At 37.3% G+C, this 55,134-nt stretch overlaps 6 protein-coding genes and 1 long non-coding RNA gene across 7 annotated transcripts; 5 read left to right on the top strand and 2 right to left on the bottom strand.

Annotated features, from left to right (window-relative positions):
- Positions 1-336: 336 nt before the first annotated feature.
- LOC141606873 (putative calcium-binding protein At1g02270) lies at positions 337-4,788 on the bottom strand. The gene is made up of 11 exons (XM_074426222.1): positions 4,549-4,788; positions 3,801-4,001; positions 3,558-3,662; positions 3,336-3,441; positions 2,583-2,800; positions 2,428-2,504; positions 2,235-2,343; positions 1,988-2,113; positions 1,258-1,368; positions 1,065-1,172; positions 337-934 (listed from the first exon to the last, which is right to left on the bottom strand). Exons 2-11 carry the CDS (start codon positions 3,939-3,941, stop codon positions 704-706), a joined length of 1,332 nt encoding a protein of 443 aa, XP_074282323.1. The 5' UTR covers positions 3,942-4,001; positions 4,549-4,788; the 3' UTR covers positions 337-703.
- A 2,874-nt stretch (positions 4,789-7,662) lies between these two features.
- On the top strand, positions 7,663-8,782 carry LOC141609535 (uncharacterized). The gene is made up of 2 exons (XR_012527457.1): positions 7,663-7,706; positions 7,969-8,782. It is a non-coding gene; the product is annotated as an uncharacterized LOC141609535 (long non-coding RNA).
- A 1,914-nt stretch (positions 8,783-10,696) lies between these two features.
- On the top strand, positions 10,697-13,776 carry LOC141606888 (large ribosomal subunit protein uL6-like). Its single transcript, XM_074426240.1, has 3 exons — positions 10,697-11,178; positions 13,208-13,330; positions 13,442-13,776. The coding sequence occupies exons 1-3, from the start codon at positions 10,807-10,809 to the stop codon at positions 13,526-13,528; spliced, it is 582 nt and encodes a 193-aa protein (XP_074282341.1). The 5' UTR covers positions 10,697-10,806; the 3' UTR covers positions 13,529-13,776.
- Positions 13,777-14,505: 729 nt separating this feature from the next.
- Positions 14,506-17,279, top strand: LOC141606886 (L-type lectin-domain containing receptor kinase VIII.1-like). The gene is made up of 2 exons (XM_074426239.1): positions 14,506-15,152; positions 15,417-17,279. Exons 1-2 carry the CDS (start codon positions 14,759-14,761, stop codon positions 17,072-17,074), a joined length of 2,052 nt encoding a protein of 683 aa, XP_074282340.1. The 5' UTR covers positions 14,506-14,758; the 3' UTR covers positions 17,075-17,279.
- A 4,548-nt stretch (positions 17,280-21,827) lies between these two features.
- Positions 21,828-22,507, bottom strand: LOC141606872 (defensin Ec-AMP-D2-like). Its single transcript, XM_074426221.1, has 2 exons — positions 22,354-22,507; positions 21,828-22,242 (listed from the first exon to the last, which is right to left on the bottom strand). The coding sequence occupies exons 1-2, from the start codon at positions 22,418-22,420 to the stop codon at positions 22,082-22,084; spliced, it is 228 nt and encodes a 75-aa protein (XP_074282322.1). The 5' UTR covers positions 22,421-22,507; the 3' UTR covers positions 21,828-22,081.
- An 8,537-nt stretch (positions 22,508-31,044) lies between these two features.
- LOC141606885 (uncharacterized) lies at positions 31,045-35,115 on the top strand. The gene is made up of 11 exons (XM_074426238.1): positions 31,045-31,402; positions 31,509-31,752; positions 32,984-33,133; positions 33,223-33,286; positions 33,392-33,484; positions 33,587-33,718; positions 33,808-33,873; positions 33,984-34,082; positions 34,181-34,239; positions 34,339-34,398; positions 34,514-35,115. The coding sequence occupies exons 1-11, from the start codon at positions 31,119-31,121 to the stop codon at positions 34,811-34,813; spliced, it is 1,551 nt and encodes a 516-aa protein (XP_074282339.1). The 5' UTR covers positions 31,045-31,118; the 3' UTR covers positions 34,814-35,115.
- Positions 35,116-40,330: 5,215 nt separating this feature from the next.
- Positions 40,331-44,376, top strand: LOC141606871 (uncharacterized). Its single transcript, XM_074426219.1, has 9 exons — positions 40,331-40,897; positions 42,078-42,321; positions 42,398-42,547; positions 42,875-42,932; positions 43,018-43,110; positions 43,470-43,535; positions 43,625-43,683; positions 43,787-43,846; positions 43,946-44,376. The coding sequence occupies exons 1-9, from the start codon at positions 40,620-40,622 to the stop codon at positions 44,144-44,146; spliced, it is 1,209 nt and encodes a 402-aa protein (XP_074282320.1). The 5' UTR covers positions 40,331-40,619; the 3' UTR covers positions 44,147-44,376.
- The last annotated feature ends 10,758 nt before the right edge of the window (positions 44,377-55,134 follow it).

Below are 55,134 nucleotides of genomic sequence, written 5' to 3'. Positions count from 1 at the left end.
AGCGGTAGCATGCATGATCTTTTCTCCGCTCCTCTATGTGCGATTATTCTTATCTTGGGATTTCTTTGTGGTGCACTGCGTATGCACGCAAATCATGCTTTTTCTTTGATTTCTTTTTCATGTCTTTTCCTGTTACTCTTTCGGCTTTCGTTTCTTATACAACTCCCTTTTTTCATTTTTCAGCTTTATTTGCATCAATAATTAACAACTAACGTGTTTCATGGAACCAAACTAAAGGAGTCCCTGATATCGCCTTCTCTCTTCAGCCGAATGTATCAAAAATACATTATGCCCTCTTCAGCCCTCACTGTTTAAACATAGATTAGAATCAAAGTGTTGAGAAATGTAAAATGGATATAATAAGGGTTTCATTACATTCGGTTCAGTTTGTATATATATAGATACAAACAAAAATGGTAATGAAGAAGAATGACCCCTACTAAGGCCCTAACTACAAAAATTTACAACTTACAGCTTCATGCATATCTCCCCATCTTCACCATCTATTTCCTTTCTGTTGTTTTCTAGGGGTTGCATCTATTCTATTCAACCCGAATCCCCGACCAGCACAAACCATGATTGCTAAAAACAGCATCATGCTTCTGAGCTAACCACTCTAGCTCCATGGCGCCCGCCATTCAAGGATTTTAGATTCATAACCTTCCTTGGCTTAATATTTCACATGTTCCTACCTTACGCTTTATCAGAAAATGAGCTGAGAGCATGGCATTCGTACAGGTGAAAAGACGACAGTCAGACGAGCATGATCAGATAATAAGTAGTCTTCGGGCCACATCCCTTTCTCCACTTCTGTTGGGAATAGGACTGCATTTTTTACACTGAATCCTATTGTTTGGACTGTATCACACTCATCACCACCGTACTCACTTCCATTCTCTGAATCTTCTGATTCTTCTAGATTCCATATTCGTTGCTGAAATCATTACAAGCATCGAATTTTAGCACATCAAAACTCTATTGAGTTCAAACAACATAAACCAAATTTATAGAAACTGTGTGTATGGTGTTTATGTACTTCCGAAGTTTCAAAATTATTTGTTTACCTGAAATTCGCTGAAATCAAGTACTCCATTTCCATCAATATCAGCTTGAAACCACAAGTCCTTCATATCTTCCTCACTAAGACCATAGCGGTGGCCAGCTAAATTTAGCTGAAATTTCGAAAAATCTGTTAAAACCATGTCTCAGAACAGAGAAGTCTTCAAGGTCCGCATACAAAGCCTGTAAAGTACCTACCTGTCTAAGCGCTTCACAAAAACCCGAGTAGGTTATAAAATCACCCCCACTGTCGGCCTTTAGAAAGGCAAACGCACCAATTTCCGTCAGTGAAGCTCTTCGAAGTAGTGACTGAAGAAAAAAGTAAAAAAGTGAGCTGAACATTTTTGTCCCAATACTGTTGCATCCTTTCATTAACCAAGGACCATAATCAGTCTTGGTTGAGGAAAGCAATTAAAGTACTACTAACTGATGATCATATCCTATGCCAATTGGTTGGAGTACTTCACAGTTTCACTGGTAATCGTGATTGAATCATCATTGCAGCTGGTTGACCGTTGACGTCACTAATCTTTTGAAATTTATATTTCATAACAATAATCCTTTCTTGTTTTGGAGTCTAGCGTTTATAGGTCTGTACTACAAGTAACAATCACCCTTATGTCTAGGTCTTAAGAAATCCTCAATTGAAATTTCAAGTGCTCATAGATTAACAAGATATACCCCACGGATGATAATCCAAAAATAGCTAATTTATACGGAGTATATTGTTAAAACTAATACGGCAGTCTTTTGGTGCTGCCTTTACAAGATTAACAAGATATACTCCACAGATGATGATCATCCCTGAATTTACTTTAAAAGCTCTCTATCAGCAGTATATGCAAAAGATAATCAAGGAATTCCAAACAAATATTGCATTCAAATGTAGAAGTTAGGACACATGATGAAGTCAATGGTTGCTTCTCACCTTGAACATGCTAAATACTGCTTCATTCCAGCTTGTCTTCAGAAGCTTCCTATATCTGTTTGGGTTGAGAAGCCATATGAAGTCAACCCCACATATGTTCCCTCGGTGGTTGCGGTGGCTAACCCACTGAGTGAAAAAAAAAAAAAAAAAATTATATGAACATGAGAAAATAGGAGAAACAACAGCAGTCATAGCTGAATCCACAGAGAAACCATAATCATCAATGTTATGTTTGTGGCTATATTACCTTATGCGCATCGGTATCTGCGTACTGGTGAGCAGTGTCATACGATGACATAAACCCTTGTGATCTTAAGAACTTGTAAACATGTCCCCGTTTGCTGCCATTCCAATCACTGCAGTAAGAGAGTCTATAGTCAGTAAAGCACCATGCACTTTCAGAACTTGACAAGCAACTTGAACTTACAAAAGAAGCTTACCCACATAGTAGAACAGGCACGGGGCTCAACTTGTGCTCTTTCTGATACGCTTCCACATTTTGTAAGATCTCATAGACCTAAAGTAGCACTTATATTAGAAATAAGAAAATAAGGAGAACGTAAAACAAATACGCCAACATTAAAATCATACATACTTGGTGTAATCTCACTAGGCAGAGACTAGAATCATGAGGAAATATCAGGTGGGTATTCACAATAAGAATCTCTTGTTGAACATTGTTGCCTCGAGTTTGAAAAGGGTTTAGTAACTCAACGTGCAGTAGTTGTGCAACACGGTCTCCAAAATCACTGAGTTGCAAGTCTCGATGATTAATAACTCTGAAATAATCTTTATGGACGGCTGTTAACAAACCTATAAGTTTCAAGAGATGCACCTACGTCAGACAAGGAGGCTGAAAATGGTTGTAAATAGTAAATACTACCATAACCATTTCAACAAATTATTTATCTATGCAGTTTGTTATAACTACTACAACATGACACCAATATATTGAATCTGCATTAGACGACAATTTTTCAGTTGAATGCCTATACCAACTATTGTCTTAGCAAAATTTAAATAATGTAGATAGTGATGATGGCAGCTAATTTCATTTATAATAGACGGCACACATGAATATGGCCTATCACACCTCGCCAAAATGCAGAATAATGCAGCATGCCTCTCTCCTCCCTTTTTAGTTCTTACCCATACACAGATTGCAAACGACTTCCTGTTATTAACTCACTTTCTCCAAACATTAATTACTGAAATCACTAGCACTGTACAGAAAGACTCAAATGGTTCAATACCATGTCCTAATTATGTTTTTTCAGAGAGTTACTTAGGCAAAACAAATTCATCGTTGATTGTACAGTACAATACAAGTGAATAGAAGACAACGTACCATCCCCTCGATTGTTGGTGCGTGCAAGTTGGAAATTGATGTAGCCCGCATCACCAAGCCTCTTTTCATACATGTTGACTAGTTCTTCGTTTCCAACCCAAAACTCCTGATCATGGTACAAAACCTCAAAAATTTATCATCCCAGCATCAAATAGAGTACAGACATATTTCGGACAACTTAATGCAAAAATTGAAAAGAAAAAAAAAAAGGGCAATGTCAACCTGAAGACAGATAATGGTGGATCTTTCACACAACAACCAATCCAATATCCTCTGATTTCTGGCAAGCCAATCTGCCCTGTAATCGCTCTCTCGACAACTCGCATCCTTCCCAGGGGGAAAAGATAGAACACAATCCAAAGTAAACAATGTGATAAAATTCAGCAAACGAATTGAATGCACAAAATATTAGCATCATCAATCAAGATAGAACCATTAAGAAGAGCATATAAAAAGCGAGCAAACCTCATCATCCAACCTCTTGTAGATTGGAGCAAGGATATTGAATGTAGTGCAGGTAATACATTGATCTGTTATTGATGATGCGATAGCATAGCTCCCTATTCTTGACACCCTTCCCTTCAGCATACCGTTTCTCTTTACCATCGACGTTTTCTTTATTTCTTCTTCCAGCTTTAGCAACTTACCAAACCCAATGCTTTTTACCTAAGACACCCATATGTATTACATTATCATACATTAGTTTTTTATAATCAGAAAATTGCTGTCATATTCATCATAACCATTAAGCAATCATCATACTTCAAAAATAAATAAACACCAAGCCTTGAATCATGGGCTCCATTAAATGTGAACAATATCAATCCCATACCTAACAAAAAAACCCAAAAAGCATGAACAATTACATCAACCAGTGCCTCAATGGCTCCTGCAAATTGCGGGGTAAGGGGGTCGGATATACGCAACCTTACCCTTGTGTTAGCAACATAGAGAGAATGTTTCCGAATGCTTCAAACACAAACAACATAACATACCAATACAAAATCCAAACAATGTCCACATTTCCTTACATTGTAGCTGCTACATGATCAAATACAAGAAGTAAAACAGAAACATTTACACAAGCATCTTATGGGCATGACATGATCTTACAAACCATGGATCAAAAACTCAAATAAAAACAAACCCAATTGATATTACAATCAAACAAACAAATTGATGATACAAAATTATTTGTCTTTTTTTCAAATACCTGAAGGGTAATTAGAAACAGGATGTAATGATGTAATTGAATTGTGGTAACAGTCAAAATTAACTCAGAAAGTTTACAGCTTTTTTTGGTTTGTCTGGGAAAATCTGAAGATATTTGTGGTTAAAAATAGGAAGATATTGGAGAGAGAAATAAGGTGCCGGCACTGTAAAGTTTATAATTATAGACAAGAGAGAGAGTGCAATTGTGCAATTGGTGATGACGATGTAAGGATTAATTAACAGAAATACCGGTTACCGACACACTTCCTTTTCAATACAGATGGAATAATTAGTCCCTAGTTATGCTTTTATATTTTCTTCCTCCGGTTTTAGGACTTTACTGTTTCAGTTACACTTTTTCATTAAATTTCTGTATTATGTCTTTTTTCTAAATCTAAACAAATTATGTTCTTCTTCGCTAAAATTACATTTAATTGTTCTAAAAACTTGAATCATGGATTATAGTTCTTCAAGATTATAACTAATTTGACACGGGTGGTGGTAGCCGGAGAAGGGTCGACCATGAACTTCGGAGCAAGAGATGATCAGGGTGAAGGGGAGTGTGGTAGAGGACTAGAGGGAAGGGCAGTCACGGAGGTGGTCTGTGGTGGTCGGAGCAAGAGGAGGGAGGCTGAGGTTGGTTGGAACGAGGTTTGCCGGCAATGGTAGACTGACCGGAGGTGGAGGTGGTGACTTAGTGGTGAAGGGTGATGAGGGAAGAGAGCAAAATCAATTGGGTGGGGATGAAAAAATGACCGGGGGTATATAATTGTAAATCATATGGCCATATGGGTATAATTGTAAATGACGTATGTGAAAGATTAAATCCGTATGTGAAAAGACATTAATACCCTTGTGATATATGTTTGGTATGGACCTACAACTTCTTTGATTACCTAAAACTTATACGTGGTATTTTTTTTTGTTTTTTTTTTTTTGCGGATTATCTTGTCTATTGAAGTGGTCGTTCGGTCTGTGAAATAAGTTAGAATGGACGATACATTTTCAGAAATTCATAAAAGGTTATTCTATTAACCAATCTGTTTATCGACTAAAAAATTAACGTGAGTCTGGTGATGTGAAGCCCAATATTGTAAGTAGTTTGGAGTTTAAGTCACAACTTGGAATCTTAGTATCCATTGATCATACTACCTTTTTCGAAACGTTGAATAGAATTATACTTATTGTTTAGATTACTTTGGTTCTAACCGTTATAATAAGGCTTTGTTTGTAGTGGAAGAGGAAATATGTTACTCGTACTATGTTAGTAATATAAAGTCCCAAGTGATTAGACTATTTTACGAAGTATTAGTAATAGTAGGGGTCGGAGTAGGGAGGTGGTAAAGGAGCCTTGTAATTGAAGTATTCAATTTGAGCTTTATTGAGCCGAAAGTATGCGGTTAATGATGATTATTTGAATTTGAATATCTTTCACTAGTTATGTTGATGTTGATCTCATACATGTTAATTTGAGAAATAAGGAAACTTTACTGGTACGGTACATGCATTATTCATGGTGTCGTTTTTTTGGTTGTTGAGATGTGCACCTTGACTACTACTTGGCTTGGCTTGGCTTTTGCTCAAATCCAAGCGTTAATCATATATAATTCGACACCTTCTATTCTATATAGGGTCCAATAATGTTTATTGTTTAGTGACGTGGTGTGCCAACTCAATTCTCATTTTCATAATTTGCCTAACATTTCATGCATATAGAATTGAAGGTGTCGAATTATGAGAAGCAAAACATAATTGGAACTATGGAAAAAAAAAGGTGAATGAATGAATGAAACAGAGAAAGTAACAATCAACAAATATATTTAAGTTAGATAATAATCGATTTATGCAAGTATTTACTTTAAAATAGAGATTGTTAATATGAATAATATCAAATCTTTGCAGAATTGGTCGTAGACTATATATTTAAAAGGCCTTGTAAAAGAGTAGGTATCCCATAGGTTATAGTGTTATTATATAATTGTATAAAGACGTAAATTGTAATTGAAAATGACAAAATCAAAAAAGAACGGCAATCGAATATTATCGTAAAATAAAATAATAAGGCCGTCGTCAGCCGTCACGGAGTAGTATTGTTGCATGCATGTAAGTAGAATACATAGTTGCTGTCATGAAATTAATTAAACATAATAATAAGTGGTCTTTATTAATTTCTTTCATAATTTGTATAATCCCGTACAATATTATAAATGTAGTGACTTGTAGGGAATGTCAAATAGCATAGATATTAAAATAATAATGTGAATGGAGTCAACATACATCTTCTAATGTTATTGAAGAATAATAAAACAATGGGATTATATATATACTACTATAGTTTGCTGTTTCTCCAGCCTGCTTTTGATGACGGAACGAACATGCTTTACAGGATTTTTGGGTTGTGCCTCCATCCGTCTCATTTTTGATCTCGTCTTTGAGATTAATTAGTCCATTTATATATGTCTTAACCTTCAAACACATATAGTTATATAGGAGGTTAAGACATATATGCCATATATAAGTGCACTTGGTAATTTGGTATTCTAGTTGACCGTCTTAACTTTTGCCATTCAAATATATATCATATCTAGGTCGAATAGAAGTAAATTTACGTATATGTATGTCGAATTAGTCTACGTAATAGATTTGTTGATTACTGATATACTTTGTATAGTATATTACTCACTTTGTAGTAACATGGTATTCTTAAATCTTTATCCGACCCACCCATTAATATGACCCTCAAAAAATAATCGCATTATGTAATTCTTGAATTCAATAATTTGATTAAGCTAGCTCACAAAGTGACTCGCAATTTAAGTTTAAATACACCTCTGGCTCTGCAAATGGACAATTAGTATTTTCTTATTTGGGCCTAAGCTTGCATGGCTCATCGCCTGTCACCAAAAGTAACATCATCTTTGGCCCATTGTCTAAAACTTATATTTGTACAGATCGAGGGTAATATTCACCAGATTCGCTCGCCCTTCAGGGGAACAACAAAAACCCGAGCCCAAAGAGATAGATATATTGTACAAAGGAGTATACATTAGGCTCACTGAGGGAGGCATTCATCAAACGATTTTTTTTTTTTTTTTTTTTAAGGTTAGGAAACTAGATTGACCATAAAAATCAACCTATACTATCATTGCGGATGAAAAGGTAACTGAAAATTAAAGAATTATTGTTTACCTCAAAGATTGACTCTCTATCACCTTACTTTTGTCACGATCATTGATATATCTATCAAGAAAAGAGTGTTTAACCAATAAAATGAACATCTCACATAGCAAAATGAGCTTTATTGTATAACTTGTAAATCGTAAACAAAATGTGAATTAATATTAGTAATTGAGCGAAGTCGTTTATTTTAACCATTTATATATTTATATAATACAATAATGTTGGTTTTGTTTTGACGTAGGATGCATTGGTTGAAGACATAGATAAAAATGAATGAAGGTGAATATGAAATTGGTAGAGGGGTCAAGTAGCATAAATGCAGACAGCTGTGGGTTGTTAATCTCACTTCACATGATCAATTCCCTGCGTACTACACATTACTCTCTATTTATTTCCTTTTGAGGCTCCTCCCTCCCATTTCTTCTATATAACTTCATGCTTGCTTGCATTTTCCATTACTAATAAATAAATACAAAATGGGTGGAGCTAAGAGTGATAATGACAGCAGCGAGAGTAAAAGGGTTATTACTAGAAGTCGTAGCACGAGGATAAGCTTCTCAGCCAGGTTGCCTAGTGATGTGTCTGGTGTTTGGGCTGATCACACCATTTGTGCTGTCTTGACCTCTGTCAATCCGTTGCTCGACTTGAAACACTCCATTCTCGAGATGATTCATGTTTTTGGTGTTTCTGATTGGGATGACTTGGAAGAGCTTCTTTATTGCTACATTGCTCTTAATTCCTCTGATGTTCATTCTTTCATTCTTGATGCTTTTCTTAGTTTGTTTACTTGATTTCTTCATTCATGTGTATTTCATTCATGTAATTAGCCTAGTATTTGCAGTCTTCTGCTGCTATTCTTAGTTATTTGTGAGTTGTGACTATGTAACTAGTGATCAGATCGACATCATGTACACGGTAGAGTCTCTTATTCTACTGTAATAATAATGTGTGTCATTACTTTACCATGATATGATTGCACTCTGTATCTATATATGTGACGTCAAAATTGAACAATGTAGGCGAGAGGTCTAAGTTCATTTGATCATTTATGTCTTCTTTAGGTCATTCAAGCTAGCTTAGCCTTCGACTGCAAATAAGTTTAAGAATGATCGGCATTCAACGAAAGATAGCAGTAAAACAAACATAATAAAGGTGATAATTAAGGATGAATCTATGTCATTTATAAACTAGTGATTAACCTTGTGCATTTTTGATGAGTTTTTAAGCAACCTTGTAAACTAATAAAACAGTGTCTCTAATTAGCAAAAGTATTGAGTACAAGCGTACGATCGAACATATTAAAATGTGCTCGATGCTCATAACTGCTTACTCTGAATTATATTAATACACAATTAAATGAGCATTAAAATGAAGACCAAACCACAATAATAATAATAATGCATATAAGAGGACATGTCCTTGTCTAAAATTAATGAAACAGCAGCAAACAAAGACAACATAATGAAGAGCCATGGGGATCGTTTTCATTTTTACACATTGGTAATTGGTAAGGTCACTAAAATTGTGTAGGCAAGCAAGCTTAAACGTGGGGACGTGGGGTGCATTAATATTGGACTTCATATATGCTGTCAATTGCTGCTCAGATCTACTGCGCCTCATGGAGGCCCATACCACCATTACCACGCACCCTGGTCCATCCAATTATCTCACACCCTTACAAGTTACAACACAAATCCTCATGCATTTTTGGCACTTTCACCATACCTACACTTTTCTAAAATCGTCTTATTTATAACACAAAATATTAAAATTATTAGCCATCTGAGAGTGATAGACTCGAAGTCTATATGATATAGCCTCGGATCATAAATACTTCACAAAACTTCTCTTAAGAAGGCTTGAACATAAAACCCTTGAAAGTTTCACTCAAATTTTAACCAATAGACTCCACCCTTGCGATCAATATATCAACTTATAAACAATAACAAATATTTGCAATCAGTATTTAGCAACATACATATGTAATCACTGTGAGTGACTCGTCCTGAACTCGAGCAAACCCGACTTGACAGAACCCGAGAATATTGCAAGCTGAAATTGACCTGACCCTATGACAACCTGATAAAAAAGTGACCCGAGCTCGACCTGACTTGATATGAACCCGATTTGGTATTGAGCCGACTAAATTGATGACACCATAATTATTAAACTTAATATTGATGAAATTGAAAATGATTTAGTATTAAGTTTGATACCTTTGATTTGATAGTGAAGTAATTAAACAAAATAATAATCCAAAATTTAATGTTTAAAATTGAAGTAATGCGATAAAATCGCTAGACCCGACTGAAATCAAACCCGTCCAGATACATCATTGGGCCCGAAATGGCTCGACACGAACTTGACTGGAAACGAAAGCCGACCGAAATCAGACCCATCTAGATACATCATTGGGCCCGAAATGGCTCGACACAAATTTGACTGGAAACAGAAGCGTAGGCTGACTCGATATGACTTTACCTAACTTGACTTGACCTAAATCCAACCCGAACCCGATTGCCACCTCTAAATATATGTATGTCTACACAAGAGACGACAATTGGGCCATACTTAACCCAATAGTTTTGAAGTGACCAACCAAGTTTACTTGACTCAATGTGATTCAAAATGACCCAATAAACCCAAAATGAGTTTTTAAAATAAAAAAAACAAGCTCCACAACAACCCGAAATGACATGACTTGGAACTATGCGTTTTCTAATGACCTGATTCGAACCCGACTCGAATCCAATTTATGATAATTAATTTTTATTTAGCTTACTCTATTACATTAATTTGTGACCGCTTTAAGATGAAATCCGGACTCCGCAAGGGTGTGTTACACATTGGGCCGTAAAATAGAAAAAGTTGAAGACGGATGATAATAGGCCCAAGGTTAGTGGGCTAGACGATAAAGCAAGACAGCATGAGAAATGGAATGAAAGGAAACCCTAAGAGCAACCAACATAGCAGCACACCATATAAAACCCCAAAATGAGGCAAAAGGGGTTTACTCTCTCAAAACCCTAGAAACGCCGATCGCAGATCATCTTCATCCTCCCCAAAAAAACCAACAAAAATGAAGATAGTACTAGCATCCGATTCAATGGAGATCCCAGAAGGGATCACAATCAAACTCCACGCTAAGATCATCGAAGTTGAGGGTCCACGTGGGAAGCTGGTGAGGAATTTCAAGCATCTGAACCTTGATTTTGAACTGACAACAAATGAAGAAGGTAAGAGAATACTGAAGATAGAATCTTGGTTTGGAAAGAGGAAGAATACAGCTGCTATCCGTACTGCTATTTCTCATGTTGAGAATCTGATTACTGGTGTTACTAAGGGTTATCGCTACAAGATGAGGATGGTATACGCTCATTTTCCCATTAATGCTAGTATCACTAATTCTAACAAGGGTATTGAGATCCGTAACTTTCTCGGTGAGAAGAAGGTATCATTTTTTTCATACTCCCTTGTCTTTCTTTTTGGTTATTTTCTCCGTCTCGTTCATTTGTTTATCGTATTTATTTCGTTGCGATTTTATTCGTCATATGATTATGTTGAGCCTTGGTTTACCTCTAGTTAGGGTTTTCTGATCGGCTAATCGATTTATTTGCTTTGCTTCCTTGTTGTCATTGCGGCCTAGGCGTGGCTTAGGGTTACAGGGTTAAATTGGCTAATATATTACTGCCTTAGCTGTTATTTACTCTCTTTGCCCCAATCATTTGTTAAATTTCATTAAAGAATAAAAAAAGTAATCAAATGATTGAGGCAGAGCGAGTAACTCAATTGCCTATCTCCTGTGTGTCTGTTGAGTGCTATGTTAATTAACTTGAGCTGCCATGCAGCTGTATACGAAGCCGCACTCTATTTTGCTCCAACGAAACATTGTTTTAACCTCTAATTAGCCGTGTCAGGCATTAACATTGGACACACGTAGCGGAGTCGTCTAACTCTAAGCTAGTTAAAAAACTAGCTGTCTTTCATTTTTGTGTTGGTCAGTCTTTATTATCTATGTGCCTCCGTTGTCATTGTGTGAGCTTGCTGACTGCTTTGTATGTCAGCATACAATGTTGAGCGCTGACTTTTTAGTTATTTGCTTCCTCTCTAATCATATGCTTACCTTTAATTAAAATACCCCTACACATAGAATAAAAAGGTGGCACCTTGGGAGAAAGATTGAGTTATTTTCTTGATTGATTACATGCTGTTATATTTAGTGCATTGTTTTTGTAAACAAGATGTTTGTATCTTTCTTTTTAATGGTGAGGTTATCAACTCATTGGCTTTGGCTTGTGTCATTTTCTGTAATGCTGTAGCTTGGATTTCGACCTGTGTTAATGCCTTCTAAAGCTCTAATGCAGCTGTTCATAGGCTAATTGATCACTACTATAGCCTTTAATTAACATAATTCTCTACATTGTCGTTTTATGAATTTGCTGAACGTTAACTATGACTTATGGCAGCATATTCAGTATCATTTTTATTCTTTTGAGTTTTTCTAAATGAGTGTTTGCTTTTCATTGGATATGAAACTGTACTGGTTTTTTGTCGTAAAAAAATCTCTTTTGTGCGACATTTTAGCTAATAAACCATCTTTATCTGGAAATTTTAGATTTTTTTGCTAGGATTGTGTTGTCGCAATTTTATTTTCCGTTAAATCTATTTTCTGGAAAGTGGAAAAGGTTGTTCATACAACTAGGTTGTGTAATAGAAATTTTCTCGTTACGGCGTGGTTGCTTACATTGTGGTTGTGTGAGCTTGCTGAGAGCTATGTATGACAGATTGACATCATATTCTCTAGTCTTTTTTTTTTCTTCTAGGACTTTTTCTAAATGAATATTGGCTTTCACTTCACTACTTTCCTTTTGATAGAATTATAGGAATCTGTGCTCTATTTAATGGATTATGTTTTGTATTCAAAGATGTTTGTGTCCTTTTGGATAGTGTGGGCGATCAATTTATGGGCTTTGGGTCTTTTTTTCATCATGACTTTAGTTCCCATTCGTGTTACTGGTTATAGGCTAATCGATGAGCACTTTTGTTTTGTACTCAGATGTTTATCTTGCAATTTGTGGAAGCCCTTGATGCGCTGTTTTAATGTTGCTTATTGTTGACCGAACTCTCGTTTTTCCAGCAAACAAAACCATTTTTTTAGCCCAGCATATCTGAGAGGCACTAGTGTTGGACAAGTATATCTGAGTCTGAGCACGTTTGTTAAGCTGTTTTTACCATAGAAATTTTACATTTGTTTGCCTGTATATTGTCCAGGAGAACATTGATTTCTGTGATTATTAATTTTCTGAAAAGTGGAAGAGGCTGTGTTTCTTCCAAGTAGTGTTGCGTGGTATACAATGGTTTACATATTTTTCCAAGTTTGAATTTTTGATGTAGTGATTGTAATGAGAATGGATGATAGTGACTTGTTGATGTGGCTATGGTTTGAAATATACTTGTTCTTATGGGTGCTTGGTTGTCAGGTGAGGAAAGTTGACATGTTGGAGGGTGTAACCATCTTGAGATCCGAGAAGGTCAAGGATGAACTTGTGTTGGATGGCAATGACATTGAACTCGTGTCACGCTCAGCTGCTCTTATCAACCAGGTATATACCATCATTCAAATACATCATCTAAAAATCTTATCATGTGCCATTTCTGTTTTCCTTTAAATTTGATGAATCGAGTGTCCTGACTGCCTTTGTTTAAATGTGCAGAAATGCCATGTGAAGAACAAGGATATCAGAAAGTTTCTTGATGGTATTTATGTCAGTGAGAAGGGAAGGATCGAGGAGGAAGCTTAATCTTTAATCAGATACTTAGTAGATTCATGTGGTCGTCTGCTTTGTTTTTCTCTTATCTTTCTTATTGCCTAGACATTTCATGTTCCAGTTTTGCGTGGAGGATTTATGGCCTTATGTTAGAATTTATTTTGCCGGAGATTATGTCATTTACTCTACTTCTGTCATCAGTTTCTTTGTGTTTTTGGGCTGTTAATTTGACATCTATTAGTATGTTCTTCTTAATCAATTTTAGTGTGCATCGTGATAAATTTGTTTGTTCGACCAGTTCTTATTTGAGAATCCGTAATAAGCAATAGGGTTTGGCAAGTTATTAACGTGGCTTGATACCTTAGTTACTGGTTTAGCGTGATGGATTGATGGCAGCTTATGGATATGTCTGAAACTTGGAATGTTTGCTGACCCTGGTTGTATCACGTATTCAAATGGTTTTCGGGCATCAGCTTATGGATGCCGGAAACTTGGAATGTTTGTGGACCCTAGTTGTATCACATATTTCACATGGTTTTCGGGCATGAGCTCTTTATTCGCAGTGCTTTGCTTTCGGGTAAACTCATGAGCTTAGTTTCAGACATTCAGCAAAGTTGGCTGGTCCACCTACATAAGGCTGGTCCAGTACTATAATCTTCATGTTATATGTGATGTCAATGTAAAAAACAAATCTAGGTAGGTACACTAATAACATACGTACCTAACATTAGGCTTTTAGGCTCGTAAAGTCGTTACTTTAATTTGAAGATTCACATTAAAAACTCTTGGATTTTCTATCAATGAAATCTTGCACTCCTAAATCAATAATTGGCGTTACATAATGGAGTTGTGAACGAAACAAAGGTATCCGTTAAGATAACGTACAAATCCTAAACTCCATTCACTAATCACTATCTACTGTCCCATTCATTTCAATCAAGATTATCCCCGCCCTTCTCATTTCACGTGCTTGTCCTTTTCAGGTCCGACTCGCAAATTTTGGAGACCCTGTGTCATATCTACAAATTACGTGAACAACGGATGTTTTTGCAAGCACATCAGAAGAGTCGGGTCGGGTTGGGTGGGGTCGTTTACACACAAGTAGACAAATCCAACCTAGATGATTAGTTTTCTGATGTGGCCATGCTGCTCATTCTGCCACGTTCATTATATAATACAAAGTAGATTGACAGAAACCAAATGCTTTGGTAGTTCCGTTTTTTGTTATCAGTTCAACACCACAAACTGCTCTATTTTTTGGGTATGGCTAAGCTCACTTTCTTGAGCAAAGTGCTATGGTGCTTTGCTCTTGTTTTTGTTTATGGTACTGAAAATGGTGTCGCGCAGCACTTGACTAGTGTCACCAAATCCATTTCATTCCCGGAGTTTAGCACTTTAGCTAACCCGAGAATTGAACATGAGGTTAAGCTTCTAGGAAGTGTGAAGCTGTCCGAGGATAAACAAAGCATCCAGATACCAGATACAACAGACACAGATGATATTAGGCATCAAGCAGGGCGGGCTATTTACTCGTCACCAATCCGGGTTTTTGATCCTAATAGCCAAACACCGGGTTCTTTTGACACTACCTTTGCTTTCCAGTTCAATAACCATAAATTGCCAGCTTATAATGACTCTGCAGGACAGAACCATGGAGGTAAGAACATTCCTTTAAATAGCTATCTTCATTTTTAAGGTTTTATTTTATGAAAACTAGACGTTACTTATCTTAGCTTATTTAAGAACCAATGGTCCGAAATCTCATGATAAACTTGTCTTCTGATAAATTTAGCAGTAAACCATAAGCTTAACAAGCCTGTCTTTCTGTAGATTTATCTGAAGTGCCCAATATGAGGTCACAGGTTTACTGAGCTTAGCAGTTAATTCGCTATTTATGATAAAACGGACTGTGAATATGCAGGAAGTGGACTAACCTTCTTGATCGCCCCAGACGAGTTCACAGTAGGCCGATCAGGGCCATGGTTAGGAATGCTGAATGACGCTTGTGATGACAACTACTATAAGTTCTTCGCCATTGAATTTGATACCCGCCAAAACCCCGAGTTTGGTGACCCAAATGACAATCACATAGGCATCAACTTGGGCAGCATCATATCCACTTCTACAATCAATGCTTCAGACTATGGCCTTGCTTTTCAAGACGGGTCCATCCACCATGCTCGAATCACCTATGACGGGTCATCTAAAAGGATGGATATCCAGGTCGGGTCAAACCCCAAATCTGCATTGACCTCACTATTTTCTGATCATGTTGATCTAACTCCATTTCTCAATGAGTACATGTTTGTGGGGTTTTCGGCTTCCACTGGGAACACAACTCAACTACACAACATTCTCTCCTGGAACTTCACCTCTAAAACCCCTGCAAGTCTTCGATTCCCGTCATCTGAAACCTGCGAGAGTAAGCTCTTAGTTGGGAGAAACCCGGTTGAAGAAACAACCAATGGCATTCCTATCAAAGAAAAAAAGCCATCAACCACTTTTCTTATATTCATTTGTGTTGTTGCGCTTTGTTTTGCCATTTTTGGCACCCTTTACTGCAACAGCAACAGACCAAGTGCCAGCGGTGGGTCCGCCTTCTTGGACATGCCGGAAAAGAAACACCGCCCGCAGCCACCCAACAAGCCACGGCGGTTCACTTCACCGGAATTGTCCTTAGCCACCAAGGGGTTCAATGAATGTGAAGTTTTAGGGTGTGATTCAAGTGGGGTTCTGTTCAAAGGAACCTTGCCTAATGGGTGCTACGTGGCGGTCAAGCGGTTCTCACTTCAGTTCTTGAGCTCACTTGGTATTGACAAGAGGCGGTTCTTGAAGCGGGTTGGGTCATTGAGCCGGGTTAGACACCCGGGGTTGGTTCCCATCAGGGGATGGTGTTATGATAAAAGGGAGATGATGGTTGTTTATGAGTATATATTCAATGGGTGTCTTGATAAATGGTTATTTGGGGTAGGAGTTTTACCGTGGAATCGAAGGTATAAGGTGGTAAAAAATGTGGCAAATGGGTTAACCCATTTGCATCAACATGAAGTTGCTCATAATAACCTCCAAGTGAGTAGTGTGTTTCTAGATGTAAGCTTCAAGGCCTTACTTGGTGACTTTGGACTAAGTGACCCGATTGATATCGACCCAGCATCCAGTAAGAGTGTCGATGTATTCAATTTCGGGATATTTGTGTTAGAGGTGGTAGCCGGGAGGAAGAGATGGACTTCTGAGATTGACTCTAGAGGGTCCGGACTTGGGACAGATGACGCGGTAATGATGAAAATGGATTTGCTGGACTATGCGTGGATAATGCACGAGAAGGACGAGAAAATTAAGATGGTTGATAAGAGGATGGGGTCTGGGGTGGACTCAGAACAAGCTGTACGGGTCGTGAACATTGCTTTGCTGTGTACCTTGCCTGAGAACAATGGTAGGCCTAAGGCCGAGGATATAGTAAGGTTGTTGACGACTGATTGTTCTGTTCCTGAATTGCCTCCTCATCGACCCATTGTGTTGTTTCCATATAATAGCGGACCTAAGCTTTGTGGTGGCTATGTATGTGCTCCCTTCCATTAAAATTGGACCGGACCGTTCCAATGCTTGGACTCTGAATCAGGTCTGTTGTATATCTCTCTGCTTGCAATTGCTATATTTATACTCCATGGAAGATTTCTAGTGTGTTTGTGGCTCATTCGGAATGAACAAAACATTAATTATACGCAATGAAACTAGTTATTGTATTTTATAAAATGTTATATATAGATTAAGATTCCTCCATTAATACAGCATATATATAGATTAGGATTCTATACTTGAGATTTTAGAAAGTTATGGAGAAGCTGAAGGATGGAGTAAATGTTTGAGATTGTTCTTGCATATGGGACACACAAGATTGTGGTTGAGCCACTGGTCGATGCAGTGAACATGAAATGCATGAGTGCATGGCAAGCGACGTACAATGTCGTCCACACAGTATTCTGCTAAGCATATTGAGCACTCTAGTCCTGGATTTTGGATTAATAGTTTATCCCCTATTGGCCCAGTTGGCAATGATTCAAGGATGAACTGGCGGTTAAGGCCATCATCATCGGTAGTGATCCTGAGATTATTGGGAATTACATGGACCTCAATTGTGCTGTCCTGGATTGGAATATTCGGGACAGGAGGCCGTACCTGGTGATGGTTAAATGTGGTGGATAGATGCACACTTTCACGTACGTAGCTTTGACTATTGTCCTCGTCGTCCGAATCTTGTCCAAAGTTTCTACCGGGGATCTCGCTGTCAGATTCTTCTCCGCAGTAGTGACATAGTAGGAAAGCAGTTAGCATGAATAGAGGAACTCCAACACAAAATACTAGTACTAATATTACTATTGTTATGCCCAAAGAAGCCATTTTACGTGTTAAGTAAACAACTCTCGTATAAGTAATTTAAAAGAGTAAAAACGATTCTTATGAAGTCGTATTAAGGCTGATTACTGATTAGCCTATAAGTAAAAGGAAAAGGAGGAAATGGTATGCAAGGATTGTTTTTAATTGAAAAACAAAGTACTTTATCAAGTAAGTGCGCTTTTAATTTAGGAGCTTAAATAAGGGAGGGTGATGGATGCATTTGATGAGAAAGTATCAGTATCAGTGTCAGCATCAGCATCAGCACCAGCAAGAGCTTTAAAAAGGGAAGCGACCAGACGTGGATCTCGTCTAGGATTACTATATACTACTCATTACGATTATACAAACATGAGTGTTGGGCAGTTGAATACTTTAATTTGCCTTTAGCATCTTCCCTTTACTTAGCTGCTACCTTGCTTCACACTTCGTATTATTCAGATACCAGAATAACAAATTAAAATATGATAATGATAGAGAGAATTCGACAAATAGTTACATCGCTTATCTTTACGGGTTATGGAAAATAATGCAGTTAGAATTTTTCTAGGATAGATTATCTCCAACAATAATAAACTAAGGCTAAAAACAAGTACCGAGTAATAAAAAAGACGGTACAAATCAAAAGACGTATATTATTTGGCGTGAATCACGTACTAGTAGCGCTGGGCGGTGTCAATGTGTCATGAGTGGATAGAAGAACATTGTAAAGGTTGTTGTTGCAAAGCGGACAAATAGCCTTGATACTTAGCCAGTGGTCGATGCAGAAGACATGGAAGGCATGGGTGCAAGGCAGGCGACGTACGACGTCGTCTTGAGAGTATTTGGCTAAGCATATTGAGCATTTTAGGTCTGGATTCTCCTCTAGTATTTTATTCCCTACTGGTCCTGTTGGTAATAACTCAATTTCTGGCTGGTCTAGGCCTGTATTGACCGTCGTCGTCGGAATTATTGGGATGGTGGGCCTGCTCCATTGACGGTTAAATGAGGGAGATATTTGAATGTTTCGGAGTATATAAGTTTGATTATAATCTTCTTCGTCCGAATCTTCTTCACCAGAAGGACATTGTCGTAGGCATGCACATAGCATTATTAGTGGAACTCCAACAATAATAGCCATCACTAACGTCTCAAACGTCACTATCATCCCATCCATAGCGTCCCTCCTATCTAACTTTTACAAAATAATTTAAAATTAAAATTCTAAGGAGGATGAAATAATTAACTGACCTTGTGTATTCTGTGGAGATGGAATATACGGAGTAAGAGGGAAGAGCAATTGTATTATTGAGTTGTTTTGCGTAATCTATGTGTAGATATATACAATTTGAGTATGAATTCCTTATTTATAGTACAGTATATGGTAATTACCTTAACTAAGAAACACAATATTACCAAATATTGTATACCAGTCATTCTATTTCCTAATACATACCATAAAAATATTTAGTTTCCTAATACTATAATAATAGTGATAATATTATGACTATCCTAGCTTAACATATTAAATTATTAATTAATTATACGTATTGTTTTATGAGTGTTAGCTTAATTTGGGTAATTATAAAAGTTTGAATTAGGGAGCGAGAATGAAACTAGTACAATTAAGTTAGTTAACAATACATAGATAAATTAATAAAAAGGGGATCGGATCATACATACATTCATTATTCATACTGCATTACACAAACTTAAAAAGGGACGATTACAAATCAAAGTACATAGGTAATTAATTATTTATTGTTGACGACAACGTAAATACTCAAAGGATGAAGACATGCATAATAATAATAATAATAGTAGTCGGAGCGTAGTAGTGGATGGATGGATCAGGCGGCGCAATAGTAGACACAGAAGCAGCGACGACGGGCACCACGACAATCACCATCAGGGAAGCCCTCAGTCTTGCAGACACTGGCACAGTTAGTCTTGCTTACACAAACTCCTTTGAACTTCTGACTTTGCGACTCGCATTTCCGAGCCTCTCCCACCTTCGTCATCCCTGTCTCTGTTCAATTTCAATTCAATCACAATTTAATTATACTACGTACTACTACGTTCTCTATTTATTCAATAATCTACGTACTTGATATCATATATATACTCACGGAATAAGGATATAATATCATATATATATAGACAAGTAGTCTAATAATAAGTGTATAAGAAGTGAAATGAAGTTAAACCTGTGGACATGGCGATGAGAAGCATAACAACAACCACCCAAAACACACGACTAGAACGCTCCATTATTTCCGAGCCTTATTATTATTATTATTACTTCCCTTTTCTTTTTATTTTTTCTTGTATAAGGCCGGGAAATGATATTATCTTGTGATGCACCAAACAACTAATACAAGCTGCTCTTTATATAGCCAAATATTATTAATTACCTTATTATTTTATTTTATTTTATTTTAATTATATTAAAATCCTATGAGAAAATATCCTATGAGAAAATAAATGTTTGAAAGTAACAAGTAACAAAGTTGTGAAAGTGGTAATTGGTTAAACACACATTCTTATTTGTGACTGACAATATCCGTCACAACCTTGTGACGGGTCAAATAAAACTCACTTGCATAGATAAAAACAAACCTTTTGTAATTTCCTAGGCACCTTTACTTTTGTCTTTTCTAACAATGTGAGTGGTACTTAACCCATGACAAGTTTGTGACGGATATATCTATCCGTCACAAGAGAGACCTATTGTTGGTTAAAAGAGACAATATAATTGAGGTCAGCTTTTGGGTATTTGTCGGTAACCTTAGCTTTCCTCTCTCATAACTCAATTGTACGTGTGGTCTCTCTCAACTTGATTCACTTTTATTATTCACCCACCTTTTAATTACCTATAGTATATACTGTATGTAGTTATTACGTGTATGTATGTAACTATTCTCGCCGGTTTTATTTGGTCCAATACCAAACTATTAGATCATCGCATATATTATTGCATCATGTTACCACTACTAAAATGACATAACGACACTAAATAATATCGAATCTCGCTATCACTTTCTCAATCTCATGTAATGTAAACTCCATTAAAATGAGGGCCTAGCTACGTAGCACAGACACCCTTCCTAATCGCCCTAGCATGTCAGACACCTATAAAACACGTCCATTGTATTTGGACACATATATAACTAGGGAAGGCATGATTCTTAGCCACCGGTCACTGCAATTTACGAAGAATGAGGCAGTAAGAGCGAGGTTAAGATTCTTGTTGCAAAGCGGACAAATAGCCTTGATTCTTAGCCTAAGGTTTCATTGCAGAGGATTTTGAAGGCATGGGTGCATGGCAAGCGACGTAGGAAGTATTTGCCTAAGCATATTAATTGAATTATTATTGAAAACTCTAGCTAGCTTTGGATTCTCCTTTAGTATTTTCTTCCCTACTGGTCCTGTTGGTAATAACTCAATTGCTGGCTGGTTTAGGCCTGCATTCGAGTACGTACATGAGTTTGATTTATCATCCTCGCTTGTCCGTCCGAATATTAATTCCCACAAGTGATTAATTGGCTCTTCTAGGAATATGGCTCTCAGATTCTTCACCACAATAATGACATTGTAGAGATAGCATGATTAGAGTAAGTCCAACACAAAATATCAACACCACTACTAGGATGACTATTGTCGCGGTCAGTCATTGAATCCATAGCATCCTAGCTATATAAGTCTTTCGAAATGTTTGACACATATACATATTATTGGATCAAAGTTTGATCAGCTTGCTATTGGTGAGATTTAAAATGATTTCTAAACCTCGTAGGCAGAAATGTTTAAAAGTACTAATGTCTAGATAACTTGTTCGACAGCAGACCGAATTGAAAATGTTAATTACTGAATAAAAACAAGAGAAAATCTAGTAGGATTAATCTCGGATGGATCCCAGAGCATTAGAATGAGAGAATTTGGAAAGCAAACAATAGACAAATGAATTAAGAGGGGATCATACATAGATTGATAGTGCATAATTAATGTCCATACAAGAAGCCAATAAGGGCGGAGACCAAACTAATAGTCCCCTGGCCTTATGTTAAAAGAGTCTTTAATTTTAAAGCCACGATTACAATCAAATGACACTAATATTATTATTGTTGACGACATAATAGTAAGTAATACAGAGTAAGAGTAGTAGTAGTAGTAGTAGTAGTTGGATATATAGGAGGAAGATGATGATAATATCGATCAGGCGCAGTGGGTGAGGCAGAAGCAGCGACGACGGAGACCGCGGCAATGGCCACCAGGGAATCCCTCAGTCTTGCACACATTCGCACAGTTGGTCCTGCTTACACACAATCCTTTGAACCTCTTGCTCTTTGACTCACATGTTCTTGCCTCTCCTATCTCTGTTCATTCAAAATCACACACACAGTAATTAGTTTCATAATGGCTAATATCAATATTTGTCCTACCTTACTCTATTGCATCACCTTAAAATTAAAAAAGAGAAGTTAAACCTGAGGAGGACATGGCAATGAGAAGCATGAGAACAACAAGCCAAAACACACGACTAGAACGCTCCATTATTTCTCGCCTTAGCTTTTATTTTTACACTTATTATTTTGTGATACACCAAACTACTAACAACCTGCCGTTGTTTATATAGCCAAATGTATGTTGATCAATTTATTTTATTATTAAATTATAATTATAATTATAATTATAATTATAATTATAATTGTAATTAAAGATAATAAGAAAATAAATGTGTAAAGTAACAAGTGGCTGAAAATGATAATAATTGAGGTCGGACCAGTATTGCGTTGGCGCGCTGCCACAATACACAAAAGTAGTACTCGTAAATTGACAATAGATGGGCTAAGTAGGATCCATGTCTCTGTCACACACTCGGCTTTTACCTCTTTTTCTACACACCACTATCCCACTATTTACATATATTTGTTGTCGGCAACCTTAGCTTTCCTCTCTGCTCTATCTCATTAGTCATTACTCATAAGAGTCGTAACTCATTGTGTCGTTTCTGCTTTTCTCACTTTTATTATTCACAAAATTTCATTAAAGACGACACATATCCGTCACTTTAGAATGACGGATATCATTTCCTCTCACAAATGACCCAAATAGAGGAGAGAAGAAAGCACATGGGGATGCCCCCACCTTGTCCACCCTATCCGTTTTGTGAGTGACATTACCTGTCACTTGCTCCGACCCGTCTTCAGCAAGACTAACTACTCCCTCCATTCAACTCCACTTTACAACTTTCATTTATCACGTTTGCTAACGCAACTTTCAGACGATAAATATCGTTAGCCGCGTGTTTGCAAAAATTATAAAAAGTTAGATATTTTTAATGTACTCTTAAAGACGAATCAAATAAGATCCCGCATGAATATATTTTTACTTATGTATCGAGAGAAAATTGAAGTTGAATGTCCGCTTGTGAATAGTGCGCAAAAGAGAAACTTGTAAAGTGGAGTTGAATGGAGGGAGTATTTATTATTCTACCAACTATTTCTCTCCCTACTTATTTTACAGTACGGATTCTCTCCATTACTTGAAAAGAAATGGACATTCATTACTTTTAAACGGTACAAATTAAATCTTGGGTGACTAGTAATTGTAATTATTTAATAAAAAATAATGTTTAAATCAATGGAAAGAGAAAATATATTAGAACTAGGTAGCATTTCGCGTTTCGCGCTGTCTGTTTTAAAATTTTGTTATTATAATTGAAGAAAATCCGTCTTAATTCATACAACATGACATTTAATAATTTTACTTATAAAAAAAAAATGATCTTTCTAAATTCTTATTTTTTTAGGTTTAACTTCAACGTTTTAAAAAAACAATACATACAATTTTAATTATAACTAATAAGTGATAGTTAGTTATACATGATTATGACTAATCAAATATCATATTAATTAATATAAAATTCATTCGAATAATGCAATAATCAATATTAAGTTTTAAATTAGATCATTTCGCGATATTTGTTCCAGATAAATTAATATTTGTTCAAAATGATGTGAATATAATTTGGAACGATGATGCTTTGCTTCACAAGATGTTATCTGGTTGGTATACTGCTAGACAAAAGGCATGTCCTTGTTTCATGGAAGAGAGTAAAACATTTTATCTTCCTAATTCCAAGAAAATAAGTTGGTTTGATTGTCATAGACATTTCTTATCGGATAGACATGGACATATATAGGAGGGACAAAAAAGCTTTCAAAAAAGGTAAAGAGGTGCGTGACGTTGCTCCGGATCGACTTCCGGGAGATGAGTTATGGGAGTTGATATGTGATTTGCCAACTACTATTGACGGTATAGAAGAAGAGTTTAAAGAGTTGAAAAAAAAGAACGGTTGGTTTAAAAAAAGTAGTTTTTGAGACCTTTTATATATATTGGGAAACAATGTTAATTAGACACAATTTGGATGTAATGCACATAGAAAAAACTCTTTGAGCTACTGATTCACACGAATATGGATGTAGCAGGAAAGTCATGTGATACTATTGGTGCAAGAAAAGATCTAAAGATATTTTGTGATTATCCCAAATTGCACATTTGCAAAAATGAGTCTAAGCCAAATCCATTTTTGCTCTTGACAAAGCTCAAAGGAAGGTATTGTGTGAGTGGTTACGAAAGTTGAAGTTTCCTGATAGATATGCATCGTAAGTGTACTACAAGCACAACTTAATGAAGAAAGGCACCAAAACGCCGAAAAGGATCAACAAATGCGGAAAATGAAGGAAAAGTTCGATAGGATGGAAGCCTACTTCGCTTCATGCAACCCCGGTTCTTGTCCCCATTGGCAAGATCCTAATGGTCCATCCGGAGGATGCGGATTTGGCACGGGTGCTTCCTTTCTTTGTACTTGATTTAGGTATGCCCATTTCCCAAAACCTATGAACATTGTAGTGTAAGTTAGGCTTGTGACGAACTTGGTTTGATTAGGATGTGTGGTACACTTGTAAACTTGGATTTATTCTCATTTTATATACGGAGTATGAGATTTGGTTGTTGGTGTTCCATTCATGTTGTGGGTTTGGTTTGCATTGGTGTTGTAACAATACAAATGCAGGTACGAGCATTGAAATGGAAAAATACAGGTTAGGCAATGAAATGGGTAGTAGGAAAACTGAATTTTAATGTAAAACCCAGACAAATTGGCGACTGAAATGTATTTTTGGCGACTGAAATTTCAGTCGCCAAAACAGAGTACCCAAACCTGTAGCTACTGGTTTGCCAGTGGAAATGACGACCATTTGGCGACTGAAAGTAGTTACCAAAATGACGATTGAAAGTCAACCATTGGCGACGGATTTCAGTCGCTATTTTAGCGACTACGTTGATTTTCAATCGCTAATTTGGCGACTACTGTTAGTCGCCAATTGTCTTATTTGGCGACTATTTGTCGCCAATTTTGGCAACTGAAATTAGTCGCCCGAATTCCATTTGGAGACTAATGCCTGTGACTGGGTTTGGGTGACCATTTTCAGTTGCCCGAATTCCATTTGGCGACTACTGTTAGTCGCCAATTGACTCGGTCCGAATTCTCTCCGTCCATTACTTAAAAAAAGTGGACCTCCATAGCTTTCGAATGGTCCAGATTAGGACGATCTAATGGCTGTAATCATTTTATAAAAGTAATGTTTTAATGAATTGAGGGAGAAAATATATTAAAATAAGAGTGTATTAGAGTGGAAATGGAGAGAAAATAATAGAGAGGATCCAAATTACTATTCAGTTTTGTTATTTTTTTTCTCCAAAGGTTTGTACCAACAAGAATTCAAAAACTAAATGTTAATTTGAAGCGATTGGGCCTCTGTATTATGATTTAAAATTTTCCTATGAGTCCTTATAAGTAATGTTTTGTTTAGATAGGATTGTCATATGGTTCTTTGATTGAATTATATCAGATAGGCTTCATTGTCTTTCTGTTTGATTGATTCTTTGTTATGCAAGCAGTTTAAAGAGTTTATCCGCTTTATTTTGATGACAAAGATTTTAATATAGCTTACTTTTTTTATGGAGGGGATATGACTATGAGTAGATCACAACTTAATGCAATATATATAGCATGTCACAGTAAAATCCAAGCTATATGGCGACTTTGTTAATACTAATTAACCATGCTACGTGAAATTGGGGTACGTCTAAACTTCATGATTTCTCTGTCTTCACGGTTAAGACAATCCCAAAAATATAAATTTTGCTTTTACTCTCTTAAACTTATTCTGTTTTACTTGAATTTAAGTCGTAGTCTAAGGGCTAAGGCATATGATATGTGTACATTTATTTTTTAATGTTTTGAGTTAAGCTCCGCTTGATTACATAGATGTCAAACGCTCATATTGCCGTTTTAGAAAATGCGCAATTGAGATGGCTGAAAAAGCGTGATGCACTTCTTGACTATAAGCGTGTCTATTGGCAACAAAAATCTCGTATAAACAAAGCGAATTTTGGAGATAACAATACCAAGTTTTTTCAAAGTTATGCCACGATTAGACGTAGTAGAAATGGCATTAAGCAGTTTATTAATAAGGATGGTGCTTGTATTACTGATCAAAACCTCATTAAGCAAGAAATATCCGAGGAGTTTAAACTTAGGTTTGCGAAAAATCATCTTTGTAATTTCGACAAGAATGAGGACTTTAAGTCTATTTGTGGATTAATTACATACGAAGATAATAGATTTCTTACAGGTAATATTAGTAGGGAAGAGGTTAAACAAACTGTGTTTAGTTTAACCGCAGATAAATGCCCAGGTCCTGATGGATTTCCTGCAGAGTTTTTTCAAAAATACTGGGATATTGTAGGAAATTCCGTCACGAATGCAGTTTTAGCATTTTTCCATTCTGAGAAATTACTAAAAGAAATAAATCATACTTTCATAGCATTGATTTCTAAAATTGAAAATCCGCAAACAGCAAACCATTTTCGCCCGATTAGTCTTTGTTCAACAATTTATTAAATTATTGCAAAAATCTTGGCTAATCGTCTTCGAAGTGTCTTGCATAAGATTATACACCCGTTTCAAGGTGCTTTTACACCTAATCGATTCATTCAAGATAATATTCTTTTAGCACACGAGATTTTCAACTCATTTAAACGTAAAAAGGGTAAAGAAGGTTGGATTGCAATCAAACTTGATATGGAGAAAGCATACGATAGACTAGAATGGAATTTTATCGAGGAAAGTTTTAAGCAAATGGGTTTTAATGCTAAGTGGATTTCATGGATTATGGCATGTATAAACACTGTTTCTTACTCAGTGTTAGTAAATGGAATACCGGGAGACGTTTTTAGACCCACTCGAGGTATTCGACAAGGAGACCCACTTTCGCCATATATATTTATTATGTGCGCCGAGATTTTAGCAAGATCTCTACAAAAAAATAGTGATGTTAGCTCTAGTGATATTGGTATTAGAATTGGATCCGGGGTGGAGAAAATTCCGTTTCTCACTTTTGCGGATGACACTATCATTTTCGCTAAAGCCTCTAACCAGAGTTGTAGAACTATTAAGTATATTTTAGATAAATTTTGCACGATTTCCGGACAATTTGTTAATTTTGACAAATCCACTTTTCAATGCACTAGAAGTATTGAGCGTTCTCTTCGTGAATCCTTTAAAGGCATTCTTCATATGAACGAGGAAGCTCATTTGGGTAAGTATTTAGGATGTCCTATAATTGATAGCAGAGTGACTAAAAATACTTTCGAGAACATTATTCAATCTTCTTGCACTCAATTATCGAAATGGAAAGCGAATTCTCTATCTCAAGCAGGTAGACTAGTTCTTGTCAATGCTAATTTAGCCGCGAAGGGAACTTTTCAGATGCAAAGCTTCCTCCTTCCTTCATCGATCCATAATAGATTAGATAAAATTAATAGAGACTTTCTTTGGAATAAGAATCCTTCCCAGTGTTCTCCTAATTTGGTTGGTTGGCATAAAGTTTGTTTACCAAAATCGGTTGGTGGTTTAGGAATTAAATCTTCTGAAGCAGCTAATAAAGCTCTTCAAATGAAACTTTTATGGAAAATTCTTATGGATAAGGAAAGTATATGGGTTAAAGTGGTATCTAAAAAATACTTGAAAAATTGTTCACTCTTTGATCATAAGCCTAATTCAGCCTCTTCTTGGCAATGGCGTAAACTAATGAGTCTTCGGACTCTATTTAGAAAAGGACTGAGATGGCAGGTAGGTAATGGTAGCAACATTAAGTTTTGGTCTGATAGTTGGGTTTTTTCACACCCACTTACAAGCAGTATGGTTGATGATGATAGTAACCGTGATCTTAATCTTTTGGTAAAAGATTTCATTACCTCAGACAAGCAATGGGATATTTGTAAATTATCCAGTTTAGTGAATAACGATATTGTTAATCAGATTACTAACATTCCAGTACCACATAATGATATTCCAGATACCCTCATTTGGGGGTTGTCCGTAGATGGAAATTTCTCTACCAAAACAGCAACTTGGTTAGCGCAAGGTTTGTTCGATCAAGCTCTTGACAAATGTGAATTTCAGTGGATTTGGAAATTAATTATTCCTCCTAAATTGAAATTTTTTCTTTGGAAAGCATGTGTTGACGGCCTTCCAACGAAAAGTAGACTTCTCAAGAGTCATATTGATGTCCCACCTCATTGTGTTCTGTGTAACAATCCTATTGAAAACAAAGATCATTTCTTTTACGAATGTCCCTTAATTGGGTCTGTCATCCAAGACCTGAACATTATTAGTTTCAATGAGTTTTTGTCAAATTATGATACTATTACAAGTCAAAATTTTCTAACGAAACTTAATTATCTCAAGGATTTAATTCCAAAAGATGATTTCATTAAGATGATTTTTATTTGGTGGAATGCATGGTTTCATAGAAATAATATTATATTTAATAATGTTAATTTAAGTATCAACAAACTTATTACTTTATGTAATAATAGCACTAAGACCTGGAATGTGACTAGATTTAAGGATCTCAACAATCCCGAGATAGAAGAGTCAGCTAGAAACAACTCTAGTAAGGAAGAAATTTGGTGGAAAAAACCTAGAAACGGTTTTCTAAAGCTAAATTTTGACGGATCAAGAATAGAAGGTAACAAAGCTGCCTTAGGATATTCTATAAGAGATCACAATGGTAAAGTCGTTTTGTTGGGAGCAAAAAAGTGCGGATCCAATAGTATCCTTGTTGCGGAAGCTCTGGCTTTAAAAGATGGTATTTTAGCAGCTAAATATTTAGGAATCTCAAAGTTAATTGTGGAGGGTGATAATTTATGTGTTATTAACTCAATTCGAGGTACTTGGCAAATTCCTTGGGAAATTTCTAGTTGATGGGGCATATTCTGCACCGCTGACCAAGTCAACACAATGAGCAAGGTCAAAGATATCCACAGCAAAGTCAACGACTCAGACAACCTAGCCGATGCAGCCCATCGGCCGGTTAGCCAGGGTCTCGGCGCGACAACCTGCCAGCCGGGACACATACCCGCGTACTCATATCCAAGACCCGTCGGCCGGCCTGCCATAGGTCCATCGGCCGAGGGTAGAACGGTCTTTCCACCTGATAGCCACTTGGCCACTTGGCCACTACGTGACAAAAGGTGAAAGCCTATAAATACTCCTCAACCTTCTTTGAGGAAAGGATCCCACAACTTAACCTAAATACACTATTCATCTGGTAATATCTCCCTTATCTCTCTACAATACATATCTAGCCAAGTAACACAGCTTAATCCTTTAAGTTTACTGACTTGAGCGTCGGAGTGAGTACGCTTGGCACAAAGCCAAGCCCTCAGTTCGTTCATTGTTGCAGGAGAGGCCGAGAGGGACGATAGAAGCAAGAAGGGTTCAACTCGAGACATAATTCTACAAGCCACGGGTGGTAACGATACTTGCTCTGGAATTACACCCGGAACACTAGTATTATCAAGGATGTGAAATTAAATCTTCATCTTTTCGATGAAGTGATAATTAAACATTGTTTTCGTGAAGCCAACAAGGTTGCTGACTTCATGGCTACTATTGGACATTCATGTCCAACTCTTTCGAGGTGGTTTGATAGCCGGTGGCTTCAACTTACCTCCCTCATTCGAAAGGATGAGATAGGTTGGTCCTACCCTAGAGGATCAACCTAGTTTTCTTACCTAATCAAAAAAAAAAAAAAAAAAAAAAAAAAAAAACGCATGGTCGAAAGCAAAAAAGGACTAGAGGACTAAGATAGTAAGGAAATGACCGACCAGGAGCCAAACAAAATAATTTCATAAATTGGAAGGAGCATTCGACTATACAAGCTTAATTTATTGTACACATTCGTAACCTACTACTTAGTTTATTATATGTGAGATGAGAATTTCTTAATGTTTCGTCACATGCTCATCCTGTTTATTTCATTATTCACGTTTTGCTACTTCTTACTCGGTCTCAAGTTAGTTATTATTTTTATTTTCTAATAGTAGATAAGTTATAAAGATAGAAGGAGCGAGCGATTTTAATCAATTTACCATGTCTTACTTGTAGAAAAAAAAAACTCCCTAACCAGATAAATTAATCGAGGCGTGTGGCACATAAACAAGAACGACCTACAATCGTTGGGTGACTGTAAACGGATAATTATGAATAAAGATATGCAAGCAAAGCACGATGATGAAGATTTAATGCACTTTTGAACAAATAATGCGCTAAATACACGATATTTCTACTTATTTAACAAGCCTATTATACAGTAGTTCTCTAAAAATAAAATTATAAAATTTCATTTCTAAATTACTAATCATACTATGTAAGCCCGTGCATTTTTGTACGGGTTCTAAGCTAATTTGACTAATAATAAAAGTCATGTTTTATTGATGATCACACCAATTTGGTTTCAGGTTAGGAAAGTTGAGTTGTAGATAAGTATTAATAAGAGATTGTGTCGAATTAAGTCTATTTTAATAATTTTAATAAAAAATACATATTAGCAAGACAACATCTAAATAAATTTGATTGTATCTCACGCTCGATGAAACTTGTTATACACAATTCAACCGAGGTAACTTGTGTAAGAATTAACAAATTTCGGGGGGAAATTATCCTATCCTCCTAAAAATAGAAATACTGTGACGACTTGTCCAAGGGGAAAAGTATAATAAAACTACTAGTATAAATACCCTGTTACTTAGGGTTTTAGATTACTTACCAATAATAACTCTTTCTCCCTCTCCTAATTATAATTATAATTAAGCTCATCATCCAAAAAATTCAACAATGTCGATTATTGTTGCAACACTCGCTAATAATGGCGCTTTGGAGACAGTAATGAATAAGGCCGTCCCTCTTGCATACGCTGCACTTTCTCGTCGTCTCCTCACCAATCGTGGTCGTCGTCCTTATGGATCTCGTTCAATTTCCACTGTTTCTCAGCCTCGTTTGATGCCTAATAATTCTCCTTGTATCGTTAGACACCCGTATTCTTTGATTTCTACGTCCTCATCTGCTTTCCGTAATAATGTTATTTCTCGTCAGTTTTCCACTGAACGTATTGATCCTAGGTATATATTATATACTTTTTCTTATGTAATTGATGATGTTACGGATAGGAATACATACATAGGATTGTTTTATTTGTGTAAAATATTTGTGGTTTTTGGGATGCAGGTTTGAGAGAAGGACGGGTATTAATATGGGAATTCAATTTGTTGAGCAACAAGAGGCGTTAGTAATAGAACGTTTTGGGAAGTTTACTAAAATACTTGAACCTGGTTTGCATTTTTTGGTACCCATTGTGGACAAGATTGCATATATTCACTCACTTAAAGAACAGATGATTGAGATGCAAGAGCACCCAGCCGTTACTACTGACAATGTTAGCATAAGAGTTAATGCCGTTCTATTTGTCAAGGTATACTTACATACCTACTACTATATATATATATATATATATATATATATATATATATATATTTACTCCGTTGGTTATTACTTTACCTGTTGGCCGGTCTCCTAGCATTGCTTTCTAGCTACTGGGTTTATTTATTATTATTAGAAAAATTCTTAGGTACACCGGTACAATAATATTAGAATTACACCAGGGGCGGAACCAGGAATTAATTACTACTAGGGCTAAATATATAAGTCGTAGTAAAAAAATGGATATCCGAAATACAATGAGCTATAGGAGGCTAGTAAGGGGACCCGCTTCTTTAGGCCGTAGTTATTTGTAAATTTCGAAATTGTAGTCAGAATCTTAGAATTTTTTTTGAGTTTATCATATAACATTACTCTTCCGCCCATTAAAAGTCTTTCGCTCCATTTAATTTCAAATTCTAATTCCGCCACTGATAATTAAGGCTTTATTTAATTAATTATTATTCGATAATAAAGTACACAATATGAATAATCAAATTTATCGTACAAGAGTAACACTAATGTCAAACTTAAAAGCATGGTTTTAAAGAAAAAGATAAGAATGTTTAATATTGAAAAACCTACCATATTTCATTTTTGATTAATATAATTGTCTATGACCAAAAAAATTTGTCTTTAATGATCTCTCTTATGAGATTAACTAAATTTGATTAAAAAAAAATGAAGGCTGCAAATACAAATGCAAGATTCTTGGAATTAAAGGTGATGAAAGGCCCACGTGACAAGTAAACCAAAACTCTAAAAAAGTTTGCTACGTTATGTGAATTGAACCACAGACCAGCTACACAGTTCACTCTTTAAATGGCATAAAGATTTACCACCAGACCAAATGCATTACACTATCTTATTGTGCTTACTAAATTTTATTTCTTCCAAAATTGACTAGGGCTATAGCCCTAGTAAAAGAGGCCTAGTTCCGCCCCTGAATTACACAAATTCTCCATAAATATAAACCATTGCTTTCTAGCTACTGGGTTTATTTATTATTATTAGAAAAATTCTTAGGTACACCGGTCGGGTGCACCACGTCACCGTACGATAATATTAGAATTACACAAACTCTCCATAAATATAAACCAAAATCTAAGTGGAATATGATTAAAGCTTTTATCATTGGTTAGGGTGTATAATAATCTTGTACACCGGGTGTACCAATAATTTTTCTTCTTATTAATATTATTATTACTTATTTGTATGTATTGTAGGTTGTTGATCCATTGAAAGCATCTTATGGGCATGACAATGTAATGTACGCAGTGACACAATTGGCACAAACTGTGATGCGTAGTACTATCGGTAAAATGCCACTTGATAAGACCTTCATGGAAAGGGAAAACTTGAACGCAACTATTGTGGTATGTATATATCTTATTAATTGTTACTTATTGTATATATTACATATATATGTGTATGGAATTATGGATGACCTTTCTAAAATTTGTAGAACGCCATCAATGATGTTGCTACCCAATCGGGATGGGGTGTTGTCTGTTGTCGCCATGAGATAAGTATGTTTTCTTTATTCTATGTACGAATCCCTAATATATAATATATATACTTACATACATTGTTTCATCACTTAATTGACTTCACCCTCATGAATTCTTTTGTAGAGGATATCATTCCACCTCCTGGAGTAAAAGAGCATATGAGTATGCAAGCAGAAGCAGAAAGAAAGAAAAGAGCTGTATTTATTGATGCCGACGGTTACTACTATATCACTCTTTTTTTTTACTCATTACACTTATACATACTCCGTATATAAAATGGAAGCTTAATTATTTGTAACATTATTTTTTGTGTCACAGAAAAGAAACAAGCTGTCACGGTAGCTGCTGATGCTAACAAGGAAGCTTTAATCTTAACATCTGAAGCTGAAAAGATAGATATAATCTTAAAATCTGAAGCTGAAAAGACAGCTATAATCAACCGAGGAGAAGGTTCCTTTATTTTTTTACTTTTTAGTTTTATTTTCATTTAGCTACTAAAACAATTGTCGTTTTGACTTTTGATTATGGGATGTATGTAGGTGAAAAACAAGCAACAAGCCTCAATTCTGAAGCTGCATTGATAAATTCAATCAACCGAGCAAAAGGTTAATTATCACCTTTATTTTTTATTTACTAGAGAGGCTGTCATTTTACTTATTTTTTTATTTTATTTTTGTTTAGTTGCATTTGACTTTTGATTATGGGATGTATGTAGGTGAAGCAGAAGCAAAACGTATTATGGCCGCTGCTGAAGCAGAGGCAATACGTACTATTTCTGAAGCTGCAAAGATAGATTCAATCAATCGAGCAAAAGGTTGGTTGATTATTAGTATTTTTTTTGTTTAGTTGCATTAAGCTACTAAAACGACTGTCATGACATTCTTGACTTTTGATTATGGGATGTATGTATAGGTGAAGCAGAAGCAATACGTATTATTGCCGAATCCATTCAAAAAAATAGGGGCCAAGAGGTGGATACACATTTTTTCTCTGTTTTTTGTTTTTAACATAATTAGCAAGTTTTATTCTTTTATTTATCATTATTATTTTTTTGTTTTGGCGATATACAGGCAGTAAGTCTTAAGTTGGCACAGGACTATGTACAAGCATTCAGCAAAGTAGCTCAAAAGGTAGTCTTATAATAATACTTGGTAGTAATAATAATAAGCTCATAAAATGTAGAGTAGTATAAAACATTTATTTTGGAAGAAGGCTAATTTTGTGTTACTTGTTGCACACTTGCAGTCTACGACAATGTTGCTTCCTGCAGCGATGGGCGACCCTTCTAGCATGATATCATCAGCTCTAGCTCTCTACAAGAATATTATTGTGGATAAACAACATAGTAACAACCATAATTTACAAGAGACACTGGCTGATTCAGCAACAGAAATTGAACCCGAACCTGAAGCACTTGGAAGCCCAAAGAATATTGCTGTGGATAAACAACATAATGGTAACAATAATAATTTACAAGAGACCTCCACAGTGGTTGATTCTAAATTTGGAGCACTTGACTTGGAAGCCCAAAGAAGAAGTGAATGATATATAGTTAGTTGATGGAGGACATTATTACTAGTATGTAGCTATATCATAGAAATAATAATTAGGTTTAATAATTAGAGTAACAATTTTTGAGTTGTTTTAGTTTATATGATAATAATAATACTGTGGTTAGCGACTTATGATTGGAATTTGGAACTACATACATATATAGTGGTATTAAATTTGGGATGGAACGAAGTTATTATGGAATAGTTTAATTTGATCGTGAGTTGAAAGATAAGCGAGGTTAATGCGTTTCCTTGAGTTAATGGATAGTTTTACTAGTCTTTTACTTGGGCAGCTGTATGCTTTTAATTTCTCTATATATTCCAAATTAGCCATGCACGGCAGCTATATATATAATAAGTATGAGGGAGTGTATGACAATCAAGGCCTTGCCATCATATCGATCTCTAATGCGATCATCGAGTATCTCTCTTTGTTAGTATCTATCTATTCTTGTTCACACCACCATATAATTAACATGCATGCCTCTATTTCATGCATGCTCATGAGTACTAGTTAGTTACTATTTTCGTCAACAACCATGCATGCATCGTAGTTAAACAGACAACTGCGTGCGTGCATGCTTCCATCTCTTTATTATTTACTCCATTTAATCTGCCATCCCAATTCTATTTCTCTCTTGTTAGATACTTCCTCCAATTCGTCATAATGTTCCCTTTTGTCTTTGACACAATATTTAGGGTCTTTTGTCAAACTAGCCATTTACTCTAAACTATTTACTAAAATAACCAAATAACAATTTTATTTACAAGAACAGCTATGCAATTAACAAAGTTGCCAAATAAAGTTGTGAACCAATATAAATAATTATAGTTGGTTCAAACAATTCTTTTTCGTTTAACAATGGTCCGGTTTAGTTTAGTGAACCAAAAACCAAAGCCAAAATTACTTAACCAAGACTTATTCCAACCATTAACGGGAGCTGCCAATCATTTTCAAAGCTCAATGAGATGCCATACATTAAGAAGGCTCAAAAGTTCATCGTCAATTTTCACAACTTCTTATTTAAGACGGTCTTTATCCGTCTTAAATTTAAGACGAGACAAATACATACCAAATTAAATCATCTCACCTATTGCCTAGGAAATGGCAAAAAAAATTATCTTAATATTTGACCCGTCTTAAGCATAAGACGGATAGTGCGCGTCTTCTGCAAGACTTCCTATCAATTTTCCCAATTTTTTTGTGGTACAATAAAGATCACCATAATCCAAACTTGAGAATTAACAATAGGCATCTATAGTGCACAATAGAGAATTAACGACAATAACAAACTTGAACCAACTCTTAATAAAAATTGTGATAGTTCATCCAGCATTCAAAAAAAAAAAAAAAAACGAGACTGCATAATTGTTCTGCCAAATGAAGACTACTTGCAAATAACAACTAGCCTGCTACTAGAATAGGAAAAAAAAGTCTTCAATTAGCTAACTTGCGGACACCTAAATGAAAATCGTCAACTCAGCACCCCTCAACTAAAAATCCGTCTTCAACAAACTTCACCTCTTACAAGCTACCTGCCAATAAATATGAAAATACGTCATGAATGTAATAACAAAAACAAGAAAAAGCAACACATAATGACTAATAATATACATATACCTTCATTTTGCAATACTTCTGCTTTCCTTTTCTTCGTCAATTTACAAGTTCTAGAGTTATGACCAGTTTCTTTGCAAGTTGAACATCGGTTCGCCACACCTTTTTCCTTTACATCCATCTCATTCTTTAGGCGAGTGGATGGAGGTCTACCACCTTTTACTCTGTAACAGCCCAAGGTAGGGCTGTTACATACTCTCTTCATACTTGGGTTTGGAACAAGTACTTCATTGTCACTATATGAATTCCAATAACGCTTGTCTGGTATAGGATGAAATCTCGGAGCATAAACATTTTCTAACGAAGAAAGTTTATACCCCTGCTTTAAGAGTGGCTCAAAATCAATGTTCCGAGATCCATGCCGCTAAGACATGAGAGCAAGGAATTCCGTAAAGTTGCCACTTTTGACATGAGCAAACTTTTTCCTTAAAATTGACTAAATGAGTATGACCGCCTTTGCACACATTACCTGAACTTGAATGATACCCAGTTATCACTGTAAAAATGCCTTCTTGATGATCAAATCTCTGAACAAAATGCCTATTTGCATTTTCAGCATAGTGACTCAGTTTGTTATTGACCATGTCAGACCATTTCTTACCATTAGACCGCATGCTTTCACAAGATACCCGCCTCTCATCAAAATATTTATTCAATCGATAAAAGGTGAGTTGGACAAGAGCTGTGATAGGTAGACTTCGAGCACCTTTCAAAACATTATTAAAAGATTCAGACAAATTTGTTGTAGTAATCCCATATCGCTTACCACCATCATGAGAAAGGGCCCAATTTTCGAGCGGTATAGATTCACACCACTCTTTGGCATGCTGATTGATGGATCCAAAAGCCGCACAAATTAGAGTGGAAGCCTCAAAGTTTTTGTTTATCCTTTTTACCCTAGGAAACCGGTTGGTTTACAAAAATGTTGGGTTTTTTAAGGTTTTTTTGTTAATTATGTGGTTTGATTTGGTTAACCATTTAAGAAGGTTATTTTGGAAAATATAATGTCATATTGGTTATTTTGTTAAATAATTTGGAATAAATGGCTAGTTAGGCAAAAGACCTCAATATTTAAGGAATACTATTAAAATTGAATAAAGGACATTGATGGGTTGGTGTAAGGAGAGAGATGAATTATTAGGAGTTAAATAAAAAGTTGTGGGGCCAAAACATTAAGAAAAATAATAAAATAGGAGTAAAAGAGTTATGTGGGTTTGGTGATAGGAGAGAGTGATGAATAAAATAAGAGTAAAAGTTACCTAAAAAAGAAAGAAGAACATTATTTGAATAATCCATTTCGGGAAAGAGGGAACATTATAGCGAATAAGAGGGAGTATGTACCTACTACTTTGAATTTTATTTATCAAAATAATAATGAATCAGCTCAATTATTTACTCTTTGTTTGTTTGCTTGCTAATTAAGACTACATAGATATAATATTAGTGGGGAAGATCGATCATGTTTTGATGGGCTTTAATTTGCTGGATTTAATTACTAAGCCATATAGCTTTTGTTTATTTTACCCTTGCATTTTGGTCCCTTTTTGTGAACTCATTTGTACCTAGCCTTCCGTTTGATTAACCAACATACAAGCTACATGCATCCCAAAACAACTCACCCTATCGAGTAAGTTGTGGTAGTTAGTTGTGTTGAATATAAATAGGTTGGAACCTCGATCTCTTGGGGTAATTGAGCTTCAAAGTATTATCAAAGTTTGTTTGGCTACTTTTGTGAATAAAGAGGTGTTTGAAAAAAATGCAATGAAAAACAAAATAGAAAAAAAAAAGAAAAAAAAATTCTTGATTTATCGCTTTAGAAAAACTCATGAGCAACATCTCTTGCACATAAAAAAGAGAGAAGAAAAAGTCGTTGCTAATAAAGGGTTTGAAGTTTTGCAAATGGGCATTGTTTTATAATGTCTATGCTGAAAAAGAGGTGACCACTTCACCAAATTTTGAAGAAAAGCTCGTTTGTATTTGGATTTTGTAAAACGGGTACATAGGTGACAACTTTACTCGATTTAGCTCCACATATTCAAACGGCACTTGTGTTATTCCCTTTCTTACCTTGTCCAAAGCCCTATTACAATCTACTTGCCTCTTTAATATGTGCATTGCATTTACATTTCTATTGCGGTTGTAGGATGAAGTACCACATTAGAATGCGGGCATACTTCCCAAGTCGTAGTAGTTGAGTGATTTTTGTTACTTGTGTACGCAAATCACCCGTTCTTCGTTTTGAGCGACGAGCGAAACCCGTGAGAGTCGATCTTCTAAGTCACATGTGGTCAAGAGTCTAGTGTTGAGTCGAATCTCGTGTATGTCATGTTAGTCTTAATTAGGGAGTCTAACCCCTTTTATTTCCCGCCTAGAATTTGTTTCTTTGGCACCTTGTATGTTGTCACTTGTACATGCTTGAACTAGATTTAGGGAGTTGATACCTTGTTGAGACCCCGAGGCGGCATTTCCTACTTGACTCTACTACTTAAAAAACTCGACCACTTAGATGAGGAAAGTGGTACAACTTTTGTAGATGCGTCCTTGATATATGTTTTTGTGCTTAATGTTGGACGCATCGCCATTTTGGCAAACCCTGCCTTGCAAGAAGGTATCCTACCTCATGGATACTTTATTGTGAGTTGAAGGGCGGATCGAGACCCGTTAATTATCTCGTATCGGATATACTATTAGTAGTAGTTTAAATAAGGGTCATGCTCTTAGTCGCCTCTTTACTCGGGACAAGTAAAGGTTCGGTTTGGGGATACTTTATGTGATAGTATTTTACGCACTTTTACTCCCTTAACGAGCCAAGTTTCACATGCTTTTATGTACTTATTAGGATCATTTTGACTTCTTTAGTTTCCTATTTGCTTTTCTATTGGATTTTGGCTTGCTTGTAGAAAAAGGAGCTAAATAACGCGTAAAAGGAGCATTTCGGAGCTAAATGGACGATATCCAAGGACCTAGCATGAAGAGGAGACGGAACCAAAGGCTTAAAAGTCAAGTTTCAGAGCTAAGTAGAGCAACCCCCACAGGCTAGGATCAATCCCCACGGATTTTGGGACAGGATTGACCAAAAGAGGAGTTTTATACTACGGACCCTGGCAACTCGAGAGCAACCCGGGCGGGTCATAGCCAACCCGAGCGAGTCGGGCCCGACCCGAGCGGGTTCAAAGGCAAAGGATTCGGGTTGGGCTTTATATATATCTTCGCCATCTTCTTATGCGATACTCCAGCTCTACTTAACCTAATTCTTGTACTTAGTATGTATAAATACCCCTCTCTTCCACTAGGTTAAGGGAGGCACTTTTAAGGTTAATTTAGGTTTAATCGCTTGTAATCAAACACTTTAATTAAGCTTTAATCATTCCACAATATTCTTAGATTTAGTTGAAGAGTACTTAGGTTGTAATTGAAGATATCTCTTCATTTATCAAAGGGTTTCTTCTTGTTCATTTCATTCACTAGTACAAAAATGACATTAGGCAAGTACAAAATGCCACGGTTGTTGAAAATAACCGTAGCATTTTATAAATGGCTACGGTTATCTATCAACAACCGTGGCCTTAAATGCAAATTAAAGAAAAATGCTACGGTTCTAGTATTGAACCGAAACCAAATGACAAGAAAAGACAACGGCTAATTCTAAGGATTCTAAACCGAAGCCATTTGTATATCCACTCCTAATATAAAGTGCAATAAGTCTTACTTGTGACGGGTATATCCAAGTATTATTCATATGGGTAAATAAAACAAAAGTAAAAGTGCATAGGTAATTACACGGCTTGTCTTCATCTTTCTAAGTGGCTTTTATTTAACTCGTCACAAACTTGTGACGGATATTACCCGTCTTTGTGTATAAAGTGACCTTACCACCTAAACCCTTCGTGTATAGTTAGTTACTCCTCTTTTTTCATACTAATTCCCTTCTCCCTCAACACCCAACTTCCCCATTATTGCTCCTCACCTTAGACGCAGAACGCCGGTAGCCGCATCGTCACCCATATCACCTCTTCATTTTCGGCACCAACCTCGTGACCCACCTTGTTACTTCCGACAGCGCCTCGTCAGCTAGTTCGCAATCGGGTTGGTACTTTATCAATTTTGTATTGCTAACTCTTTCTCTTTCCTAGGGTTTAGAAATCATCATCATCATCAAAAAATCAAAAATTGTTCAACAATGTCGATTGCTGCAACACTGGCTAATAATCGCGGTTTGGACAAAGCTATGACCAAGGCTATTCCTCTCGCTTACGCTTCACTTTCTCGTCATCTTCTCACCAATCCTGCATATGGATCCCGCTCAATTTCTACTACTGTTTCTCAGCCTCGTTTGATGCCTAATCAATCTCCTTCCGTCTTCAAACAGCCGTATTCTCCGATTTCTCCGTCTTTTGCTGCTTCCCGTAATGTTTCTCGCCATTTTTCCACTGACCGCCATCTCGATCCTTATGAGAGGTATACTAATACATTATACATACCTCTTTTTTAATGACTTTGTGATTGTGTAATCCTGAATAACTGTTTTACTGCCGATTTTCATGTTTATTTGAGTCTAATAATTTTTACGTGGCTATTAATTGTAGTTCTAGTGTAGCTATTGCTGTTAGTTATACGCCTCCAGCTTGATTATGATATTCATCTATTCAATGTATTGTAGTTTTATCTGATGAAATTGTATTGTAGTTTTATCTGATGAAATTGTAGTTTTTGCTGATATAGTTAGTCTCTAATTTGCAATGTGAGCTCGCCGCGAATCAGCATTATGAAATATTAATGGCTTCAATGTATCCAATGTCACTGTAGTCTATAGGTTTATGCTCATACAGATAGTTTGTCAGAAGAATCAGTAGAATTTGTTTATGCTTGCATTTTTTTTCAATTTTTGTTACTTGAGAAAATTGTTGCATTTTTGTTGTATCAGTGGTTTCTTGAGGCTCCTTGGTTTGCTTCCATGTGTTCCTTGGTGATTTAAGTGAAGTGTTGTGATTAATAAATGCACAAAATAGATTCCAGTCCTACCAGAAAACTATTGTGGTTGAGGGACAGAAAACTATTGTGGTTGAGGGACTGTGATGATATATGTTGACGAACTTTGATACTCAAACTTTGTTTGTGTAATTTTGCATCATTGTTCTAGCTTTTCCACATTTTGAAAATTCTTTGCTTGTCTTTTATTAATTCTATCACCATTTCTTAGAGGTTCGGCTTTTAAGGGTGTGTTTGGATTGAGGGATTTGGAGGGAAAGGAAAGGGAGGGAGAATAGGTGATTTAAATTCTTTTATTTGGATAGGAAATAAGGGTGGAGGGAAATGGAGGGGGAGAGATTTGGAGGGATTCAATTTCCCTCCTCCAAGCCTAATCAAAATCTCTCCACAATAGGCAAGATTTGGAAGGAATTTGTATCCAAACAACCACACTTCATTCCCCCTCCCCTTCCCTTCTCTCCCTTTCCCTTCCCTCATTCCCCCTCCCCTCCCTTTCCTTCCACTTTTGCTATCCAAACACACCCTAAATGTTCTATGTGGTTAATGTGCTATGTGGTTCGCATCTAGGATCACAATAAGTTATTAAATATTGATTCGATCTTTGATACGTGAAGTTATTTTTAATGCATAAATAATGGTTTTCTTGTAGGTTTATGAGGAGAACCGCTATTAATTGGGGGATTAAATTTGTGCCACAACAAGAAGCATTTGTAGTTGAGCGTTTTGGCAAGTTTCATAAAGTGCTTGAAGCTGGTCTACATGTACTGTTACCTCTTGTAGACAGCATTTCTTACGTGCACTCATTGAAAGAACAGATCATTGAGATCCCGGAGCAGCCGGCGGTTACTACTGACAATGTCAGCATAAGAGTGAATGGTGTATTATTTGTCAAGGTATTTTCGTCTTTTCTTTTCTCTCTAATTTCTTGATGATTTTCTGTTGCATTTGCTTAACTTTCAATTATTGCAGATTATTGATGCAAAAAAAGCCTCTTATGGCAACGACAATGTGATGTATGCAGTTACTCAACTAGCGCAAACTGTTATGCGTAGTGCTATCGGTAAAATGCCACTCGACAAAACTTTCATGGAAAGAGATACCCTGAATGCAAATATTGTGGTATGTAACCTTTTGATTAATATTTGTTTTGCGCTTAGTATTGCAAATTTTTTGCCGTGGAACAGGGTCAATCACACATGTCTTGGATATCTTGTTTCATAGCTGGAAAATTTAGATGTTTGAAGGATAATAATATGGCTAGACTAGAGATGCACTACATGTTTGAACCATAAATAATATGGCTAGACTAGAGATGCACTACTTCAAACTATATTCTGTAAATAGAAGATTATATATAGTCTGTGAATTGAGTAGCTATCCTAACACTCTTTAATATCTTGTTGACGAGTTCTATGTGATTATAAAATGTTGCTTTTTGATTTGTAGGAAGCTATCAATGATGTTGCTTCACATTGGGGTCTTATCTGCGGTCGCTATGAGATAAGTTGGTTCCCTGGCTACCTGTTTTGCTGTACATTTGTTCATTTATTTATTTTTACTAACACGCACGTTACCCTGAAATTTTGTAGGTGATATCATTCCACCTCCTGTAATAAGAGACAGTATGGTTATGCAAGCAGAAGCAGAAAGGAGGAAAAGAGCTGAAATTATTGAGGCTGAAGGTTAGTTTGTTTGCATTTTTAATATAGCTAGTAGGTTAGATCTTTCAATCATCTGGACTTCTTTTAGAAACCCATAATGAAACTCATTAAACTCTATGCTTTAGATGTGGTTCATACTTCATAGTATCCCTACTAATATGAAGAACGGTGACGACAACAAGTATCCCTCATTCCAAATTTCAAATACTGGTCTACATGTAGAATTGTTGGACTTTCATTGTCACTCTCAGAATGCTAAGATAGAATCTATGTGCTTTGTTGTGCATGATATATAGTGTAGGCTTTTGAAATTTCAATTGACGGTCGAATACCATATAGTAGTTCCGTTGAACATGCTAACAACTACTTGTCCTTGTCAGGAAAAAGTCAGGCTGTCATATTGACTTCAGAAGCTGCAAAAATCGATTTAATCAATCGAGCTACAGGTTTATAATCCTATGCCATTTCTTGGTTTATTTGCAGCTTTCTATATTAAAGAACATGGTTTTCACTTGTGATTTTTGGGTGGATGTAGGTGATGCAGAAGCAATGCAAATTTTGGGTAAATCCATTCAAGGGCACGGGGGGGAAGCGGTAATTATCTTGTATTTTTTTTATGGTTTCAATAGGGCTATAATGCTACACCAAGTGGAATTCTTTTTTTTTCATCGTTTGTGGCCTTTTTGTTAATATGCAGGCCGCAGGTCTTAAGGTCGCACTGCAATATATCCAGGCATACAACAAAATGGGTAAAGAGGTATGATTTATTCACTACATGTGGCTAGTAAAAGATAGTTTCCGCCTTTCCGGTGTTTAGGAGAGTTGTTAACTTGGGTAATATTTTATGCTCTTGTAGTCTACGACGGTTTTGCTTCCTGCTCCCATTCACGATCCTTCTAGCATGATAGAATCATCTCTTTCTATATACAAGAATCTTGAAGTGGACAAGCTAGGCAAGAATGCCTTTCAAGAGAACTCCACACCACTAGTTTATCTGCAACACAAAGTAAATGATGAGAAGTCTGGGTTTTCACTTCAAAGTCCTAAGAAGAATTAATATGAGGAAACACCATATATGACAGATTGACTTGAAAACGGAATTTTTTTTTTAATATTGTTATGGTTTAATTTAATTAGAGTAAATTCAATTGTTTTTTGAGTATTTCATGATGATACTGTGGTTTGCTTTTACTATCCATATTACTTGGACTCAAAATTTTGGTTGGAAAAATCGTGTAGTATTAATTCGTCTGCACTAATGTTAAGTGCAGTGAGATTTTGGACCAATAGTTTGATTTATCTTCCTGTTATTGAAAGAATGAAACATCATGCAGTTTGCTCTTGTTACAGAGATGCGTTGGCTTTTCGAATTTATTTAGTTTGCAGAGATTTGGTTATTGAGAAGCAGATTTCACGTTTATTCATTTTTTTGAAAATAATTAGGCAATTATGTAACATTGAGTTCAGTGGGAATTATTATTCATGGTCGTAGAGAATATCAAATTTTTATGATTTTTAATAATGTGTAAGTAAAGATATTCACGTTGAAAAACGTCTCTTAACAAGTGTGAAAATCACAATGTTACCATTGGTGTAGTACGGAGTGAGTATAACAAATCTCCTCATCTGAAAATGGGCTCCCTCAAAGAAGACCGCCAAACAATACAGACCAACAAGAATGCCTGACCAGAAAGCGAGGCTGAACCACTATTCCCGACCTTGCAGTAGCCACTTTTAGCAACCCGGGTCACCTGCACAATGGGCATCAGCACAGCCGCACCGGTAAGTGACACCATTGTCAGTTTGTCACCACAAACCGGGTTGGGTCTAAAACAGTTTACGGGACAAGTGCGACATTGGGGCATAATTGGTGGCTGGTGTCGGAGGGTAGGCAGAGGGCTGATGTGCTGGCGGATGAGGATGAGAATATATAGATTATTACTAGACACAAAATCAGGAGTGAAGACTTAGTAGGCATTACTGCCTTTGAAATTGAAAAAGGGAGGTTCGGGTTTTAGAGCATCCGCAAAGGTGAGCTCTTTTTCTTATTCGTCCAGTTCTTTTTCCACTAACTTTTCTATTTACCCTTTCCATTTTATATCTACATTTATGCAACAATTGGGCTCCCTAACAATATTAATTTACACCTACAAAATTAGGAATCTTCCAAAAATATACAAATTACCCTTACTTTTTCTTTGTAGACCGTCCTTAAAAACAGTGAACCTCATATTATGGGGAGGTATGTGCAATGTGAGGATTCTCATTTGTTTAGAGAGGAAGTGTGGGGGAGGGTAGGTTCCCCACTTTTATGGATGCTCTAACGGGTATTCGCCGTATTTTCCTTGTGTTTTGCAAGATGTCCTCAATCCTGAGTTCCATGGAGAAGTGTCCACACTGTAATGTATTTGTTTTCATCTTAATTTATAAAGGGAAATGCTATTTTATTAGGAGAATATTACGGTATATTCCAAACATGGAGATTAACAAAACCCACACTTTTTTCCGACTTTGTCCCTCTCATTATTATACACAAATGACAAAATAAGAAAGGAAAAAAATTTAACCATCACCCTCTCTAACCCCGCCCCTGCCCCCTCCCACACCTCAACCCACCGACCAAACTTCCCTTCCCCTTTGCATCCACCGTCCGGCCTACACCCAGCGCAACATCTACCCTCCCCCTAAATCCACCGCCACACGCACCCTCCTCATGCACCATGCTACTTCTTCGACCACTCTACCCTCGCCATTTCAACGACCACCCACAACCACTCGCTTCAAGTCTACGTAATAATATATTTCTAATCAATAATGGAATTTTAGTTCACTCAACCGACCAATTTTATTCTAAAAAGCAGCATCATAATATACATCATACATCTGGTTTCTTAATATCTTTTGTAACTTTTATAGAAAATAATCATTATTGTGTTAGTGGTCAGTCTTAACTTGTGTAATCCATATATATTAATTGATATGTTAAATTCCTAATATTTCAATTTATTATCGAGCAAAGCAATGACATGTATATATTATTTATCACCCATTTAGATTTTTGTTTTCAATATATTATAATATGAAGTATAATAATAGTACCCGAACATTTAACAATCTTGGTGTTAAAGATGATGTGAAAAAAGTAAAATATTTTTTTTGCCATTATTTTAACCGTACTATGAATAAAATAAATTATTTAAATAGACAAAATATTATGGATTATATGAAAAAGTGGATGTAGCATGTAGTTGAGCAATTTAAATCCTCTCCATTTCTTTTTATCTATTACATCTCTAATATACCTATATTATATTATATAGCTTATTTTCATTAATTTACCTTTCTCTACTCAAGTATATTTATGTATTTACAACCACCCGATCTATTCAGAATTACATTCGGGCCATTAAAAAGTAATGGACCTACATTTCTTTTGAAAAAATGGAGAGTATCCTTACTCGTAGTTGAGTCGTTATTATGTTGGGTAATTAATTAATTGAAGAAGTGGTTTAATTTGAGCGACGATCATTCTCAGCAAATGAGTCAATCTTCTATTATCAATCAATAAGAATGAAATAACCAACATAATTGTGAAACCAACCAAAATTTAGCTATTTTCAGAATAATGAAATAAAATCGGAAAACTTAGATATTTTCTTACCCAAAAAATTACTCCTTTTGTGTCAATCATTTGTTTTTTTGATTAAAAACTATAAAAGGTAAACAAATAATTGCGACGGAGGGAATATTTATTTTGACAACATATAATGGTAGGCTTACCAACCGAGGTTTTGCTCCATCAATCGAATAAAATGTGAAGCAAATGGCTTTTGGCTCATCTTACTTATCTGCAACTTCAATTGCAATTCTTTAGTCTCTTAATATCTAAAATATCAAGTTTTAAATCTGTTAAATATGATCATACAAATACATTTTCCTTCTTTGCTCCATATTTGGTGGAGGGTGAAGAATCTGAAAATAATAAAGCAAGCTCATCAGCTCATTCCAATTGTTAGACATTTACCCAATTTTATTGTATGGTTTTAAATTTATCGCATAGTTTAAAATGTAAATTTATCATGTACGGACTATGTTACTACAGTTACAGTTAGAGCAAACGTTTTCATATTTCTATTATGAGATTCAAATTAACATAACATATTTTATTTTCAAAGTACGTATTTTACTTATCTCAATACTTTTTGCGCAAAACTTTCCATTATCAAACCCCTAGCTAAAAAACTCTAAACCTAATTCTTTCCATTCATAACCCAACTGCCTCTCAAATTAATCACCTTTTTTTTTCCAATTGTCGATGATAATTTGAATCTAGAACATGTATTTTATTTGTTAATTGCAAACTATTCATAGATGAGACAAATCCGCAGAACGAGCATTGAGTAAGTGTATTTTTGGTGGTTGCTACATGAATTTTCCTCCCAATCAAAACACTGGTACACATAATTCAAATGTAAGATATAGATTTGTAGAGAATGGATGATGTGCGACGAGGGGTCATGATACCAATTAAATTCATGGTCAACCATACCTAATGCTAATACTAGACCCAAATACTCGAAAAACAGCAAAAATTCAAACTGAAAAGCAAAGTTGTTACGTGAATTCTCTTCGCCGATCAACAATCAACCATGCTTTCTGCAAATTGGTTGTGGTGCTGGTCATGGTCGGGCGCGGGTCTGGTGGTTACCTAGGGTGCATGGTGGGAAGGTGGGTGAGGGTGAGGGTGAGGTTGATGTATGACATGTTCATGAGTTTTTTTCTTTATGCAGTACAATGAGAAAGTACGGAGGACAGAAAATGAGGAGGGTAAAAAGGTTAAAAGTGTACTGTTATAACTAAAATGTGTACTGCGAAAATCAACACACCCTTAACATAATTATACTCAAAATTGCATTTAACACACGACAAAATATTTCCTTTTTCCTGCTTTTACATCCGAAATATCTTTGAAGCAAATTTAAAAAGTTGATATTCTTATTGACTATATGAAATAAATTGTGGACTTTTTATAGTAGGCAATCATCAATATATCTTTAAAACGTTATAGTGTATAAATGTACGCATATATTGACATAAATTTGTAAGGAATCTTCTAGTTAAATTTTAAATAACAATTAATTAGGAATTAATCAATGCAATTGTATTTCCTTATTTATGAAAATCATAATCTTATAGTGGATGCAATATAGGACATAATCTTATTTATGTTAATCATAATTTTTTTTCTTATGATTTCAGCTAATGACACGTGGCATAAGAGTAGATGTTGACATGTGGCGAACGATTAGACTGATGGTTTCAGCTTTCCTAATATACTAGTATTGGTGCACGACTTCGCCCGGGCTACCTTACTTACCATTATTTTTTTTTTCATTAAATAAAATTAGTTAAAGTTGCATAACCCATAAATTTATCATTAATATATTTTTCTATGACATATCCTAAAATTTCGATGAAAAAAAATTTGAGACAAATTCAATACGCCGCTATTAATATTTTTTATTCTTATTAATGAAACAATAGTAATAACATTTCACTACTTGCCCATAATCATTGTTACTTTCACTACTCCTGCCGTAATTATTGTTACTGTCACTACTGCCGCATTAATATTGATAATTTCACTATTCCCGCTGTAATTATTATTACTTTCACTATTACCGCATTAATATTGATTATTTCACTACACCCGTTGTTGAATCTACCACTTTCACTAACCGTGTTGATAACATTGTTACTTTTACTATTTAAATAAGTGATTACTATCATTTAATTATATCCAATGTTACTACAATTCTTTTCTTTTTTTTACTGATGAAATTACTTTTACTAGGCATGCAATTTTAAGAGGATTATATATTTATATAAATATTTTACATATATGCATTAAATCAAATCAAAAGAATTATGCAATATTATATATTATGAAATCTAACTTGAATTATTTATAACCTACTTATTATATTTTTGTATGTTAAATAATTAACATCTCTATATATCTAATAAACAATGAAGTTTAGTAAAATTGCATAGATTTTAAATTTAATATATAATTTTATGATGATAATAATTAATACCATAAGTGTGCATGTTTATACTAATTAATTATTTTATTTTAAGGAAATTGATCATCTTCTAGTCTTCTATAAATATACAAGCATCTCCCTTGTTTTAGTGTCCTTGAAATTCACCATCTTAATTAATTATTTTATGTTAAGAAAATTGATCATCTTAATTAATTATTTTATGTTAAGAAAATTGACCATCTTAATTAATTATTTTATTTAAAGAAAATCTATAAATAATATAAAAAGACAATCCAAAACCACCACACTAAACAAATCCACTTCTGAGATAATTCTAGCAAGCCACCTCATCACTATTTTTCATAAAAGAATTAACAAAAAATTATTTAATTTGCAAACATTAAATGCGTACTAAGTTTTTAAATAGTATAATAATTACTAACTTTTTTAATTTTTTAATAATTAAACAACAATTAACAAATCAAAATACATACTAAATTAAAATTACGACGTTTATTGTTAGAATATGTTGAACGACAAATAAAAATCACATCACTCTAATTTTCCATCGTTCATAAATGCAACTCTTTCTTTTTTGTTATAAACTTCCTCAATTTCATTATATATTATATACATCTATATATACAGTATAATTTAAAGGCTATAACTTGAGTAATTTTTTTGGCGTTGATGGGGCATATTCTGCACCGCTGACCAAGTCTACATATTGAGCAAGGTCAAGGGTATCCACAACAAAGTCAACAACTTAAACAGTCTAGCCGATGGAGCCCATCGGCCTGTCACCTAGGTCCCGGCCAGACAACTGGCCAGCCGGGGCACAAATCCGCGTACTCATATCCAAGACCCTCGGCGAGCCTGCCACAGGTCCATCGGCCGAGGGTACAACGGTCTTTTCACCTGATAGCCACTTAGCCACCTGGCCACTACGTGACAAAAGGTGAATGCCTATAAATACTCCTCAACCTCCATTGAGGAAAGGATCCACAAATTGACCTAATAACCACTATTCATCTGGTAATATCTTCCTTATCTCTCTACAATACACGCTTAGCCAAGTTACAGACAACTTCTCTCTAAGTTTACTGACTTGAGCGTCGGAGTGAGTACGCTCGGCCAAAGCCGAGCCCTCAGTTTGTTAATCGTTTCAGGAGACCGCGAGGAGGATTCAAGCAAGGACATCTTTCCACTAGCTACGAGTGGTATCAAATATCTGCTCTGGAATTAAACCCGGAACAATTGGCGCCGTCTGTGGGGAAGAAAAACTAGAAGCTAGTCACATTCATTCCCAAACAACAAAAACAAAAACACAAGAAAAAACCCACCCCAAAAGCTAAGAAGATGTCAAAACAACAAATAGTCGTGACCGACGAAACCGAGCTACACCAGGATGATACGTTTCACCATTCTGGAGTATTGCAACCCTCCACCGGCGGAGTAATTCAACCGGAATTCGGAATGCCGATAACACCGGACACACCGCCGCCCGTCAACCAGGTCACCATTATGGGACAGGTGGTTGACGTTGCAAAACTGAAGACACTCCTGGACCTGGTGGGAGTGCACCAAAGACACACAGCACGCCGACACGAGCGACGGAAGCCATCCAGGAGACCAGGGCCCAGGGCGTGACTCCAAGGAACTTGAACGAAGCACTGGGAGAAGCAGACCTTGTCAAGACGCCGGAGGAGCCCAAAGTGGTCGCGGTGAACATAAGTCCTTCTCGCACTCGGGAGAGGACGCCGCCGCAGCAACATCGACGAGGCACACCCCGGGAGAACCAGCGAAGCCCGACTCAGGAGAGTCGGAGAAGAAGCCCAAGTCGGAGAAGGAGTCCTTCTCGCTACGAGGAGAGAAGCCGGACTAGGAATGCGAGGAGTCGGTCGCCGCGCGTCATTCGACACGTGGTCAAACAGCCCCTCAGTGACTACGTCCTAGACACCGCCGTGCCACCCAAGCTGAAGTTGCCGGCGCTCACTTACAAAGGGGATAGTGACCCAACCGACCACGTTGAAGCCTTTGAGTCACACATGTCGGTGTGGGAGCAGCCCGATGAAGTCTGGTGCCGGGTCTTCCCAACGACTCTGCATGGGATGGCTCAGAGTTGGTACAAGGGTCTTCCCGACGGCTCGATATACTGTTTCGCCGACCTAAAGGACGCCTTCTTAGCCCAGTACTCTTGTAACAAAAGGAGGGCCGTGGAAACATCGGACCTCCTAACTATCAAACAGGAGGAGGGCGAGTCCCTACGAGGCTACGTGAAGAGGTTCGAGGACAGGGTACAGCAGATTCGGGAGATCAACCCCGAACTGGCGGCGTTCGCACTAATGAAGGGCCTCCCGGAGGGGAACTTAAAAGACGAGCTTATCAAGCACGGGGGCCTGGGCATGGACGCCGCACGGAAGATGGCCGACCAGGCCATCAGGGTGGAAGATTACCACAAGACCCGGGTAGGCCCCAGCGAGGCCGAGACCTCCGAGAAGAAAAGCCGCCGGGATGACAGCCCGGATGAGAGACGCCGCGACACTAACAGGTCGCGGTCTGATGAGAAACGCCGTGACAATAACAGGTCACGGTCTGATAGATCTGCCAGGAAGCAGGACAAGACAGGCGCCGGGGGAAGTTCGGGAATGTTTTACCAAAGGCATTACCATGATAAAACCCCTCTGGTCACATCGGCCGCCGAGGTCTTCGCCCTGAGCAGAAACGAGGGCCAGAAGTGGGAGCGGCCTCCCAAGCCAAAAGGAGACGGTGACGCGAACCAGTACTGCGAGTACCACGGTTGCGCCGGCCACCTCACTGACAACTGCCGGCACCTGAAGAACGCCATTGAAGAGCTAATCCGAAAGGGGTGCCTCGACAAGTATGTGGCCAAAGGCCAGAAGACCGACGCCAGCGGCTCTGACAAGAAGTCCGTTTTTAAACGGATAGGAGTGATCAATGTGGTCATCGGGGGAAACGAGAACGGCGGGTCGGCTCATGGGCACAAACGGCACCTAAACGAGCTGTATCAGGCCATCAACTTTGTGCCCAACACAGCAACCCCCGCCTCTAGCATTCCCGATATGACTATTGGAGGGAAAGACTACGAGGGAATCATCGCCCTCCTCACGCGACCGACCGGTAGTCAACTTGGACATATCCAACCACTGGTAAAGAGGTGCCCGATTGACACGGCGCCTACACGAATATCATGTTTAGGGAGTGCTTTAATGCCTCGGCCTTAGACTCAAGGACCCGAGCCCCCGCACAAATCCACTATACGGTTTCTCGGGGCGGGCTGGTACCCCTGGGTTCAATCAGACTCCCGGTGATGTTCGGCGAGGGGAATGCGGCCAAGAATGTCCTAGCCGAGTTCGTCGTCATCAACGGCTCATCCGCCTACAACGCCCTGATAGGCCGAGTTACTCTGAGCGATGCCGACGCGCGATGTCCATCCGGCCCCGACACTAATGTACGTCTCGGACCGGGGGGAAGCGCATAAGCTCGTCTCCAAAGACGAGAAGGACGAGGTGGTCAACATCCGGATATCCGCGGAGGATGCAACATGCAATCCCTCAAAGTGGCGAAGCAGTCGGAGAAGGGGAAGGGCTCATCCTCACAACCAAAGGGCGACCTTATGGATGCAACCGACGGCTGACGGGGGAAGAGCGCCTCTAATGAGGCATTAGGAAACTAATAGACCTTGTGTGGCGCCGGAGGTGCCCAAAAACAAATTGTGGGCACCCGACGCGCTGTTAAATATCGAATGTAAAAACGACCAAGTCTTTCATCAAAATGTTCATTTTTCGAGCTAGGCGCCATCAAGAGGCCGACGCCGTCTCATACTGTCGATTCGACAAGAGCGATCGTTGAAAGAAGGCCGACGCCGCCTCATACCGTCGATTCGACAAGAGCGGCGATCGTTGAAAGAAGGCCGACGCCGTCTCATCTTGTCGATTCGACAAGAGCGGCGGTCGTTGAAAGAAGGCCGACGCCGTCTCATACTGTCGATTCGACAAAAGCGGCGATCGTTGAAAGAAGGCCGACGCCGTCTCATCTGTCGATTCGACAAGAGCGGTGATCTCCATGAAGAAATGTAGTCTTTGTGGCGATCACCCCAAATAGTAGACGCTTGGCTAGATCACTTAAAGTGGTAGACGCCGCGTAACACACTATCCGGAAGCTTGACTCACACTGTCATAGACAAGAGCGGCGGTCCCCATGAAGAAATGTAGTGCTGTGGCAGTCACCCCAAATAGTAGACGCTTCGGCAGTCACTTAAAGTGGTAGACGCCGCGTAACACACTATCCGGACGCCGACTCTTACTGTCGTACCGACAAGAGCGGCAGTCTCCATCAGCGACACGCGACAAGCGCGGCCGCGCGATTGATAAACAAAATCAAAATGCCTTAAAAACGTTAAAAACAGTTGAGTTACACATTCTAAACCGCCTCGGCCAAGCCAAATCGGAAACGAAAAGAGACGCTCAATTAATGACGTAAAAGGGCAACCCAGACAAAAACGAGAAAAGACCTCGGCCAAACCAGAGGCAAAGTGGAAACACTCAATACCATTGAAAACGGAAAAAAAAAAAAAAAAAAAAAAAAAAAAAAAATATATATATATAAGGTAAAGACCTCGGCATGCCGAAGGCAAAGGAAGAACTCTTATTAATAATAACAGTTTACAGGCAAAAGAATGAAGATAACAGGCCGTCCCCATTGGGATAAACCAAAACACAACCTACCAAAGTTGTACAAAATACAAAAGCAAAAATTGCAAGTATCATTTTTTAGCAACAAAAATGGCAGAGGGAAAGAGCTTAACAATTGGCTCCCGAACAGCTGAAACAGATCTGCTGTAAACTTGTTCTCATCAAGCAGCCCACGGTGTTAGTGAGGAGCTGAAGCTATCTGAGACACCGGGTGACCCTGGTGACGACCGCCCGCCCCCTATGCCTGTCGCTGCTCATCATTAGCAGCGGTAGCCGCATCCTCTTCAGTGGGCAACCCAGCAGCTTCCCTAGCAGCCTCAGCTTTGGCCTCAGCTTCATCAGCCGCCCTCATTCTATCAGCTTCCTCCTTGGCCGCCTTAGCCTTCTCAGCAAGAGCAGCTCTCTCCGCGGCCGCCTCCTTCTCAACCTTCGCCCTCACCACCTCCTGGGCCTTCTCCGCCATGGCTTTCTCCTTAGCCGCAAGCTTATCATCAAGCAGCTCCTCATATCTGTCCCACGGAAAGGAACCGTCAACAGGGAAAAGCTCCCCGATCACTTCCCTAGCAGCTCCTTCGGCCAGGTCCCGGAATTCAGCGCACAAATTGGGAAGCATGACGGTTTGGAGCATCTCAATGTCCGCCTCCTTCTGCTTGATGATGGCCTCTTTGCCCCGAACCACCTCCGCCTGGGCCTTAAACAGGCCCTCGGACTCGTTCCTCTGCTGGAGATAGAGGTCGGCACGCCCCTGAACAAGGTTACATTTCTCCGACAGCTTCACAGCTTCGGCTGCCGCAGCCTCGGCCTTCGCTCTCTCGGCGAGGACCTCCTTTTCAGCGTCCTCCCGAGTTTTCTCTCAGCCAAGAGCGCCTTCTCAGCATCTCCCCTAAGCGTCCGCTCATTGAGGAGATCCACTTTGCCGACACGACCACCGCTTAGTGACATTGCGCTCATGAACAACGCGAGCCACGGTATTCTCCTGCTCCTTAAGGCGAGCACCGGTGGCCACGTGCCACCTTGCCGGCTCCTAATTAGCTTCGTGCCTTCCTCTATAAGCGGGAGACGGAAGCCTTCGGGATGAAGGGATGGTGGTAACAATTTGTCCACCAACTGCGGATGGGAGGAGGAAGCCTTCTGGGATGAAGGGTTGACGGTGGTGCCTCGATCACCAACCTGCGCAGAGGTCCCCTCCACCTGCTGCCCAACGAGAGCAGAAGCCGGCTGCGGCTGATCTACAAAAATTTAATAAAGGCATCAGTATCAACGTGTATCGACATATCAGAAAG

This window comes from Silene latifolia, chromosome 10 (assembly GCF_048544455.1).
Source record: "Silene latifolia isolate original U9 population chromosome 10, ASM4854445v1, whole genome shotgun sequence".
Lineage (NCBI taxonomy): Eukaryota > Viridiplantae > Streptophyta > Magnoliopsida > Caryophyllales > Caryophyllaceae > Silene > Silene latifolia.
Note: the sequence above shows the minus strand (reverse complement) of the source record. Positions and strands in the feature narration are given on the sequence as shown.

Bases quoted from the DNA above. Each gene is read 5' to 3' on its own strand.
- LOC141606886 (XM_074426239.1), top strand. From the start codon at position 14,759: ATGGCTAAGCTCACTTTCTTGAGCAAAGTGCTATGGTGCTTTGCTCTT. The intron at 15,153-15,416 runs GTAAGAACATTC...GTGAATATGCAG, and splicing joins TGCAGGACAGAACCATGGAG to GAAGTGGACTAACCTTCTTG.
- LOC141606872 (XM_074426221.1), bottom strand. From the start codon at position 22,420: ATGGAGCGTTCTAGTCGTGTGTTTTGGCTTGTTGTTCTCATGCTTCTC. The intron at 22,243-22,353 runs GTTTAACTTCTC...TTGAATGAACAG, and splicing joins CATTGCCATGTCCTCCTCAG to AGATAGGAGAGGCAAGAACA.
- LOC141606888 (XM_074426240.1), top strand. From the start codon at position 10,807: ATGAAGATAGTACTAGCATCCGATTCAATGGAGATCCCAGAAGGGATC. The intron at 11,179-13,207 runs GTATCATTTTTT...CTTGGTTGTCAG, and splicing joins ACTTTCTCGGTGAGAAGAAG to GTGAGGAAAGTTGACATGTT. The intron at 13,331-13,441 runs GTATATACCATC...TTAAATGTGCAG, and splicing joins CAGCTGCTCTTATCAACCAG to AAATGCCATGTGAAGAACAA.
- LOC141606885 (XM_074426238.1), top strand. From the start codon at position 31,119: ATGTCGATTATTGTTGCAACACTCGCTAATAATGGCGCTTTGGAGACA. The intron at 33,485-33,586 runs GTTACTACTATA...TTTGTGTCACAG, and splicing joins TGTATTTATTGATGCCGACG to AAAAGAAACAAGCTGTCACG. The intron at 33,874-33,983 runs GTTAATTATCAC...GGATGTATGTAG, and splicing joins TTCAATCAACCGAGCAAAAG to GTGAAGCAGAAGCAAAACGT.
- LOC141606873 (XM_074426222.1), bottom strand. From the start codon at position 3,941: ATGGTAAAGAGAAACGGTATGCTGAAGGGAAGGGTGTCAAGAATAGGG. The intron at 2,344-2,427 runs GTAAGCTTCTTT...CTCTTACTGCAG, and splicing joins GTGCCTGTTCTACTATGTGG to TGATTGGAATGGCAGCAAAC. The intron at 935-1,064 runs GTAAACAAATAA...TAATGATTTCAG, and splicing joins TTGATTTCAGCGAATTTCAG to CAACGAATATGGAATCTAGA.
- LOC141606871 (XM_074426219.1), top strand. From the start codon at position 40,620: ATGTCGATTGCTGCAACACTGGCTAATAATCGCGGTTTGGACAAAGCT. The intron at 42,322-42,397 runs GTATTTTCGTCT...CAATTATTGCAG, and splicing joins ATGGTGTATTATTTGTCAAG to ATTATTGATGCAAAAAAAGC. The intron at 43,536-43,624 runs GTTTATAATCCT...GGGTGGATGTAG, and splicing joins TTTAATCAATCGAGCTACAG to GTGATGCAGAAGCAATGCAA.